The sequence below is a fragment of the Panthera uncia genome, chromosome B4, assembly GCF_023721935.1.
Source record: "Panthera uncia isolate 11264 chromosome B4, Puncia_PCG_1.0, whole genome shotgun sequence".
Classification (NCBI taxonomy): domain Eukaryota; kingdom Metazoa; phylum Chordata; class Mammalia; order Carnivora; family Felidae; genus Panthera; species Panthera uncia.
In genome coordinates this window covers 73,303,171-73,375,259 of record NC_064809.1, presented here as the reverse complement: position 1 = coordinate 73,375,259, position 72,089 = coordinate 73,303,171, and the positions used below count along the sequence as shown (strand labels likewise).

At 39.1% G+C, this 72,089-nt stretch overlaps 2 protein-coding genes and 3 pseudogenes across 2 annotated transcripts; 1 reads left to right on the top strand and 4 right to left on the bottom strand.

Moving 5' to 3' along the window:
- Positions 1-5,076: 5,076 nt before the first annotated feature.
- Positions 5,077-6,203, top strand: LOC125920199 (olfactory receptor 8S1-like; annotated as a pseudogene).
- Positions 6,204-28,847: 22,644 nt separating this feature from the next.
- On the bottom strand, positions 28,848-29,796 carry LOC125920206 (olfactory receptor 8S1-like). Its single transcript, XM_049627258.1, has one exon. The coding sequence runs from the start codon at positions 29,784-29,786 to the stop codon at positions 28,848-28,850; it is 939 nt and encodes a 312-aa protein (XP_049483215.1). The 5' UTR covers positions 29,787-29,796.
- A 3,588-nt stretch (positions 29,797-33,384) lies between these two features.
- LOC125920208 (olfactory receptor 8S1-like) lies at positions 33,385-34,326 on the bottom strand. The gene has a single exon (XM_049627260.1). The coding sequence runs from the start codon at positions 34,318-34,320 to the stop codon at positions 33,385-33,387; it is 936 nt and encodes a 311-aa protein (XP_049483217.1). The 5' UTR covers positions 34,321-34,326.
- Positions 34,327-49,000: 14,674 nt separating this feature from the next.
- LOC125920205 (olfactory receptor 8S1-like) lies at positions 49,001-49,946 on the bottom strand (annotated as a pseudogene).
- An 18,699-nt stretch (positions 49,947-68,645) lies between these two features.
- On the bottom strand, positions 68,646-70,753 carry LOC125919842 (glutamate dehydrogenase 1, mitochondrial-like; annotated as a pseudogene).
- Between the last annotated feature and the right edge of the window lie 1,336 nt (positions 70,754-72,089).

Below are 72,089 nucleotides of genomic sequence, written 5' to 3'. Positions count from 1 at the left end.
AGCTTGAAACCTGACCATCGCTGAACACTCAGACTCTACTCCTCCATAAGCCTTCCTGCTTGGCAGGAAGCCTTCCTACTTGGCAACTGCTTACAGTAATCATGACCTATCCAGCGAACTCTTAATCTACCCCATCTCCCCCAGAGTTTACCTGATGTCATGGTCTGATGACAGTATTGCCAACAGAATTCACCACAACAGATTCTACTCTTGTAGGGCCCATGTATGTCTTGGCTCCTGCTCTTCCAGGGTTTCCCCTCTTTCCCTTTTAAGTATTTAGACAGGTTTCCATACTCCAAGTTCTTCTCAGAACCTAAATTCAAATGATCTCTTAGTTTTGTCTGGTGTAATCCTCAACCTAGGGTGGTGGCTCCAATTAATTCATATTCTGCAGTGATGGATAAGCAGATGAGGTCTTTTTTTTTCTTATATGTAAGTTTGTTTGTAAAGTTTCGTTGAAATAAACAGTTTATTGTGTTCTTCAGTAGCAAAGACTTTTCTCTGCATTTGGAATTTACTGTGTTAAAAATTTTTTTAATTTGAGTATAGTTGATGCACAGTGTTATATTAGTTTCAGGTGTACAACATAATGATTCAACAAGTTTATACATTATGCTATGTTCACCACAAGTATAGCCACCCCTTGTTCTGATACATTTCTATTGCAATATCGTCTACTATATTCCTTATGCTGTGCCTTTTATTCCTGTGACTTGTTTATTTCATGACTTGAATCCTGTATCTCCCTCTCCCCTTCACCAATTTTATCCAACCATCCTCTGGCATAGTTTTAGGAATTTTAATCTCCTTTTTTATCCCTGTTCCTCAACATACATAATCACTTGCACACTTGTGCACAACGCCACCCCCCGGCTACCTACATTGCACATTTCAACTGGTTTCTTGAATCAAATAATTAAATATATCAGGGACATGTGATATGCAGAATAAAATAAATATAGTTTTTTGTTTTTTGTTTCTCATTTAAAATTTAAGTATGTGTTTGTTTGTTTATTTATTTATTTATTCCATTTTATTTTTTAAAATTTACATCCAAATTAGTTAGCATATAGTGCAACAATGATTTCAGGAGTAGATTCCTTAGTGCCCCTTACTCATTTAGCCCATCCCCCCTCCCACAACCCCTCCACTAACCCTCAGGTTGTTCTCCATATTTATGAATCTCTTCTGTTTTGTCCCCTTCCCTGTTTTTTTTTTTTTTTTTAATTTTTTTTTCAACGTTTTTAATTTATTTTTGGGACAGAGAGAGACAGAGCATGAACGGGGGAGGGGCAGAGAGAGAGGGAGACACAGAATCGGAAACAGGCTCCAGGCTCTGAGCCATCAGCCCAGAGCCTGACGCAGGGCTCGAACTCACGGACCGCGAGATCGTGACCTGGCTGAAGTCGGACGCTTAACCGACTGTGCCACCCAGGCGCCCCTCCCCTTCCCTGTTTTTATATTATTTTTGTTTCCCTTCCCTTATGTTCATCTGTTTTGTCTCTTAAAGTCCTCATATGAGTGAAGTCATATGATTTTTATCTTTCTCTGACTGACTAATTTCACTTAGCATAATACCATCCAGTTCCATCCACATAGTTGCAAATGGCAAGATTTCATTCTTTTTGATTGCCAAGTAATATTCCATTGTATATATATACCACATCTTCTTTATCCATTCATCCATTGATGGACATTTGGGCGCTTTCCATACTTTGGCTATCATTGATAGTGCTGCTATAAACATTGGGATGCATGTGCCCCTTCAAAACAACATACCCCTTGGATAAATACCTAGTAGTGCAATTGCTGGGTTGTAGGGTAGTTCTATTTTTAGTTTTTTGAGGAACCTCCATACTGTTTTCCAGAGTGGCTGCACCAGCTTGCATTCCTATCAACAATGCAAAAGAGATCCTCTTTCTCCACATCCTTGCCAACATCTCTTGTTGCCTGAGTTGTTAATATTAGCCATTCTGACAGGTGTCAGGTGGTATTTCATTGTGGTTTTGATTTGTATTTCCCTGATGATGAGTGATGTTGAGCATTTTTTCATGTGTTGGTTGGCCATCTAGATGTCTTCTTTGGAGAAGTGTCTATTCATGTCTTTTGCCCATTTCTTCACTGGATTATTTGTTTTTTGGGTGTTGAGTTTGATAAGTTCTTTATAGATTTTGGATACTAACCCTTTATCTGATATGTCATTTGCAAATATCTTCTCCCATTCTGTCGGTTGCCTTTGAGTTTTGCTGATTGTTTCCTTTGCTGTGCGGAAGCTTTTATTTTGATGAGGTCCCAGTAGTTCATTTTTGCTTTGGTTTCCCTTGCCTCCGGATATGTGTTGAGTAAGAAGTTGCTGAGGCCAAGATCAAAGAGGTTGTTGCCTGCTCTCTCCTCAAGGATTTTGATGGCTTTCTGTCTTACATTTAGGTCTTTCATCCATTTTGAGTTAATTTTTGTGTATGGTGTAAGAAAGTGGTTCAGGTTCATTTTTCTGCATGTCGCTGTCCAGTTTTCCCAGCACCACTTCTGAAGAGACTGTGTTTATTCCATTGGATATTCTTTCTTGCTTTGTCAAAGATTAGTTGGCCATACACTTGTGGGTCCATTTCTGGGTTCTCTATTCTGTTCCATTGATCTGAGCGTCTGTTCTTGTGCCAGTACCATACTGTCTTGATGGTTACAGCTTTGTAGTATAGCTTGAAGTCTGGGATTGTGATGCCTCCTGCTTTGGTCTTCTTTTTGAAGATCGTTTTGGCTATTCGGGGTCTTTTCTGGTTCCGTACAAATTTTAGGATTGTTTGTTCTAGCTCTGTGAAGAATGCTAGTGTTATTTTGATAGGGATTGCATTGAATATGTAGGTTGCTTTGGGTAGAATCGACATTTTAACAATATTTGTTCTTCCTATCCAGGAGCATGGAATCTTTCCCCATTTTTTTGTGTCTTCTTCAATTTCTTTCATAAGCTTTCTATAGTTTTCAGCGTATAGATTTTTCATCAGTTATAACACTTTAAATTTCATTCTATTTTTTACTTCTTTTTATCTCTGCAGAAAGGGATTCTAATCTATTTTCAACTCCAGCTAGTATTCTTATTATCGTGATTCTAAATTCTGGTTCAGATATCTTGCTTGTATCTGTGTTGGTTAAATCCCTGGCTGTCATTTCATTGTGCTCTTTCTGTTGGGGTGAATTCCTTCATTTTGTCATTTTGAAGGGAGAAAAGGAATTAATGAGGTAGAAAAATTAAAATTAAAAAATTAAAATTAAAAAATTAAACACACACACACACACACACACACACACAAATCTAATAAATGATGCTAGATCCTAGGTGTGTTTTGGTCTGGGTGTTGAAAGTGGTCTGACAGATTAGAGGGAAAAAAAGGGCAGGGGAAAAAACGGAAATTGAGAATTTGAAAAAATGAATACATTGAAGTAGACTAAAATGAGACGATGGGAGTAAAATAGAATTTGAAAGAATTTACACAAAAGTAAAGAATATAGTAGAAACAAAGAAAAATATTTTTAATAAAAATTGAAAGTAAAAATGAAGTTTTTCTCTTTCTGCATTAAAGAAAAAGAAAAGAAATGAAAAAGAGAAAAAAGAAAAAAGGAAAGAAAATTGAATGGATGCACCTGCTAACAGATGGAAATAGGACTGAAATTACTTCCTTTTCCCCTAGAAGTCAGACTATGTAGCGCTTTATAGTCCATAAACTAAGTAGGCGGTGAGACTTGTGTTCTTGAAGAGTGAGGTTGGCCCAGTTGGGCAGGGCTCGGTGTAATGGCTCCGTTCTCCACTAGATGGCGCTGCTAGCTTATTGGGGTGGATTGTTGTGGTGCTCGTAGGTGCATGCGCGCATGTGTGGGAGCGGTGAAAATGGTGTCACCCAGCTATCCAGTCTCTAGTATCGGAACTCTGTTCTCCCTATCAGCAATCGTTCACCCGTCCTCTGTCTTCAACTTTCATCCACTCCCCGCTTCTTCACTGTCTGTGAAGCCCCAGGCAGTACCTCTCTCCTGAGTTTTGTCTCAGATGCGGCTATTTTCCCCGGCCCCTTACTTCTGAAGGACTGCAGCTTTGACCTGGTCTGCCCCTCTGTGGGAGGGTCTCACCCAGCAATGGCTGAACAATGGCCAAATGTTGGCTGCACCCAGGAATGCTTGCTGGAACCTGCTGCTGCCGGAGCCCCAAGACTGCAGCCAGGTGCCAGTCTGCCCCAGAAAAAGTTCGCAAGAGAGTGTAGCAGCAGCTTTTCAGGGATTATGGAAAATCACAACACACATCTGGCACCAGACTTTAGCCTTAATGACCTTGTTCCAGCACCAGCAAATGTGGCCATTTTCTGGGATCTGCTGGGACCAGGTGGCTTCAACAGTATCTACCAAATGTCCTTCCAGCAATGGAACCTCTTTTCTCCGTGTGGCCTGAGAACCTCCTGGACCTCACTCTGTTCCTGGGGATTCGCCCTTCCCACCAGAGCACCTCCAGGTATTGAGCTGCAGAGTTGCAGACTTTGTGCTTCCCTTGTTTACAGTCTTAATGAAATTTAAACCCTCTCCTTTCTCCTTTCTCCCTTTTTAGTTTAGTCCCTGTGGCTGTTTCCAATTTTCCACTTTCTCTCCAGCTGCTTTTGGGGAGGGGTGCTTTTCCAGTATCCTCCCCCCTATCCCCCCACCCCCCATCTCCATCCTCTCTCTGCCTGCAAAAGCGGCTCCCTGTCCACCACCGACTTCTCTCACCCCAACTTCACCTCTCCGTGCCACGTACCTGCTGAATTCTGTGGTTCAGGTTGTGAAGATTGTTGTGTTAATCCTCCAGTCAGTTTTCTAGGTGTGTAGGATGGTTTAGTGTTGGTCTGGCTGTATGTCATGGATGCAAGACACACAAAAAACTTCCATGCTGTTCCACCATCTTGGCTCTTTTGAGAAAGAACCAATTTCTCACATGATCCAGGCTTCAAAACAAATGGCAATTAAAGGAGTAAGAAAATTTATATGGGCTAGTAAGAAAAATTATATGAATTTCTCCAGAGCCATTGGGTCAGAAGAGTCACATATGGAAAGAACATAGATGTGCTGATTCAGGGTTCAGAAGTTGTTCATGAGGCACTGGATGATGGAAAGGTTCTAGGGAGGGGAGGGTGAGTAGACAAGAAATCTCTGAAAAAGACAAGCAGGCTGAGGAGAGAGAGAGACATATACAGAGGATGAGATACAAACTCTGAAGAAGAGATGGCACAAAGGGTAGGTGAATATGTCATGCTTCTGTGTTTATTCTGTGGGAGTATCTTCTATCACGGCTGTAGGAAACCACACCCCGCCACTGAGCCCATCCTCTTGGGACTGTCTGCTGAACCCCATATCCAGGTGCTGCTGTTTGTGAATTTCTTGGTGATTTACCTTCTGACTTACATGGGGACCCTGGTGATGCTCCTGGTGATCCTCCCCTCCCTGCCCCCAGGAAAGAAAGTACTTCTTTTTCAGTCACCTCTCTTCCCTAGATCTTTGTATCTCCTTTGTCACCATGCCCAAAATGCTGGAGAATCTCCTGTTTCAGAGGAAACCAATCTCAGTAGAGCTGACTCAGGGTGTGTGTGTGTGTGTGTGTGTGTGTGTGTGTGTGTGTGTTTTGCACTCAGGGATCAAAGCCTTTCTGCTCTTTGTGATGACCTATGACCACTATGCTGCCTGCCATCTGCCACCCACTGTTCTCTGGTCAGCTGATAAGTAAAAATTGTGTGGGGGTCTGGTATGGGTCTTATGGAGACTGAGATTTGGGATGCTCATGTTATGCCTTACTTGAGCTGCGAGCTGCCTTCTTTATTCCCTCTGTCCTGCTCTCATATCTCTGCCAACTTTGCAGTCCTGGTATGTTCTGCCATCATTCATACCCTTTTGACCATCCTCCTGATCCTCTTCTCTTACTCCTGCATTATTGACACCATCCAGAGCATCAGCTCGACCTCAGGCAGAAGCAAGGCCTTCTCCACCTGCTCCTCCCACCTTACCTCAACGATCTTCTCTTATGGTTTAGGTTTTCCTTACTGTCTTGTGCTAACCTCTGGTTGCCCACTGGAGGTGGTTTTCTCTATGCAGTACAGTGTGGTCACTCCCCTAGTGAATTCCTTTCTTTACAGCCTAAAGAACAAGGAAGCAAAAGCAGCTCTGAAAAGAATGTTTCAAAAAGGTTTGTAACAGCTCAGAGAACAGAGAAGAGTCAGAAGATGACTGGGAAATAGGGCAGAATTGCATCTAGATGGCTGGATAACAAGCATTAAGAAAATTTTTCTTTCCTAATGTCAGCCATAACAAAATATCTTGAACAAGCCTCTTTGCTTTAGGAGGCTTAAGAAAAGGCCAAGAGATATTTGCTTACTTTAGCTCATATTTAATTTGTTCATGGACAGCACAATGGATCAGATAATTATTTCAATCAAGAAAATTGGTACATACTTGTTCTTTCTTCATCTGTGGAACATTCTCAGTAGATTTACTACTGATAAAAATGTCTATGACCTGAATTCTTATTTAAATCCACAGTGGTTTGAGATGTAGGGGCAAGCTTTGCTAGAAATAAAAGACCCAGTACTTCTGGTAGTGACATAAAATTGAAACTCAGGAGTTGGGAGTCTGTTTGGGGATGAGCATGGACTGGAGAGGCTCCTAGAATGACTGGGAGAGGGAGCATCCAATTAGGATGAAGTCAGATGCAGACATTTTCCATACTCTGTACATCTCCCAACACCTTTACCTGGTGGCAACGGGGAGAGAATCCACTCTCTCTGGGGTGGCCATCAGCCCTGCTGTGTCACTGGGGCACCATTGTTGGGATGCTGAGGAGGTGCTGAGGCCAGGTGGCAGGTCATCACCAAAATGCTGGGATACTGCCTTGCCTCCCCCAGAATCAGATTAGCTGCTTCTTTTAGTTTACATTTATACTTCCGGTTGGCTGAGCCTAATCAGAAGCCACCAGCCTGGAAATCTGGGAAATGGCTCTGCAAGCATCTAGTCAAAGTAATACAAAACCAAGTACATAGGACAAAAATGGGGTTGAGCGTCATCTGAAAATAAATTGGTGAAATAGATACATTTGTAAACGTGACCCTCTTCAAGCAAGAAACAGAAACTAGTATGGATACAATCAGGAGTGAGAAGAGAGGATGGAAGGGAAAATGGGAATAAGAAGGAGAATTTAAGGAAGGCTTCAATATGGGTCAGAAGAAAGAGGGAAGGGGGAACTACCCTTGGGAAAACAGTAAATAGAAAACTCAGGTCTATAGATGTACTGGCGCCCTCAGGTGGCCTGAGAGATTTACTACACCAGTGAACACAGGAGTTTAAGGGGAGGTAGGATCCTCTTACTCTGTGCTGATACAAGATATGATGTGGGGGCCGTGGCTTCTTCCCCAATATCTGGAATCCTCAGAAATTTCGAAGGAACTTCAAGGAACAGTCTTCATTTGGTGGACTTTTCTTCCCTTTTTATACCCATCCCATCTCATGGTGTCTCTGTTCCCACTTGTGCACTGCCCTCTACAGACCTCTTCCAGAACTAGGATATGCTCCAAATTCATCTAGATTCTTTTTTCTAAAGGAGGTTGACTTAAAATAATTTTATATAATAATCAAGTGAGACATTAATTGAAAATAGACACTCATCTAATTTTAGAATTACATAGAAGACTTGTTTCAGGTCTTTCCACAGTTTGCCTTATTGCTTATCCGTTTTCCTATTTTATCTACTTTGGGAATCTCATGCATTTTTAGCCAATATCCTTTTTCCCTTCAGTGGCGTTATTGTCTTCAAAAGAGCAACAGTTAATTTCTCCAACTGCAAAAATGGAAGCCAAAGGGCGGTGGAACAATATCTTCAATGTGCTCTAAGAAAATGATTATCATCCTAAAATTTTACACTCAATAAAATAGCTGTGCTATGCAAGGCAGATTTAAAGGCATTTCAAACAAAAAATAAGAACATCTGCCACCAGAACTTCATCAAAGGAAATCTTTAAAAGTGTTCTACAGGCAGTAAGGTTAAAATCGAAGATGTAATTTTCCAAATGCAGAAAGGAATGAAGATAAAAGACATCGTACACATGTGGGTAAATCTAAAAGAATATTGACACTAAAACAACAATAATATCTTATAGGGCCTTATATGTTTGTACAGGAATGTAATTAAAATTAGTAGAAAAAATAACATTTACATTGGGAGGTATTGAATTAAAAGTGGTCTAAGATAGTTTAATTGACAAAATGAAAGTAAAATTATCAATTAATATTAGGTTTTGATAATCCAATGAACTGTAATTTCTAGGGTGGCCACCAAAATTAGAGAAAAAGACTGTAAAACTTCTAAACAAATGATTGGAAAAGAATGGAATGATAACAAATCATCCACAGAAAGGAAGAAATAAAATGTTAAATAACTTAATTGACAGAATAGAAAAAAATAGTAATGATATAGAAAATTGAAACATGATTAGCAAATTTGCCTAATGAACATATTACCCTACTGCACTGTGCTACACAGAAGCAAAATACTATGTTTTCTTAAATTTTATTTTAATTTTAGTGTAGTTAATATGCAGTGTTATATTAGGTTCATGTGTACAACATAGTGATTCAACAGTTCCATATATTACTCAGTGGTCAGCATGATAAGTGTACTCTTAACCCCTTTCACCTGTTTCACCCATCCCTCCACCCACCTCCCCTCTGGTACATCTGTTTGTTCTCTATAGTTAGGAGTCTGGTTTTTGGTTTGTCTCTTTTTCCTTTGTTCATTTGTTTTGTTTCTTAAATTCCACATATGAGTGAATTATATGGTATTTGTCTTTCTTTGACTTATTTCACTGAGCATTATATTCTCTAGCTCCACACATGTTGTTGCAAATGGCAAGATTTAATTCTTTTTTATGGCTGAATAATATTCCATTGTATATATATACCACATCTAGGCACTTGGGTTGCTTCCATAATTTGGTCATTGTAAATAATGCTGCAGTAAACATAGGGTACATATATCCTTTTGAATTAGTGTTTTCATATTCTTGGGTAAATACCCAGTAGTGTGATTATTGGAGTTGAATCATTCTTGATATCAGTGTTTCTCAGTGGTCAATCAATTACTTTCTTCAGGATTACCTTAACATGCAGAATATAGGACATATCCTCTATTCAACTGGAACGTTTGCCTTCAGCTTTATTATGCACAAAATCATGACACAAAACACAGAAATACGGTCCTGCACATGGTCCATGGTATTTTCTGTCATTTATGAAGATCCCGGATGAGTTCTGGGACACCCTGTAGTTCAGTATGGGACTGCTTTCCTCTTCTTCCTTTTATTCTGCACATCTCCTAACTCTTGGTGGCTCTGTGCCTACCCAGCACCTTCAAACTACCTTCTGCAAAACTCTCTTGACTTTTCTTCTACAGGATATTTGGCTAAAAGCCATAATTATTATGATTATTTTAAAAATCAACCTTAATCATGGTTGATTATTTTTGCCAGTATCAATTCTTCTTTTAAAATATTTTCTTAAGATGGGGCGCCTGGGTGGCGCAGTCGGTTGAGCGTCCGACTTCAGCTCAGGTCATGATCTCACAGTTTGTGAGTTCGAGCCCCATGTCAGGCTCTGTGCTGACAGCTCGGAGCCTGGAGCCTACTTCGGATTCTGTGTCTCCCTCTCTCTCTACCCCTCCCCTGCTCATACTCTGTCTCTCTCTCTCTGAAAAATGAATAAACTTAAAAAAAAAATTAAAAAAAATAAATAAAATATTTTCTTAAGATCTTTAATTGTAGAGGGGAGGGAAGATGGCAGTGTAGGAGGACTCTGGGCTCACCAGGCGTCCTGCTGATCACTTAGATTCCACCTACACCTGCCTAAAGAACCCAGAAAACCGCCAGAGGGTTAGCAGAACGGAGTCTCCAGAGCCAAGTGCAGACGAGAGGCCCACGGAAGAGGGTAGGAAGGGCGGCGAGGTGGTGCGCGCTCCACGGACTGGCGGGAGGGAGCCGGGGCGGAGGGGCGGCTCGCCGGCCAAGCGAGCCCCCGAGTCTGGCTGGCAAAAGCGGAGGGGCCGGACGGACTGTGTTCCGACAGCAAGCGCGACTTAGCGTCTGGGAGGTCATAAGTTAACAGCTCTGCTCAGAAAGCGGGAAGGCTGGAGGACAAAGGGAGGGAGAGCTGTTGAGCCCCCGGACGACAGAGCTCAGTTTGGTGGGGAACAAAGGCGCCAGCGCCATCTCCCCCGCCCATCCCCCAGCCAAAATCCCAAAGAGAACCAGTTCCTGCCAGGGAACTTGCTCGCTCCGCGCAAACACCCAACTCTGTGCTTCTGCGGAGCCAAACCTCCGGCAGCGGATCTGACTCCCTCCCGCTGCCACAGGGCCCCTCCTGAAGTGGATCACCTAAGGAGAAGCGAGCTAAGCCTTCCCATCCTGCCCCCGTGCACCTTGCCTACCCACCCCGGCTAATATGCCAGATCCCCAGCACCACAAGCCTGGCAGTGTGCAAGTAGCCCAGACGGGCCAGGCCATCCCACAGTGAATCCCGCCCCTAGCAGAGAGGAAGAGAAGGCACACACCAGTCTGATTGTGGCCCCAGCGGTGGGCTGGGGGCAGACATCAGGTCAGACTGCGGCCCCGCCCACCAACTCCAGTTATATACCACAGCACAGGGGAAGTGCCCTGCAGGTCCTCACCACTCCAGGGACTATCCAAAATGACCAAACGGAAGAATTCCCCTCAGAAGACTCTCCAGGAAATAACAACAGCTAATGAACTGATCAAAAAGGATTTAAATAATATAACAGAAAGTGAATTTAGAATAATAGTCATAAAATTAATCGCTGGGCTTGAAAACAGTATAGAGGACAGCAGAGAATCTCTTGCCACAGAGATCAAGGGACTAAGGAACAGTCACGAGGAGCTGAAGAGCGCTTTAAACGAAATGCAAAACAAAATGGAAACGACGACGGCTCGGATTGAAGAGGCAGAGGAGAGAATAGGTGAACTAGAAGATAAAGTTATGGAAAAAGAGGAAGCTGAGAGAAAGAGAGATAAAAAATCCAGGAGTATGAGGGGAAAATTAGAGAACTAAGTGATACACTAAAAAGAAATAATATATGCATAATTGGTATCCCAGAGGAGGAAGAGAGAGGGAAAGGTGCTGAAGGGGTACTTGAAGAAATTATAGCTGAGAACTTCCCTGAACTGGGGAAGGAAAAAGACATTGAAATCCAAGAGGCACAGAGAACTCCCTTCAGACGTAACTTGAATCGATCTTCTGCACGACATATCATAGTGAAACTGGCAAAATACAAGGATAAAGAGAAAATTCTGAAAGCAGCAAGGGATAAACGTGCCCTCACATATAAAGGGAGACCTATAAGACTCGTGACTGATCTCTCCTTTGAAACTTGGCAGGCCAGAAAGGCTTGGCACGATGTCTTCAATGTGCTAAACAGAAAAAATATGCAGCCGAGAATCCTTTATCCAGCAAATCTGTCATTTAGAATAGAAGGAGAAATAAAGGTCTTCCCAAACAAACAAAAACTGAAGGAATTTGTCACCACTAAACCAGCCCTACAAGAGATCCTAAGGGGGATCCTGTGAGACAAAGTACCAGAGACATCACTACAAGCATAAAACATACAGACATCACAATGACTCTAAACCCATATCTTTCTATAATAACACTGAATGCAAATGGATTAAATGCACCAACCAAAAGACATAGGGTATCAGAATGGATAAAAAAACAAGACCCATCTGTTTGCTGTCTACAAGAGACTCATTTTAGATCTGAGGACACCTTTAGATTGAGAGTGAGGGGATGGAGAACTATTTATCATGCTACTGGAAGCCAAAAGAAAGCTGGAGTAGCCATACTTATATCAGACAAACTAGACTTTAAATTAAAGGCTGTAACAAGAGATGAAGAAGGGCATTATATAATAATTACAGGGTCTATCCATCAGGAAGAGCTAACAATTATAAATGTCTATGCGCCGAATACCGGAGCCCCCAGATATATAAAACAATTACTCATAAACATAAGCAACCTTATTGATAAGAATGTGGTCATTGCAGGGGACTTTAACACCCCACTTACAGAAATGGATAGATCATCTAGACACACAGTCAATAAAGAAACAAGGGCCCTGAATGATACATTGGATCAGATGGACTTGACAGATATATTTAGACCTCTGCATCCCAAAGCAACAGAATATACTTTCTTCTCGAGTGCACATGGAACATTCTCCAAGATAGATCACATACTGGGTCACAAAACAGCCCTTCATAAGTATACAAGAATTGAGATCATACCATGCATACTTTCAGACCACAATGCTATGAAGCTTGAAATCAACCACAGGAAAAAGTCTGGAAAACCTCCAAAAGCATGGAGGTTAAAGAACACCCTACTAACGAATGAGTGGGTCAACCAGGCAATTAGAGAAGAAATTAAAAAATATATGGAAACAAACGAAAATGAAAATAAAACAATCCAAACGCTTTGGGACGCAGCGAAGGCAGTCCTGAGAGGAAAATACATTGCAATCCAGGCCTATCTCAAGAAACAAGAAAAATCCCAAATACAAAATCTAACAGCACACCTAAAGGAAATAGAAGCAGAACAGCAAAGGCAGCCTAAACCCAGCAGAAGAAGAGAAATAGTAAAGATAAGAGCAGAAATAAACAATATAGAATCTAAAAAAACTGTAGAGCAGATCAACGAAACCAAGAGTTGGTTTTTGGAAAAAATAAACAAAATTGACAAACCTCTAGCCAGGCTTCTCAAAAAGAAAAGGGAGATGACCCAAATAGATAAAATCATGAATGAAAATGGAATTATTACAAACAATCCCTCAGAGATACAAACAATTATCAGGGAATACTATGAAAAATTATATGCCAACAAATTGGACAACCTGGAAGAAATGGACAAATTCCTAAACACCCACACTCTTCCAAAACTCAATCAGGAGGAAATAGAAAGCTTGAACAGACCCATAACCAGTGAAGAAATGGAATCGGTTATCAAAAATCTCCCAACAAATAAGAGTCCAGGACCAGATGGCTTCCCAGGGGAGTTCTACCAGACGTTTAAAGCAGAGATAATACCTATCCTTCTCAAGCTATTCCAAGAAATAGAAAGGGAAGGAAAACTTCCAGACTCATTCTATGAAGCCAGGATTACTTTGATTCCTAAACCAGACAGAGACCCAGTAAAAAAAAGAGAACTACAGGCCAATATCCCTGATGAATATGGATGCAAAAATTCTCAATAAGATACTAGCAAATCGAATTCAACAGCATATAAAAAGAATTATTCACCATGATCAAGTGGGATTCATTCCTGGGATGCAGGGCTGGTTCAACATTCGCAAATCGATCAACGTGATACATCACATTAACAAAAAAAAAGAGAAGAACCATATGATCCTGTCAATCGATGCAGAAAAGGCCTTTGACAAAATCCAGCACCCTTTCTTAATAAAAACCCTTGAGAAAGTCGGGATAGAAGGAACATACTTAAAGATCATAAAGGCCATTTATGAAAAGCCCACAGCTAACATCATCCTCAACGGGGAAAAACTGAGAGCTTTTTCCCTGAGATCAGGAACACGACAGGGATGCCCACTGTCACCGCTGTTGTTTAACATAGTGCTGGAAGTTCTAGCATCAGCAATCAGACAACAAAAGGAAATCAAAGGCATCCAAATTGGCAAAGATGAAGTCAAGCTTTCGCTTTTTGCAGATGACATGATATTATACATGGAAAATCCGATAGACTCCACCAAAAGTCTGCTAGAACTGATACATGAATTCAGCAAAGTTGCAGGATACAAAATCAATGTACAGAAATCAGTTGCATTCTTATACACTAACAATGAAGCAACAGAAAGACAAATAAAGAAACTGATCCCATTCACAATTGCACCAAGAAGCATAAAATACCCAGGAATAAATCTAACCAAAGATGTAAAAGATCTGTATGCTGAAAACTATAGAAAGCTTATGCAGGTAATTGAAGAAGATATAAAGAAATGGAAAAACATTCCCTGCTCATGGATTGGAAGAATAAATATTGTCAAAATGTCAATACTACCCAAAGCTATCTACACATTCAATGCAATCCCAATCAAAATTGCACCAGCATTCTTCTCGAAACTAGAACAAGCAATCCTAAAATTCATATGGAACCACAAAAGGCCCCGAATAGCCAAAGTAATTTTGAAGAAGACCAAAGCAGGAGGCATCACAATCCCAGACTTTAGCCTCTACTACAAAGCTGTCATCATCAAGACAGCATGGTATTGGCATAAAAACAGACACATAGACCAATGGAATAGAATAGAAACCCCAGAACTAGACCTACAAACGTATGGCCAACTCATCTCTGACAAAACAGGAAAGAACATCCAATGGAAAAAAGACAGTCTCTTTAACAAATGGTGCTGGGAGAACTGGACAGCAACATGCAGAAGGTTGAAACTAGACCACTTTCTCACACCATTCACAAAAATAAACTCAAAATGGATAAAGGACCTGAATGTGAGACAGGAAACCATCAAAACCTTAGAGGAGAAAGCAGGAAAAGACCTCTCTGACCTCAGCCGTAGCAATCTCTTACTCGGCACATCCCCAAAGACAAGGGAATTAAAAGCAAAAGTGAATTACTGGGACCTTATGAAGATAAAAAGCTTCTGCACAGCAAAGGAAACAACCAACAAAACTAAAAGGCAACCAACGGAATGGGAAAAGATATTTGCAAATGACATATCGGACAAAGGGCTAGTATCCAAAATCTATAAAGAGCTCACCAAACTCCACACCCGAAAAACAAATAACCCAGTGAAGAAATGGGCAGAAAACATGAATAGACACTTCTCTAAAGAAGACATCTGGATGGCCAATAGGCACATGAAAAGATGTTCAACGTCGCTCCTTATCAGGGAAATACAAATCAAAACCACACTCAGATATCACCTCACGCCAGTCAGAGTGGCCAAAATGAAGAAATCAGAAGACTATAGATGCTGGAGAGGATGTGGAGAAACGGGAACCCTCTTGCACTGTTGGTGGGAATGCAGACTGGTGCAGCCTCTCTGGAAAGCAGTGTGGAGGTTCCTCAGAAAATTAAAAATAGACCTACCCTATGACCCAGCAATAGCTCTGCTAGGAATTTATCCAAGGGATACAGGAGTACTGATGCATAGGGGCACTTGTACCCTAATGTTTATAGCAGCACTCTCAACAATAGCCAAATTATGGAAAGAGCCTAAATGTCCATCAACTGATGAATGGATAAAGAAATTGTGGTTTATATACACAATGGAATACTACGTGGCAATGAGAAAAAATGAAATATGGCCTTTTGTAGCAGCGTGGATGGAACTGGAGAGTGTGATGCTAAGTGAAGTAAGCCATACAGAGAAAGACAGATACCATATGTTTTTACTCTTATGTGGATCCTGAGAAACGTAACAGAAACCGATGGGGGAGGGGAAGGAAAAAAAAAAAAAGAGGTTAGAGTGGGAGAGAGCCAAAGCATAAGAGACTGTTAAAAACTGAGAACAAACTGAGGGTTGATGGGGGGTGGGAGGGAGGGCAGGGTGAGTGATGGGTATTGAGGAGGGCACCTTTTGGGATGAGCACTGGGTGTTGTATGGAAACCAATTTGACAGTAAATTTCATATATTAAAAAATAAAAAAATAAAAAAAAATAAAAAAAAAATAAAAAAAAATAAAAATGAAAAAAATAAAAATAAAAAAAAAATAGTAACACAAGTATATTATACATAGGTAGTACCAGAGTCTTAAAAAGAAAGCTTGTTTTCCAGGAGTTTGATATTAAAAATCTGTGATGGGCAAGAATCTAAGAACTCCAATAAAATATTTTAAACATAAAAAAAAAAAGATCTTTAATTGTAAAACTCAAGAATTTCATATAAGATAAACATGTTTAGGCCTCTTGCAACATTTTATTTCATTTTCAATCTATTTTCCAGTTATGATTCTTTAGGGGGATTTTGGCCAATTTATCTCTTCCTTTTATTGGCACGTTTTAACAAGTTTTATAAACTATGCAACACTCATTTGTGATTCATTTCCTTTTTGAGGATTCTTGTCTTCCTTTTGCTATTTTCATCCATACTTTATATGGTTTTATGAAACAAAATGGTGCCTACTCAAATCTTGTTTCCATATGTTAGTAACATTTTTCCCATTAATTTAAATTAAGAATAAAAATGTGTGATGGAGATGCCAGAGCATTTAAAATTTTTGTTGCACTTCATTATTATAAATTTTTTTTTATAATCAAAGATTGTTAAATATTATATAAATAACACTAACTTTTAAATTTGTAAAATGTATTTAAATAATACATTATTTAAAAAGAACAACCATTCGGGGCGCCTGGGTGGCTCAGTCGGTTAAGCGTCCGACTTCAGCTCAGGTCACGATCTCACGGTCCGTGAGTTCGAGCCCTGCGTCGGGCTCTGGGCTGATGGCTCAGAGCCTGGAGCCTGCTTCCGATTCTGTGTCTCCCTCTCTCTCTGCCCCTCCCCCGTTCATGCTCTGTCTCTCTCTGTCTCAAAAATAAATAAACGTTAAAAAAAAAAATTAAAAAAAAAAAAAAAAGAACAACCATTGGGGTGCCTTGGTGGCTCAGTTGGTTAAGCATCCAACTTTGGCTCAGGTCGTGATCTCACAGTTGGTGGGTTCGAGTCCCGCGTCGCATCGGGCTCTGTGCTGACAGCTCAGAGCCTGGAGCCTGCTTCAAATTCTGTGTCTTCTACTCTCTGTCCCTCCCATGTTCATGCTCTGTCTCAGTCTGTCTTTCAATAATAAATAAACGTTAAAAATTAAAAAAAAAGACAACCATCTAAATAAAGCTAGCAACACAGAAATAGTTAAAATTATTTCCCTCTAAATTTGTCCACAGAAGATCTTTTTATAATGTATTCTTAGATGCATTTATTAACATACCATAATTATACCTAAAATTATATCATGAACATTTTCTCATGACTTCTTATTTTTATTTTTTTAAAGTTCACTTTTGAGAGAGGGAGGGGGAGAGAGAGAGGGAATCAGTGCCGGCCCAATGGGGTAGAACTAGGAACCATGAGATCAGGACCTGAGCTGAAACCAAGAGTCAGATGCTTATCTGACTGAGCCACCCAGGTACTCCATGACTTCTAATAAAAAAAACTCCATATTTAATTATCATCCAGTTCCATTAAGCACACAATCAAATTTGATATAATAATCCTACTGTCATTAACATGTCTTCAGCCTTTTACTATGATACCAATTTCTTTATTTATGCTAATAATTATTCCAAATTATATCTAGGATAGGTTCATTGAAATGTTCAATACTACATTAAACAATCTTAGCATGAAGTTTTCCCTATTAGTGGTTATTTCAAGAACCTGAGCCCTGCCCAAAGTTTATGAACACCATTAAGATTTTTGATACTATTCAATTTAAATGAGACATATTAAATCACTCCAATAGTAAATCAAATAGATTTGTTGGTTTTTGTTTTTTCCCCTGTTTTATTGAGGTATAAGAAACAAGTAAAATTGGGTATATTTAAAGTATATAATGTGATGATTTGATATATGTATACGTTGTGAAATGACTATCAAAATTAACTTAACATATTCATCACCTCATGCAGTTATCACTTTGTGTGTGTGTGTGTGTGTGTGTGTGTGTGTGTATGTACAGAATGCTTAAGATCAGCTTTAAGTGTTTTCATGCATACAATTCCATATTACTAACTATAGTCACCATGCTGTACATTAGGTCCTCAGAACTTATTTGTCCTACAACTTAAAGTTTTCACACGCTTTGATCTACAACTCCCATTTCCCTTCTGGCAACCAACCACCATTCTAATTCTCCATTTCTATGAAAAAGGTTTTTGCTTTTGTTGATTATAGTCCACAAACAAATGATACCATACCATATTTTTCTTTTCCTCTCTGACATTGTTCATCTTGCACAACGCCCTCCAGCTCCATCCATGTTGTTGCAAATAGAAGGATTTCCTTCTTTCTCATGGTTGAATGATATTCCATTTTTCATATATATCATATCTTCTTTATCCATTAATTGGTAGATGAACACTTAGTTTATTTCCATATCTAGGCCATTGTGAATAATGCTGCAATGAGCATGGAAGTGCAGATTATCTCTTTGATATCCTGAGTTCATTTACTTTGGATACATAACCAGAAGTGGGGTTCCAGCATTGTATGGTAGTCATTTTTTAAAATGTTTATTGTTTATTTTGAGAGAGAATATGTGTGTGCATGTGCGTGAGCAGGGGAGGAGCAGAGAGAGAGAGAGAGAGAGAGAGAGAGAGAGAGAATCCCAAGCAGGCTCTGTGCTGTCAGCACACAGCTGGTCAGGGGGACTTGATCTCATGACTGTGAGATCATGACCTGAGCCAAAATCGAGTCAGATGCTTAACTGACTGAGCTACCCAGGTACCCCATGCTAGTTTTTATATTATCCCTGTTTTTATATTATTTTTGTTTCCCTTCCCTTATGTTCATCTGTTTTGTCTCTTAAAGTCCTCATATGAGTGAAGTCATATGATATTTGTCTTTCTCTGACTAATTTAACTTAGCATAATACCCTCCAGTTCCATCCACGTAGTTGCAAATGGCAAGATTTCATTCTTTTTGATTGCCAAGTAAAACTCCATTGTGTGTGTGTGTGTGTGTGTGTGTGTGTGTGTGTGTATATATATATATACACACCACATTTTCTTTATCATTCATACATCAATGGACATTTGGGCTCTTTCCATAAGAGCCTATAACAAAAGCCATTTGGCTATTGTTGATAGTGCTGCTATAAACATGGGGGTGCATGTGTCCCTTCAAAACAGCACACCTATATCCCGTGTATAAATGCCTAGTAGTGCAATTGCTGGGTCGTAGGGTAGTTCTATTTTTAGTTTTTTGAGGAACCTCTATACTGTTTTTCCAGAGTGGCTGCACCAGCTTGCATTCCCACATGCTAGTTCATTTTTAATATTTTGAAGAACCTGCATATTGTTTTCATAATGGCTAAACCCATTTACATTCTCACTAACAGTGTACAAGCATTCCCTTTTCTCCACATCCTCACCAACACTGGTTATTTTTTGTCTTTTTTTTTTTTTAACGTTTATTTATTTTTGAGAGAGAGAGAGACAGAGCATGAACAGGGGAGGGGCAGAGAGAGAGAGAGACACAGAATCTGAAACAGGCTCCAGGCTCTGAGCTGTCAGCACGGAGCCCAACGCGGGGCTCGAACTCATGGACCATGAGATCATGAGATCATGATCATGAGATCATGACCTGAGCCAAAGTCGGACGCTTAACCGACCAAGCCACCCAGGCACCCTTATTTTTTGTCTTTTTGATAGCCATATTAACAGGCGTGAGGTGATATGTATATGGTGACAGACTTGTGAGTGACATCTTCCAGGGAATCACCAGACAGGTAAAGTGTAATGACTGTTCTCTGGGAATGGGTGTGTGTGTGTGGGTTCTTGAAGGGGCTCCATTCCTGCCCCTCCCCTGCTCCTCTAGTCTGTTGATTTTTACCATGATTGAGGGATGTTGTTTTTCACATTTATTGCAGAGCTGGGGAGGGTGGGATGGGAGTTGGGCAAACAAATCAAAGCACCACACAGGTCTCTGCTGTTACCAAGATTCAGCCACTTTTCTTCATTAAATGTTTCAAGAATTGTTGCAAACCTTTCGTTAATTTCCAGAGTTTAGAAAAAGTTGATTCTGGCCATTTTTGCCTGTCCTCTTTACCTTTAGGGAGGAAAGAATTTTAGGAGGAACTTACTCCACCATTTTTTCAGACTTCCCTCCTCAAATGCATTTTGCATATTACCTTTGAATTCCTGGACCTTGGTAAATTGCTAAGTAGTTCTGTTTGTAGGTTTCTTTGGATTTTCTACATACTCAATAATGTCACTTGCAGGTTAAAAACAAGTGACTTTTTTTTTTCATTTTTATGCTCTTTGATTTTTTTCCTGCCCTATTGAACTAAATATAAATGACAGTGCAATGTTGAATGGAACTAGCAATAGTATAATTCTAGTCTTGTTCTTAGGGGAAAAGATTTCAATGTTTCACAGTAAAGTATTATATTTGTGGTAGGTTTGTTACAAATAATTCTATGGCTTGTTTCCTGAGAGTTTTGTTTTGTTTTCTAAATCAGGAATCAATGTTGAATTTTATCAAGGGGTTTTCAGCATCTATAACATAATTATCTTATTTAGTTTGTTAAGTGGTAAAGTACTGATTCATTTTTCCAACCTTTTTGGGAATAATTTTAAATTAAGAAAAGGTTAAAATGATAGAACAGAGTGTTTTTGTATGCCCTTCTTTCCCAGCTTCTACCCAGCTTTCTCTAATGTTGACATCTTATATAACCATGGTACATTTCTCAAAAAATTAATATGAAAACAATACTGTGACCTAAATTACCAATTTTGTTTCGATTTCACCAGTTTTCTCCACAAATGTTCTTTTACTGTTCCAGAATACAATCCAAGAAACCATGTGCACTTAGCCATCATTTCTTTAGTCTTCCTCAATTATGAGAGTTTCTCAGTCTTTCCTTGTTTACCATGGCTTTGATAATTTTCAAGAGTACTGTTCAAGTATTTTATAGAACGTCCCTCAATTTTTATTTGTCCATAGTTTTCTTGTGATTAGACTGAGGTAATGGCTTTGGGAAGAAACTCACAAAGGTGAAATACCCTTTACATCACATCATATCAGGGAGTGTATGATTTATCACTGATGATGTTATGCTTGTTTACTTGATTAAAATGGTATCTGTGACTCTTGTCCATTGTAAAGTTATTATTTTTCCCTTTCTGTACTTTGTTATTTGGAAGTGAGTCACTAAGTCCAGACCACACTAAAGAGAAGGAGAATTACATCATCACCTCCTGGAAGTAACACGATTTCCATATATTATTTGGAATTCTGTAAATATTTGTCCCTTATCTCTAAGTTATTTATTTACTCAATCATTTATTTACAGAGGAATAGATTCATGGATATGTATTTTATTCTTTGGGGTATAGTCCGAGAGTATTGCTGTTTATTTTTTGCTTAAATAGTTTCACATGTGGGTATTGGGAGTTCTTTCAGATTGGCTCTTGTGTCATTTTGACAGGTTGTGATCATTTAAAAAGATTTTTTTAAATGTTTATTTGTTATTTTTGAGAGACAGAGAGAGACAGAGCACAAGCGGGAGAGGGGCAGAGAGAGAGGGGGACACAGAATCCAAAGCAGTCCATTTTTTTTTTTTAAACATGACTTTACTTCTGGAACTACAAAATGTGCTAGGTTCATCTTGTGTTTTCTTGTCCCAGCTCTAGAATCAAGGAGCCTTGGTTTCTTTTGTTAGAAAATGGTATTTAAACACCAAGATCTGATTCAACACTTACATATAGTACTTGGTGCTCTAAATTCTACATCTGAAACTAATATTACAATGTATGTTAACTGACTGGAATTTAAATAAAAACTAGGAAAGAAAAAAAATCCCACCAAGATCTGTGTGCTGAGTGTTCTCATTGCTATTGAGGGGTCACTGCTTCTAGGCCCTTCCATGGATATAGCTAGGAAATGAATATATGCATTCTAACTCAGGCATGCACATGTATCTATGTATCTTTTCTGGATCCATCTATACATATATTAACATAAATATGATCTCATACTGATGATCTCAGACTCAAATCAGCACCACCCACAGGGTTATGTATACCCTTTTCTCCTTGATTATTTGTACTTTCTCTGATAGTGAGAAAGTTGGGCTTGTGCTATCTACAATTTATTTACTTATTTTTTTCAACTCTATTCCTACGCATTATCTATCTACTTGTCATATTCATTACTGGTCTTCAACTATAATTTATCATTTTAGATCTATCAATTTTTGCCATATGTATAGATTATGGATATATACATATATACATTCTTCTAAAGCTATGTACATATAATTATATATGTTAGATATGTTACATATAACTTTAGAAAAGTGTTTAATAGGGGCATCTGGGTGGCTCAGTCCGTTAAGCGTCCAACTTCGGCTCAGGTCACGATCTCACGGTCCGTGAGTTCGAGCCCCGCGTCGGGCTCTGGGCTGATGGCTCAGAGCCTGGAGGCTGCTTCCGATTCTGTGTCTCCCTCTCTCTCTGCCCCTCCCCTGTTCATGCTCTCTCTCTGTCTCGAAAATAAATAAACGTTAAAAAAAAAATTTAAAAAAAGTGTTTAATAATTTATTGGATTGTATGTAAATTTTAGGTGGTTATTAAAATTATAAGGACTATCATAGTGTGTTTATGTTACATTGAAAAGTGAAAATAATGGAATACAGGATTATGGACACTGTGGGCAAATGGAATTTAAATTGTCAAAAATGAAAACAGTGGTTTAGAATAATGTGTATGAAGACTATTATTACTTAAATTTATTCTGAAATTGCTACATCCTTTCCTAAAAGAAATATTTGAAATAAAGTGCTTGTTCCAAATAAATGTTCTGAATAAGAATTGAGGATTGTTCATTACAATCTTATGTCTCAGGATATCTATAACAGCTGTGAGAATAAAGATACTAATATTTTTATTTGAGATAAAATCCACATACCATAAAATTAACCATTTTAAAGCACACAATTCTGACTAAGTCTCAATAGTTAATTTTTGCTTTTCTTTCCCTTGCTTCAGGAGACATATCTAGTAAGAAGTTGCTATGGTCCATGTCAAAGAGGTTACTGCCTATGTTATCCTTTAGGATTTTAATGGTTTTCTGTCTCATATGTAGGTCTTTAATCCATTTTGAATTTATTTTTGTGTATGGTGTAAGAAAGTGGTCCGGTTTCATTCTTCTGGATGTTGCTGTCCAGTTTTCCCAACATCATTTGTTGAGTAGACTGTCTTTTTCCCAGGGGATATTCTTTCCTTCTTTGTCAAACCTTAAATGACCATATAGCTGTGGGTTCATTTCTGGGTTTTATGTTCTATTCCGTTGATCTCTGTGTCTATTTTTATGCCAGCCCCATACTGTTTTGATCACTACAGCTTTGTAGTATAGCTTGAAGTCCTGAGCTTTGATGCATGTAGCTATGCTTCCCTTTTTCAATGTTACTTTGGCTATTTGGGGTCTTTTGTAGTTCCATACAAATTTTAGGATTCTAACTCTGTGAAAAATGCTGTTGGTATTTTGATAGGGATTGCATTAAATGTGTAGATTGCTTTGGATATTTTAACAATATTTGTTCTTCTGATCCATAAGCATGGAATATCTTTCCATTTCTTTGTGTCATCTTCAATTTCTGTCATCACTGTTTTACAGTTTTCAGAGTATAGGTCTTTCACCACTTTGTTTAGGTTTATTCCTAGGTATCGTATTGTTGTTGGTGCAATTGTAAATGGGATAGATTTCTTAATTTCTCTTTCTGCTGCTTCATTCTTGGTGTATAGAAATGCAACACATTTCTGTACATTGATTTTGTATCTGCGACTTTACTGTATTTGTGTATCAGTTCTAGCATTTTTTTGGTGGAGTCTTTCAGGTTTTCTATATAGAGTATCATGTCATCTGCAAATAGTGAAATTTTCCCTTCTTCTTTGCCAATTTGGATGTATTTATTTCTTTTTGTTGTCTGATTGCTGTGGTTAGGACTTCCAGTGTTATGTTAAGTAACAGTGGTGAGAGTAGACATCCCTATCTTGTTCCTGACTATAGAGGAAAAGCTCTTGGTTTTTCCCTGTTGAGGATGGTATTAGCTGTGAGTTTTTCATATATGGCTTTTATTATGTTGAGGTATGTTCCCTCTAACCCTATTTTGTTGAGGGTTTTTAAAATCATGAATGTATATTGTACTTTGTCAAATGCTTTTTCTGTATCTATTGAAAAAATCATATGGTTCTTTTCTTTTATTAATGTGGTGTATCACTGATTGGTTTGGAGATAAAAAGCTATTGCGCAGTGAAGGAAGCAATCAGTGAAACTAAAAGGCAACCTTTGGAATGGGAGAAGATAATTGCAAACAGCATACCTGATAAAGGATGAGTATCCAAAATCTATAAAGAATTTATCAAACTCAACACCTCAAAAATGAATAATCCAATTAAAAATGGGCAGAATACACAAATAGACATTTTTCAAAGACATATAGATGGCCAACAGGCACATGAAAAGATACGCACCATCACTGATCATCAGGGAAATACGAATCATCAGGGAAATATGAGTCAAAATCACAATATTACCTCATACCTGTCAGAATGGCCAAAATCAGCAACACAAGAAGTATCAGGTGTTAGCGAGGATGTGGAGAAAGGGGGACCCTCCTATGCTGTTGGTTGGAATGCAAACTGGTGTAGCCACTCTGGAAACAGTATGGAGTTTCCTCAAAACTTTAAAAATAGAAATACTCTATGACCCAGCAATTAAACTACTAGGTATTTGCCCAAAGAATATAAAACTACTGAGGTGCCTGAGTGTCTCAGTATGTTGAGTATCCAGCTTGGCTTAGGTCATGATCTCGTGGTTCGTGAGTTTGAGTCCCACATCGGGCTGCTGCTGTCAGTGTGGAGCCCACGTTGGATCCTCTGTCCTTTTCTCTCTCCGCTCCTCTCCTGCTCATGCTCTTTCTCAAAAGTAAATAAATATTTTTATTTTATTCATTAATTTTTTTAATGTTTATTTATTTTTGAAAGAGAGAGAAGAGAGAGAGAGAGAGAGAGAGAGAGAAACAGAGAAACAGAGCATGAGCAGGGGAGGGGCAGAGAGAGAGAGGGAGACACAGAATCTGAAGCAGGCTCCAGGCTCTGAGCTGTCAGCACAGAGCCTGACGTGGGGCTTGAACCCACGAACTATGATATCATGACCTGAGCCGAAGTCGGAAGCTCAACGGACTGAGCCACCTAGGTGCAATAGATATTTTTTTAAAAAGATAATAAAAATACTAATTCAAAGGGGTACATACTCCCCAGATGTTTACAGCAGCATTATCTGCAATAGCCAAATTGTGGAAAGAGCCCAAATGTCCATCACATGATGAATGGATAAAGAAGATGTGATAAACATATACAATGGATATTACCCATAAGAAAGAATGAAATCTTGCCATTTGCAATGATATGGATGGAGCTAGACAGTATAATGTTAAGAGAAATAAGTCAGCCAGAGGAAGACACATACCATATGATTTTACTCATATATGGAATTTAAGAGATAAATGAGCAAAGAGACAAAAAAAAAGAGGCAAACCAAGAAACAGATCTTAACTATAGAGAACAAACTGATGGTTACCAGAAGGGAGGTGGAAGGGGGCACGGGTAGAGGGTGATGTATGGAAGTGTTGAATCACTATTTGTACACCTGAAACTAGTATTACACTATATGTTAACTCCCTGGAACTTAAATAACAACTTAAAAAATACATAAAGTACACAATTCAGTGCCATTTAGTACATTCACAATGCTGTGTACCCACTACCGCTATCTAGAGCCAAAAGACTTTCATCAGCTCAAAAGAAAACCCTGTACACATTAAGAAGTAACTCTCCATTCTTCCCTCCTTTACATTCTCAGGCACCTACCAATCTGCTTTCTGTCTCTAGAGTTGCTGATTCTGCTGCAATATCAGAATAAAATAGGGAGTGAATTTTTCTAGTTTATTGAAATTTATTGCTGAATTACCTATGTCATCATTTCAGTTCTACATTCCAGTGTATGCCTTGTCAGAAGGTGCATTTGGTCTCTAAACCCGTAACCTGAGAAAAGTATTAGTTAGGGACCAAATCTGGAAACTCCCATCTTAGGCCAAAGGGTATAGAATCCCTTACTGAGGTAAGCAGCAGCATATGTTAGCAATTTTAGACACATCACAGTGGAGTCCCCAAACCAGGGCTCTGGTGATAACTTCCTATGGATGAAAAGAAGCAGGTCACAACAATACATGTATCCTAATTCTATTTATATAAAGTTCAGAAACAGGCAAAAGTAAATTATATAAAGAAAACCAAAGGAAATGATTAAAAAATTCAGAGGAGTAGTCAGTTTTGGGGAGTGAAGGAGAGGTAGTAAAATGAATAATTTCTTTAAAAAAATTGTAGTTTTTGAGAGAGAGAGCGCACACACACACACACACACACACACACACAAAGTGCTGGGGAGGGACAGAGGAAGAGAGAGGGAATCTTAAGCAGGCTGCACTTCCAGCATGGAGCCTGATGGGGGCTCCATCTAACAACCATGAGATCTCGACCTAAGCCTAAATCAAGAGTTGGACGCTCAATCGACTGAGCCACCCAGGAGCCCCTAGAATGAGTAATTTCTTAAGCTGAGTAGTGGGTATGTGTGTATTCATTTCATAATCATTCTTTAACTGGTACATATGTTTTATACATTTTTTAGTAAGTGTGATATTTTTTATAAAGTGATAAAAGTAATAGAATAGATTGCAAAGGTGTTAAGTCAAAGCAAAGAACATGATGAAATCAGGGTAAAATTGACAAACTTCTCATGAACTGTCACACTGCAAGGCTCCCTCTCTGGCATATTTGCTGCCTTTTTTGTCACCTGTCTTAGAGGAAGAAACTTCAGGCATGCTTAGGAAATGGTGTTCCTGGGAAATTAATATTGAAAATTTTCCCATAAATTCAACCTTTTAACACTAAGCACTCAGGTGTATAATAGGATCATTACTAGTTATTTATGCCTCTTGGGAAGGCCAAAACGCAGGCAGAATCTCCCGAATTTCTGCAGGCCGGAAATACAAAAACCCTTGAGGGAATGGTAAGAAGAGCTTCTCTGAGGCCTAGAGAGGATCCTGTCACTGATCAGGCAGTATAGTAAGCAATGGTGTAGCACGCTGGGCATCAAAGTTCAAGGTCATTGCCCCTCCAAAGGAGCAACTGCTGAGCCTTTAGATTTGAAGGGATGTCTTCACGCAGTTATGATTTCATGTCTTTTATTTATTCTAAAGGGAATTTGACTGAGTCTCTTGGTAACTTTCTGTGACAATTACTATCATTCTGTGACGTTTGCGCACTGACTATAACCAGCCTTCTTCTCAGGTGCAGTGCCGTAAACTTCTCTTCACCATAGAAAGCTTGACCTTGGAGGGTTCACTGATGCTTCACCTTAGGTCAGAGAATCCAAAGAAGGCCTTGAATATTCTGTTGTTTGTGGAGCGAGATAATGTATTTGGAGTTTTCTGGAGTATCAGATGAGAAGAGGCCCTTACTGTGAGTTATCAATGGCTAGATGAGGATGAAAAGCCTGTATAACTGACAACTGGGACAAAGTGAGTTTATGAAAGTAGCTTGAGAAAAATGTAAGCTAATATTAAGTGAATTCAATAGTTTGTACTTACTTTTCCCCCTTTTTCTCAACTACAATGAATTAGAGAATAGTAAAATATAGATTAAACAAATCAGAAGCAGGGGTGCCGGGGTAGCTCAGTCGGTTCAGAGTCAGACTCTTGACTTTAGCTCAGGTCATGATTTCGCGGTTTGTGAGCTTGAGCCCCGTGTTGGACTCTGTGCTGACAGCTCAGAGCCTGGAGTCTGCTTCAGATTCTGTGTCTCCCTCTCCCTGTGTCTCCTTCCCCCACTCGCACTCTGTCTCTCTCTCTCTCAAAAATAAGTAAACACTAAAAAAATTTTAAACAAATCAGAAGCAATGTGAGAATGGGTTTGTTTATTTATTTAGAGACCGCACACACACGTGTATGTGCAAGTTAGGGAGGGGCAGAGAGAGAGAGCGGGAGAGAGATATTCTTAGGCAGGCTCCACGTCCAACAAGAGAGCCTGACATGGGGCTCAATCTCACAATTGTGACATCATGACCTGAGCTGAAATCAAGAGTTGGACGCTTAACTGACTGAGCCACACAGGCGCCCCTGGGTTTATATTTTATAGATAAAAATGAATTCGTTGGAGGTGATGCAGTACCTTAAATCCGGCAAACCACTGGTCCCTAAACAGTAACCAGTTGTTTCACAGCTGAAAGATGAGAGGCAAGGACAGTTTCAGAATTCACTTGTGATGAGATCAAAACCAGATTATTTGTCTAAAGCTCATAGCCTGTACTCTACAAGGAAAAGAACACAGATAAGGTCAGCTTATTATAGAAAATACAAGTCTGAGTGAAGGCCATGGGAGAAGTGAGGTTCCTAGAGACATAGAGCCTCCTTGCAGCCTCTCTCACTGGAGATCTGGCCATCACTCCACACATACATAAAAGTTCTTGGAAATTTTAAGAGTCTGAGCTCTGCCTCAATATGATTATTGTTTCTCTGCAGAACTTTCAGCTTTTCAAGTGTGTCTCCTGTGGTCACCCAGTTGGAAGTCTTTATCTTTCTCACTGTTTACCCTTATCTATGACTTTTCTCTTTTACAGATCCAGGGCCCTACATTCTTCTCAGATGTGTATGCCCAAAACTCAATAAAAAATAATGACAGATCAATGAAACTCATGACTTTTCCAAATGAAAGCCTAAGGTGAAATGTTTTAGAATGAGAAAAGTGAACCAATATGTTCATCACAAAGCTTTCTTATTATTTAATAATTGGTTTGCCTTGAAAAGGAATTGAACCATCCTTCCTATAATTACTTTGTGTCATTGTCACATGCACTTCTAATTTAGGTTGCGGCATCTGACATTGTAAGTAGTTAGGAGTACAGCTTACTATTGTAAACTCACTTAATATCCTTTTGTATGCAGATATGTTCCAGTTCTCCACCATGCTCTGTTTTCATTTCAGCACCTGATATGTTGCAAATACTTTTCCAAAGTTCTTGCCAGAGCTGCCTTCACCTCCTTGTTCTTCAGGCTATAGATGAGAGGATTCAGCATGGGAGTGACTACAGTATACTGCACAGAAAAGATCAGCTCAAGGGGCGCACCTGAATTCGGCATTAGATGGCGGAGCAAACCTGAGCCATAGTAAAGGGTCACTGCGATGAGGTGGGAGGAGCAGGTGGAAAAGGCCTTACTTCTGCCTAAGGTGGAGCTGATGCTCAGGATGGTGGCGATTATACGGGTGTAGGATAAGAAGACCAAAAGGAAGGTTCCGAGTCCATGTAGAAGAGTGGAGCAGAGCAAGGCAATGAGGTTGCTGGAGATATCGGAACAGGACAGTGAGAGGAGAGAGGGCATTTCACAGCTGTAGTGGGGGATGATTTGGGCCTTGCAGAAGACCATCTTCACAGCTAGGGAGATGTTGATGAGTGCATCCAGAAAGCCCAGTCCCCATGAGCCCCACACAAGCTGCATATACAGCTGTTTACTCATGATCTGTCCATACAGCAGAGGGTGGCAGATGGCAGCATAGCGGTCATAGGCCATTGCAGAAAGCAGACAGGCTTCAGTTCCTGCAGCAACAAACACAAAGAAGACTTGAGCAAGGCAGCCCTCTACTGATATTGTTTTCTTTTGAGACAGAAGGTTCTCCAGCATCTTGGGCACAGTGACCGAAGAGAAGCAGATATCGACAAAAGAGAGGTGACTCAGGAAGAAGTACATGGGTGTGTGCAGGTGAAAATCAATCCTGATCACCAGCAGCAGCATCAGGTTCCCCATGATGGTCAGCAGGTAAATCCCCAGGAAGAGCACAAAGAGTGCAGCCTGGACGTGGGGATTGGCAGAGAGCCCGAGGAGGATAAACTCCGTGATGGTGCTGTAGTTCCCCAAGTCCATTTACAAAGGCCTTTCCCTAGAAATAATACAAAACACCACAGGAGCCAAAAGTCTATTATCCCCCAAGGAATTTTCTAATTGCATTGGTTCTCTTTGTGTATCACTATTGCCCAGTAAACAGTTTTGTTTTCTATTATAACCTGGGTTTTGTGCAGCCACTTAGAACAAAAAGATGATTAAGGTATGGCCCTTGTTCTTAGTATTCTCCATGGAAGAACATGGACATGAAAACAATGAATGCTACAATTAATGAAATGGGAGCTCAAACTGATTTAGTGAGGGTCAATAATGATAGTTCTCTGAGTGAATTTGACAAAACTTTTAAGAAAGTGTATGATTAGTGTGTTTCTCACATATATTTAGTTTGCCTAAAAAATACAGTCAAAGGCTCAAGACTGAAAAATCAGCTGAGTTCGTGGGTAGTTAAAACATGGGTAGTGCTGAAAAGTTGATGCCTAGGGAATAAGTGAGCATCACAGAGCAGTGGCTAAACATGTGGGCTCCTGCATTAAACTAAGATCGAATCCCAGGTCCACCACTAATTAGCTATGATTTTATGTACAAGATACATAACGCTCTTACTTCAATATCCTTGCATATTAAGAGAAGATAATAACAGTACCACAGAGGGTTTTTAGGATATGAAATTATATGAAAATAATAATTTAATTCCATTAAATATGAAATTATATACAAAGCTCTTCAAAAGCATCTATTCTGTGCTGCTGCTGCTGCTGCTGCTGCTGCTGCTTCTCCTCCTCCTCCTCCTCCTTCTTCTTCCCATTATTTGGGATTTTAAGTCTAGGCAAAAGTCACCTATATTCTTACATCAGTAAAGCACTATCAAAGACCAAAGTTGTTGCTGCTGATGCTACAGTCATCGTTACTACTTTACATGCCTTTATCAAGAGAAGTGCAAGACATCACATTGAAACCATTACCAGCAGCTTCCCTCCTCTGCTCATCACCTCCACCGGAAGGCAAGTTAGAAGTTTAGAATTATTTTGGTGTTGAGCCTGTCTCCACTTGGCAATTTCTGCGGTGCCTTCACTCAGAAAGGAGGGCATGTAATTGCCAATAGGCATAGCTGCAGGACTGCAGAGATGATGACAAGGGGGAGATAAAGTGTTTGGGATTCTGTGTAGACCTCAGGGCCCACCTTACGAGCATTACTAGGATGGGTGTGTATCCCAAAACAGGCTGGATCTCGAGAAAATTAAGAGAGGAAAGCTTGAAAGGGTTTCATGTCAGGGAATACTTGAATGGGTATCCTGGCCAGAGAGGCAGCTGGGAGAGAGGACTCTGCCCAGTGCTATGCATTCTGGACCTCTCTCCCAGGAAGTACAGGAAAAAAAATGGGGGATGCGTTCTGTAGGACTAGCTTCTGTTGGAAACACCCACTGTTGCCACTCTCTGCCTGCAGAAGGAAGGCTCCACCCACTAACTTTTCTCGGTTCATACTCAGGGGCCTGTTTAAAACAGGAGTAGAACATCAAATCCTTTATATTCGTCTGTTGTGACTTTCATCCTGAGACATTGTCCTCACTCTTCATACTCCGAATTTCTCCTTCATGGCCAGATGTGCTCATGTCCCTTGCTGTGTTTCTCAAAGGCTTTATGTCTGAATTACAACAATTCTTTATTTGCATAAATATCAGTATTTACCAATGATTTCTGGCTTTGACCTTCTACCCTGAAGTCTGAACTTGGGTTACCCATAGGATTTATTAGGGGGTGGCCCAGCCAGTTCCTTGTCCTGACCATTCCCAATAAGTCCAGAGCTCAACCAAGAGAAAGTTGTGATTCCTTACTTGTTAACTCTTTAGCCAAAAACCCAGCCTCAAAATCCTTCCCATACCCCAAACACACATTACCTGTATATCCTGTTCGATAAGGTAATTTGCTCTCCAACTTGGCTGCAGGACTTTTATTTAGATTCATTTAGTGAGAAGGAAGATGGCCTGGAGAAAGTGGCTTCTGTCTGGTGTCATGATAAAATTTATAAAATCCTATTGATGATGAAATGCTTTACTGAATTCTAACAATAAATTTATATAGCCAAGGAAGTTCCTTCTTTCAAAGAATCTCACATACTCTTAGTTTTTCTTGTTTCTAACATCATGTCTCAGTTACACAAAGCATTGTTTGGGTTTAATAAGTTCACAGAGCAGCCATGTTTAGACAACTGGTTGGTTTTGATTCCTCACCAGGGCAACAGCATTTATAATTCTATGGTCATAACCTGAAGTCACATTTAGTAGTAAAAGGCTTTTGTCAACACTGATTTTATAAGGATGAGTGGGGATCTCTTAGGTGTGGCCTTTGGAACATCTAGGTGATGCAATGACCTTTAATCATTAATTCTAAATTCTTCTGAGTCTAGTGGGAGTCGAAAGTAGAAAGAGTGGCCAGAGGGGTATTTGCCTGACTCCCCAAGCAGGAAAAGACTAGTTTTCAAATGACACTCTCAGGTCTTCTTCTCTTTGGGACTTCTTAGGCAAAATCAAGTCCAGTCAAATTTGGTGTGGTAAAGTGATTTGTTGATCAAAAAGGTAAAAAGACTAAAAAAGTTCACATGCACAGTTGTGTGCCTAAACTCCATCCAAATCCATTTGCTTTAGAATGCATTTAGAATCCTATACAGGGCCCTGCTACAGTTTGAATACTCCCATTTGGGAGTATTTAGGGAAGCATTTGTGTAAAAGTTAATTATAGTCTTTAGTATGAATAGTCTGTTACACAAATCAAAATTTCCATTTATTTATTTACAATAAACTATTAGGTTTTCAGTCAAACTAGACTGTTCTAGCATAATATTCCCCCCTCCCCCCACTGTTACTTATCAAATAAATGAGCAAAGGAAACACAATTCAAGGATATATGGAATAATCAAGAACACCTTTTTTAAAAGAATGTTTCCTTTTTTTGTTAATCTATATTTGTTTTTAAGTATTTTGTTTTCAATTATTATGATCAGAACATTCATTCACACATGTATCTAAGAAATTATACATATAAGAATATGCATATTTAAGGCTTCTATGGAAAGATTATAGCAAGAAACAACAGGGATTTTGAGGGTTTATTTGAGTCTGTCCTCTGTCCCAGTATATGAACTCACTTTCTTCAGCATCTTTAGTTCCTCTCCAAGGGCCACTCAGTTGAACTTCATTATTCTCCTGCCACATAGTTGAAGTTTACTTCTGGTTTTACTCAACCATCCAGAACCTTCACTTAAGAGTAAAGTATGCCTTTCATTGACTTTTCTTAAACCCAATTACTAATTATGATTAAAGACACACATATTTTACTAATAAGAAGATCAAAGTAAATATTTGAGGAGTACTGAGAAGAATGAATCAACACTTTCATGACCTCATTTTCTGAATTGAGATAGTTATTTAATCCATTGTTTCCTTCTATTTAGACTAAAGTTAATACCTTTCTAATATTTTTGTTTTCATTTCTTATGCACTGCTTACTTATCTCATGACGTCTGACATAGTATAGACCTAGAAAGTTTTTATTAAAGTCAACTCACACAATGTATGGCTGGTATATTATTCTGATTTTTTTATTATCTACTAGCTTTTCTTTTTCACCTGGAACATGGCAAATACGTTCCCAGTGTCCTTCTCACAGCTGCCTTCACCTCCTTGTTCTTCAGGCTATAGATGAGAGGATTCAGCATGGGGGTGATCATACCATACTGCACAGAGAAGATCAACTCAAGGGGGGATCCTGAGGTTGGCACGAGATAGCGGAGAAAACCTGATCCATAAAAGAAGATCACTGCTATGAGGTGGGAGGAGCAGGTGGAGAAGGCCTTGCTTCTGCCTGAGGTGGAGCTGATGTGCAGGATGGTGGAGACAATGCAGCCATAGGATGAGATGATTGGGAAGAAGGTCCCAAGTCCATGAAGCAGGGTGGAGCAGAGCAGCACTAGGAGGTTGGTAGAAACATCAGAGCAGGACAGAGGAAAGAGAGAGGGTACCTCACAGCTGTAGTGGTTGATGGTATGGCTCTCACAGAAGTCCAAGTTGGCAGCAAGGAGGATGTTAATAAGTGCATTCAAAAAACTCAAGCCCCATGAGCCCAATACAAGTTGCACACACAGCTGTTTTCTCATCATCTGTCCATAGAGCAGAGGGTGGCAGATGGCAGCATAGCGGTCATAGGCCATCACTGAGAGCAGAAAAGCTTCAGTCCCTGCGGTGATAAACACAAAGAAGCCTTGAGCCAGGCAGCCCCTTACTGAGATAGTTTTTATCTCCGATAGGAGGTCTTTCAACATCCTGGGCACAGTAGCTGAAGATAAACAAAAGTCCAGGAAAGAGAGATGACTGAGGAAAAAGTACATGGGTGTGTGGAGGTGAGAGTCAGCCCTGATCACCAGCAGCAGCAGCAGGTTCCCCATGATGGTCAGAAGGTAAATATTCAGGAACAGCACAAAAAACAGAGCCTGGATGTGGGGGTTGACAGACAGCCCGAGGAGGAAGAATTCAGTGATGGTGCTGCGGTTCCCCAAGGCCATTTACAAAGGCCGTTCCCTAAAAATTATATGAAAAATCATGGCAGTGAAGTTTCTTCTATCCTTCAATCAGATTTTGCATTGCATTGATTCTCTCTTATTATCACTATTAATTGGCAAATAAATGTTCAGCTTCTACACTAGGCCACTAGTTTTATGTCGGTCACTTTCAATGTAATGGGGAGCAAGGCATAGTTTCTCTCATTTTAAAGATCGTGCTTCAGGGAGATACATTTGCAAAGACAGGCAATTAGAAACCATGGTGATGGTGCAATGGCAGCTGTAGAAATGAGTTTTGGAAGATTCAGTAATGAGTTAATATTGAGGTATTTGAGCCAAGATTTTAAGGAAATGTAAGCTTCCTCTAAAGAGACATGTAAATTGAGAGAAAAGTGTGCCCAAAGGCAAAGAATTAGCAAAGTGAATAGTTCTTAAGAGCTGTCCCCTGGAGTGTGAATGAGCAGCATCTTTAGTCACTCACAGGTAAGCATCAGCCTGGGTTCATCCCAGCTCCACCGCTAACTGTGAGGCCTTGTACACGTGACTTCACTGTTCTGTACCTCAGTTTTCTTGTCTGTAAAATGAGGCAATAACAGTTCCAACCTTATAAGGCTTTTGCAATGATAAATGTATATGAAGTATTTAGAAAAACGTCTACACAAAAAGCCCAGGTATTATTCTATCACTATTATTGCCATGGTTTACAACTGTAGGCAGAAGTCAGATAGTAAATCACCTTTAAAGGTGATACTTACCAGGAATTAAGTTTTTGCTGCAACATTCACCGCACTTGTTGTTTCCTAAAGGAGGCATAGAAAATAGTGTAGAGTGTGGAGGTTCCTCAGAAAATTAAAAATAGACCTACCCTATGACCCAGCAATAGCACTGCTAGGAATTTATCCAAGGGATACAGGAGTACTGATGCATAGGGGCACTTGTACCCCAATGTTTATAGCAGCACTCTCAACAATAGCCAAATTATGGAAAGAGCCTAAATGTCCATCAACTGATGAATGGATAAAGAAATTGTGGTTTATATACACAATGGAATACTACGTGGCAATGAGAAAAAATGAAATATGGCCTTTTGTAGCAACGTGGATGGAACTGGAGAGTGTGATGCTAAGTGAAATAAGCCATACAGAGAAAGACAGATACCATATGGTTTCACTCTTATGTGGATCCTGAGAAACGTAACAGAAACCCATGGGGGAGGGGAAGGAAAAGAAAAAAAAAAAAAAAGAGGTTAGAGTGGGAGAGAGCCAATGCATAAGAGACTTAAAAACTGAGAACAAACTGAGGGTTGATGGGGGGTGGGAGGGAGGGCAGGGTGAGTGATGGGTATTGAGGAGGGCACCTTTTGGGATGAGCACTGGGTGTTGTATGGAAACCAATTTGACAGTAAATTTCATATATTAAAAAATAAATAAAATAAATAAATAAAATAAATAAATAAATAAAAAAGAAAATAGTGTAGAGATCACTAAGGTGGCTTAACAATGACATTTTGAAATCACTTTGGAATGATTCCTTTCCAACATTAAACCATTTTACAATCGTGAGGGCAATTTCACTCAGAAAGGGAGGGTATGTGACTGTTTTCAAAAGGAGTAAGTAGCTCAAGAAGAAACAGGCAACACCAGGCCAACCTCTGCTTTAAGAAGCAAGATGCAAAGTTTCAGCAGAACTCAGCACCCTAAGAGGAAGAGAAACTCAGGCCAGAAGAAAGACCACATGTGGTAACACCTGACTGAGAGTCCTTAACAGTTGTTGGTGGAACAATAAAAAACAAACAAACAAAATAATGAAAGACTTCAACCTTAATACTAGACTCCTAATGTAAGCCATTTTGGTTTGTTAAAATTACATTTGCTTTTGTTAAGTAGATACAGAGACTGATGCTGTTAGGTAGGTATATAGAGAGATAGATGCATAGGTAGATAGTAAAGAATTCCATAAGAATTGTAAAGCATATGTATGTTAAGACATTTTCATACAGCTCCAAATTTCTTTAATTTAACTTCTTTAGTCTGAAGTTAGTAAAACTTTCTGACTCTTGTAGTTAGGAGACCTGTGTTTGGAAAAGGTAAATAAAAATGTTTGTGTTCATTAAAAAAAAAAAGGAGTAGCAACCAGCATTCTTCACAGAGCTAGAAAAAACAATTCTAAAATTTTTATGCAACAAGAAAAACCCCAAATAGCTAAAGTGATGCTGAAAAAGAAAATCAAAGCTGGAGGCATCACAATTCTGATCTGCAAGCTGTATTACGAAGCTGTAATCATCAAGACAGTATGGTACTGGCGCAAAAACAGACATATAGATCAATGGAATAGAATGGAGAACCAAGAAATGGGCCCACAAACCTATAGCCATCTAATCTTTGACAAAGCAGGAAAGAATATCTAATGGAATAAACACAGTCTCTTTAACAAGTGGTGCTGGGAGAACTGGACAGCAACATGCAGAAGATTGAAACTAGACCACTTTCTTATACTATACATAAAAATAAACTCAAAATGGATGAAAAACCTAAATGTAAGACAGGGAACCATCAAAATTCTATAGAAGAAAACAGACAACAACCTCTTTGATCTTGGACACAGCAACTTCTTACTTGACATGTCTCCAGAGGCAAGGAAAACAAAAGCAAAAATGAACTATTAGGATCTCATCAAGATAAAAAGCCTCTGCACAGCAAAGGAAACAATCAACAAAACTAAAAGGCAACCGAGGGAATGGGAGAAGATATTTGCAAACGACATATCAGATAAAGGGTTAGCACCCAAAATCTATAACGAATTTAGTCAAACTCAACACCCAGAAAATAAATAATCTGGTGAAGAAATGGGCAGAAGGCATGAATAGAACACTTTTCCAAAGAAGACATCCAGATGGCTAATAGACCACATGAAAAGATGCTCAATATCACTTATCACCAGGGAAATACAAATCAAAACCACAATGAGATACCACCTTACACCTGTCAGAATGGTGAAAATTAACAACTCAGGCAACAACAGATGTTGGTGAGGATGCAGAGAAAGGGAAACCCTTATGCACTGCTGGTGGGAATGCAAACTGGTGCAGCCACTCTGGAAAACACTATGGAGGTTCCTCAAAAAATTAAAAATAGAACTACCCTATGACCCAGAAATTGCACTACTAGGTATTTATCTAAAGGATACAAAAATGCTGATTCCAAGGGGTACATGCACCCCAATGCTTATAGCAGCACTATTGACAATTATTCAAAAATTATGGAAAGAGTCCAATGTCCATCGACTGACTAATGGATAAAGAAGATGTGGTACACACACACACACACACACACGCACACACACACACAAATGGAATATTACTCAGTGATCAAAAAGAATGATATCGTGCCATTTGCAACATGTGGATGGAACTAGTGTGTATTATGCTAACCAAAACAAATTAATCAGAGAAAGACAAATATCATATGATTCACTAATTTGTGGAATTTAAGAAACAAAACAGATGAACATAGGGGAAGGGAAGCAAAAATAAGATAAAAACAGAGAGGGAGACAAACCATAAGAGACTCTTAAATGCAGAGAACAAACTGAGGGTTGCTGTCAGGGTGTTGGGTGGGGGAATGGACTAAATAGGTGGTGGGCATTAAGGAGGGCACTTGTTGGGATGAGCACTGGGTAGTATATGTACGTGATGAATCACTAAATTCTATTCCTGAAATCATTATTACACTATATGTTAACTAACTTGGATTTAAATTAAAATAAAAAAATTTAAGAAAAAGGAAGAGCAGCTATAAATGAGACAGGAAGTATGAAGGACTCTGGGTGCAACTTTGGTACTTGCCCTTACATTATTTTCTGGGATAGATGCAGAGAACTCTGGAAAAAGAAGGAAACAAATTATGTGAATAGAAATCATGTTGGTGCCCAAAGGAACAGCTAGGAAAGAAGACCCTCTCCAGAACAATACACTCTGAACAATTCCCCTAGACAGGGTAAGACAGGAAGAGTGTAAGAGAAGAAGTTTGGGAATGTATCCACTTAGTCCTATGACAGCTTGTGCCAGGCAGAGTCCCTGTGTTCAGATGAAATCATCATAGCTACTGAGCCCTGCCCCAAAGGAGGTAGATCTCACCTTTCTTTGTCCAGTCTGGAAAGGCTGCTTATAAACATTCAGTACTGTATATACTACAGTTGGGTACCTCTCTGGTCTTGATTCTGAAACACTTTTTCAGTGTCTAAGTTTCAACTCCCTTTCTCATGCCCAGGTGATGCTCCTCTCCTTAGATTCCACTTTTTTCTAAGACTCTATATCTAGTTTATAGCATCAGGGAGTGCAGTTAAACAATGTTATGCATAGTTTCCAACTCTGACCTGATAGCCTACAGCCTGTCCTTTAGGTAACTTTCAGGATTCACTGTGGTGTCCCAGCCTGATTCCTGGTTTATGCTAATCCTGAGTTGCTTGATAGCTGATAATGCAAGGTCTAGCTCAGACTTAATTACCCAGCAAGGGTGACTCCCGAGCCCTTACTTATCAATTCCTCATCCCTGATCCCACCTACAAAACCCTTTCCAGAACCCAAATCCTGATTACCTATGAATTCTTCCCAACAAGACAATCTGATGCCCAAGAAGGCTGCAGAAGTGTGATTTAAACACAGCTTCTAAGAAGTTGAATGAACTATATAGCTTTTGCATCCTCAAACATGGTGAAGTTCATAAAATCCTATTGCTAACTAGATTCTGAACTAAAAATATTACTAGATTGTAAACTAAAAATATGAAATAGTCGCAGCACAGTTGCTTCTTTCAATGATCTCAAATGCCTTCATCCAAGCGTCTCTTCATTCGGATTTCCAGATGTTTCTTTATAACATGTCTCAGCCACTCATTGGGTTATCTGGTCTAACTAATCCTCAGAACACCTGTTTAGACAGTTTGAGCATTAACCCTCTGGCTGAGAAGCTCAGGGGAATGGCAACTCTGTTATTCCCACTAGTCACAATTTGAAGTCAATCTTGTAGTCAAGAACCTTAGCAACTGTACTCAAGAATTCATGGAGCTTGCTTAGATGTGGAATTAAGGAACTACTGGTTTGATGTATGTATTATGTATGAACCTTTGTTAATCTAGAGGGAGCTGGTTGGAGACAGATTGGGCCAAGAGTATTTATTTGATTGGTCCCCGTGAAGCAATGGGAACTTACTTGATAGTCGCTGACTCACTAAATTGATTACCAAATAAGTAAAGAAAAAAAAAAATCAGTGAACTCATTTTTGTGAACAATTTGACTCCCGTTGTATGATGCATCTGTGTAGATTCAGCCTACATAATAGCTCTGTTAAGGTTTGAGTGCTCACAGGTTAAGATGTGCAGAACTGTTTGCTTAAGTTATCAGAGTCCTGATATAAAACAAATGTCCATTTGTTTATTAAAATGAGTTTTAAGACCATCAGTAAAATTAGCTCTAGGATAAAAATAATCCTTAACATTTATTATGTTACAGGAGGGTGGGAGAGACACTTGTCTTTGTCTCGTGTGTCAAAAAAAGGAATCTCACCAACATCGGAGAGTGAGCAAAGTGATAGAATTTATTGAGGGGAAGTATAAAGCTCTCAAGAGGGAGAGGGGTCTCACTGGGTAACCACTGAGGATTTTTGTCCCTGACTTTTTATTGGGACCTTATCAGAAAGTGTGAGACTCCACTCATGGCACGTCACCCAGGCAGGTCTGGAATAGGTTTATCCTTTTTTTCCCCTCAAACCTGTCTGCCACTTCAGCTTCCCACCTGAAGCTGGAGCCTGCCTTATCTATCCCTTATCTATCCCTGCCTAATGTTAACCCTTTCCCTACTCAAACAGAAAAGCCAGCAAATAAAGTTCTAAAAAGATCAGAAGACTTGTCTAGATTGGTGTTGTGTGATGAGAAGTTTCTGTGGTGATGGAAATGTTCTATATATGCACTCTCCAAAAAAGTAGTCACTAGGCACGGGTGGTTATTGAGCTCTTGAAACGTGGCCAGTGAGACTGAGGAACTGGAGTTTTAGTTTTATTTAATTTTAATTAACAAAAAATTAAATTTAAATAGTCTTGTGTGATTAGTGGCTATCACATTGGACAGCTCAGGTCTGGACAATTGTTTCTCTCCAGGAAATCAATGCCAAGTAATTTTTATTTATTTCTCTGATTATAAAAGTTATATACATACATGTATAATGTTATTATATATTATATAATGTAAGAATGTTGTATATGACTCATACATGCATGTTTGTATATTTTCACATGTGCATGGTGTCTGTGTGCTTGCATATAAGGAATATATACAAAGTATTAATAGTAGTTATCTCTGGATGGGCAGTATTATACATTATTTATTCTTTTTAGGGGGATTCTCTGTATTTCTATATTAAGTATCTGTTAAAATAAGAAATAGAGTGCCAGAACAAGAGTAACACAAGTTCAAGTAAAAGAAAACCATAATTAAGAAAATATAGGGGCGCCTGGGTGGCGCAGTCGGTTAAGCGTCCGACTTCAGCCAGGTCACGATCTCGCGGTCCGTGAGTTCGAGCCCGCGTCAGGCTCTGGGCTGATGGCTTGGAGCCTGTTTCCGATTCTGTGTTTCCCTCTCTCTCTGCCCCTCCCCCGTTCATGCTCTGTCTCTCTCTGTCCCAAAAATAAATTAAAAACGTTGAGAAAAAAAAAATATATAAAGCCCTTTTTATTTGACACATTTAGAGATGAATACTCTGGTATTAAGTCATTTTTCCTTTAATTCTGTTTGTCTGCTTATCTATCTCTATCTATCATCTATCTATCTATCATCTATCTATCTATCTATCTATCTATCTATCTCTATCATCTATCTATCTATTTACCTATTTATCATGTATCTACTTTCCCTTCAAAATTGATTACACTCTTGCTACTCAACTCAATAATGAGCCAGCTTAGTAGCATCACGTGGGAACTTGTTAGAACTACAGGCTCTTAGAACCTGTGCTTGCCTTATTGAATTAGGATCTACATTCAACCAGATTTCCATGTCTACATAAAAATTTGGTAAATAGTGAATTAAATCCAAGTATAGTTTAGTAACACTTTTATGTAACATTTTAATGTGTAGATTTTCTTTACATTAAATACTTTTCTAAATGTGGTTTTAAAATACGGATTACAGTATTCCATAGCATGGGTTTACTTAACTTTTTTTTTTAACATTTATTTTTGAGAGACAGAGAGAGACAGAATGCAAGCAGGGGAGGTGCAGAGAGAGAGGGAGACACAGAATCGGAAGCAGACTCCAGGCCCTGAGCTGTCAGCATAGAGCCTGATGCAGGGCTTGAACTCATTAATTGCGAAATCACGACCTGAGCTAAAGTCGGAAGTTCAACCAACTGAGCCATATAGGTGCCCCAACATGGGTTTACTTTAATCACATAATGCATTCTCTAATATAACAGTTAAATAATTTATAGTTTTCATAGTTATCATGAAAACTGATAATTCTATGATAAGCAGTCTTGTGGCTAAAATTTGATGCAATAACCGATTAATTATTTGAACCCAGACAAGCTAGGGAAAGGGATATGATCTTTGTGAAAACTCTTGATACATATTACTACATGATATCCAGAGACATTAAACCAGTTTATACTTTGGCTTAAAGCATGTGATTATGCTTCTTTTGTTAGAGTTTCACCAACATTAAACATTGCTAGTATACTTAATTTTAAACATTTATTGGCCCGAAATTATATTTTATTTTATATTCACTAGAGTGAATAAATTTTGAATACTTACTGGATTCTATTTCTCCTATTGTGAGGTGCATATTTTGTATTTTGCAAACATTTGATTGGTATGTCTGTGTTTCTGAATGGTTTTAAAATTTTCTGTGAAGATTTCAATCCAAAGCTAGAAAGGGCAAAACACAAAAAGGAACCTGAGCTGGAGGAGAGTTAAATATCAACTAAGAGTATGACAAAAAAAAAAAATAGAAATAGACATAGAAATAGAAATAGAAATAAAGTTTGAATAAATAAAGTTAAATAAAAAAATTTACTGGAATAGGCCACATTTTAGAAGTTTGAAAAAGTAAACTATCTTTTCTCACATAGTGAAATTGAATTAGAAATCAATATCAGAAGGATAAATAGAAAAGTCCCCAAATACATTTTTGTAAAAGATACTCTATTTTTAAAAATATATTTATTTATTTTGAGAGAGAGAGAGAGACCACAAGATGGGGAGAGGCAGAGGAGAGACACAATCCTAAATAGGCTCCGTGCCATCAGCACAGAGCCTAAGGTGGGACTCAAACCCACAAACTGTGAGATCATGACCTGAGCTGAGTCAGATGTTCAACAGACTGCACGACCCAGGTGCCCCCCACCCCCCATACATTTTTAAATGTACGTAGGTTAAAAGAGACATTGCAAAGGAAATTAGAAAATATTTTGAATTGAAAGAAAATGAAAGTAATATATCAAAATTTGTAAGACACAGCTACAACAGTACTAAGAGAGACAAGAAATCTTTTAATACATCTATTAGAAAAAGAGAGAGAGTGGAATTCAATTTTCTAAGCTTGCACCTCAAGAAGCTTGGAAAAAAACCAGCAAATTATATACAGAGCAAGTGGAAAGAGGAAAATAATCAAGAGCAGTAAACAAAATAGGAAGTAGATGTACAACAAAGAAAACAAGGAAGGCCAAATTTGATTTGTTGAAAAGATCAGTGTAAATGGTAAATTTGCAGTATTGACCCAAAATAAATAAATAATTAAAAAATTAGTGATATCTGAAATGAAAAGGAAGAATTACCACAAATCTTATAAAAAAGTTATTAGAAGGATGTTATGCACAAATATATCAAATACTCGTGAAAATATAAGTATCAAATATTTATATTAATAGCACAATTTCCTTGAGAAACACAACCTAACAATTCTAACACAAGAGAAAATATAAGGTTTGAACACTTCAATATCTGTTAAATAAATTAAACATGAAATTACAATATTTTCCATAAAGAAAACTCCAATCTACATGACTTCACTGGTGAACAAATAGTACCAGTTTTACATACAAATTCATCTATAGAATGGCGATTGTAGGAAGAATTCTCAACTTGTTTTATGAGGTCAATAATAACCCTGATACTAAAATCTGACAAGAACGTGAAAAGAAAATAGTCCAATAATTATCACGAACATAGATGGAAAAATTGCAAGCAAAACATAGCATATAGAGTCAAATAATTTATTAAAAAGATAATATATCATAATGAAGAGGGGTTCATTTTGCGAATGCAAAATTAACAGTCAGAAATCAATCATTGAGAGAGGCAAATCTAAAAAGAGAGAGGGAAACAAACTGTAAGAGACTTTTTTTTTTTTGCTGAGCAACTTTAAAGGTAACTTATTTACATTGTGATGTATCAAATTATATATGAAAATTAGTAATTTTATAACTGTGATAATAGCAGGGTTATCAATTTTTTAAAAAAATTATTCAAAGCTTATTTTTTCCAGCAAAAGTAAAATGATTGTAAATTGAAATTAGTTTCTTAAATTTTTTTTGACTTTTTTTTAATTCTCAAGTTAGTTAACATACGGTGTAGTCTTAGCTTCAGGAGTAGAACGCAGTGATTCATCTCTTACATATGACACCCAGTGCTCATCCTGTCATCCATTTAAACCACTTCCCAACCCCCCCCCACCTCCATTAACCTTCTTATGGTTATGAGACTCTTTTTTTTTTTTTTTATGTTTGTTTATATTTGAGAGAGACAGAGACAATATGCAAGTGGGTTAGGGGCAGAGAGAGAGGGAGACACAGAATCTGAAGCAGGCTCCAGGCTCCGAGCTGTCAGCACAGAGCCCAACACGGGGCTCGAACTCACGAGCTGAGCCAAAGTTGGATGCCCAACCAACTGAGCCACCCAGGTGCCCTGAAGTCAAATTCATTTAAGGATGAGTTTGTAAAAGAGGCTTGAGAAAGGTATAAACTGACATTAAATTCTTCTGGAAATTCTCATTCCCTTAGCACCCTTTTCACATAATGACAGTAAGTCAGATAATTTTAAATATAAATGAAACATGCAAAACCATGTTAAAATGCATTTGTAATTTTTAGAACTATATGAGTTCTTGTAGCAGACTTGAACAATGGCTTTAGAATCATCAAACACAGCAGCCACTAAATATTTACCAGTTGCCTGCTTGACTACAAAGATGGCCTCAGGACCACTAAAGAAAAGAACAAAACCAGATGATTAGTCTTGATTACTGTTTGTAGCCTGTGTTCTACGAAGGAATGCACCCTCATGCCTTTAGAAGAAAGAGTGAGAAAATAGAAAGGAACTGGGGAACTTTTCCTGATCAGTGAAGATTCTATGAGAAATAGAAGTTTCTATATTGTAGAGTTTCTTACAGACTCTCACACTTGAAATTTGGTCACCAGAGCAAATGAAGAGTTTGCTCTAAGTGTGTGTGTGTGTGTGTGTGTGTGTGTAGAGAAAGCTAGAGCAAGTCATTATTTACATTAATAAGTGGGATCAATTCAAATTTATTTCAATTTTTCTGTTACATAATAGTTAAGAACATGGACTCTAGATTCTGAGCTGCCTAGTTTGAATTCCAACTTAAACCTTTAATATGCATCATTGGGTTATTTTTATTAACATCCTTTACTCTAAGTTTTCTTGTTCATATATGTGACTGGCCAAATTTACCTTATGTCAATAATAATGGGATAGTGAATGTAAATTATTTAAGTTCTGAGACAAATTAAGAGTTGCAAACATGTTTGATATTTGCCTCATATTAACAAAAGGATTTTTTAAGCTTTAGGAAAAAAGAATCTTCATATGGAAAGTTGAACGTATTTGATTACATAAAAATTAACATTTCTCTTTCTCTAAAAAGGAAACCCACAAAATTAAAAGACATTTTAAGGAGGTTTACAAGTTGGAATCAACCATGCCAGACGATGTTTAATGTATTTATTGTATTAGTTAAATTGATAAGAACATCACCAACTGCATATATTAGTGGGCAAAATAGATGAATAATTAGACAAGAGAAAAGTAGTAAATAAATATGTAACATTGTTCATGTCAGTAGTATCAAAAGAAATATAGATAGATACAAAAATTTAATTCCTGGCCTATAAGTAAAATATTTTAAAAGCAGTATAAATAATATAGGTTACATTGGAAAGAGAGACATTTGCATACGTTGCTGGCATCACAATAGTGGTAAAATACTTGGCAAAATAATCTGTTGAAACATGTCACAAGGCTTAACAAACATCATACACATTTGATCTAATAATTTCCAAGCATCAAAATAATTATAACAAAAATATATTTATGAGATATTTAATGCATTGCTATTTTTAGAACTGAAATGTCACCTGAACTGTACTGTAAAATATATGAAAGATAAATTATAATAGTGAAATAATAAACTATTTTCCATGATGAGAAAATGCCAAGCACACTTTGGAATATAAACATAATAGATTATTAAAATAATTAAAACTAATATTAGTTATATTAACATAAAAGTCACTTACAATATAATTTAAGTAAAAAGCTGTATATATAGTGATACATGTTGTATGAATTTTATTAGGTATAAAGATGTAAACATAATATAAAACATGTCAGTGGGAATTATCCTCTTGGACTGGAGTTGGTTATAGGGCTCACAGTGAAACAGATGCTAAGTTTCCTCTTTTAAAATGAACTGCCAACAATGACCAAATCCTTTTCTCCTTGGCTTTCTAACAGGTAATAGTGATGAGGGAGCATCGGGTGAGCTGAGAACATAGTACAGGCTAACAGCACCCCCAACCCTACCCCTTATGGAATATGTGTGATATTCCTGGACACTCCTGGCTACCCAAGAACAGAGGAAAGGGGTTTAAGTGCTTGCCATGGTAATGTGGGAAACAAAGGCAAATGAAAAAGTAATTCCCTTGCTGCTTACAGGCCATTGACAAGTCCTTGAAACAGGCAGAGTGACCTTCCTCTAGAAGTTCAGCTGCTTCCATGAGGACACTTTGCTAGGAGCAAAAGGGAATCTGGGCTGACCATTATCCTGACCCCTCAGGATCCTGTAAGTCTACTTTAACATATAAAAACTTCCATTATCTCAACTCTCCCAAGATATATGCTGGCAATCATACTCCAGGTTTATGGCCACCTGATATATATCTGAAGGGTCTCATGATGAAGGTTTTACTAAACGGTAATAAATGGCATTTTCTTAACACAACTAGCTCCTCAAGGTCATGGAAACCTTGCTTCCAAAATTCCTTAGAGACTTACTCTATCCCTAACCCCCTCCCAACCTAAGGGTATATAATGAGTTACCCATCACAACCCCCATGCAGCTCTTTCTGCCCATGGGTCCTGTCCCCATGCTTTAATAAAATCACCTTTTTGCACCAAAGCCATCTTCAAGAATTCTTGCTTGGCCAGCAGCTCCAAACCTCCCACCATCACTGCAAGACTTCACCAATAGAATACATCTGCTGCTACTACTCCAACACACGTTGAACAATACATAAAAGAAATTCTGGTGTTTTAGAGAGGATGAGGGAATCTTGACGTCTTTGTCTCATATTATAATCTATAGGGGATTATAATATGTTTGATGGACAATCATTTCTTCCTCTTCTTGCCGGTGAGAGATGGGTAGACTCCTTTCCTAGAAATCACATAAAGAAAGCACCAAGGAAATTATGTATAAATGTAGGAATTCATGAAAGAAGAGAAGACTGACCTATCATTTCTCTGTATGAAAACTTTTGATAACTTAAGGAATTCAGTTTCTTTCAAATCAGAAAATATTGGTTCACATTAATACAAATTATATGATGTAGTAACAAAACCTTTTGTTTTGAATATAGCAAGAAATTAACTGAAAAGGAAGAGTAAATGCTTTATAGTATCCATTATAGACTGTCACCTTTGCTGTCCATAGAACAATACCTCAGTATCCACAAGTGAATATATTTTTTTAACATTTATTTATTTTTGAGACAGGGAGAGAGAGCATGAACAGGGGAGGGTCAGAGAAAGAGGGAGACATAGAATCTGAAACAGGCTCCAGGCTCTAAGCTGTCAGCACAGAGCCCGATGCAGGGCTTGAACCCACGGACTGTGAGATCATGACCTGAGCCGAAGTCGGCCACTTTACCGACTGAGCCACCCAGGCGCCCCTCCACAAGTGAATATTAAGCAGATGTCAGGACACCTGGGTGGCTCAGTCAGGTGAGTGTCCAACTTCAGCTCAGGTCATGATCTCATGGTTTGTGAGTTCGAGCCTCGCATGGGGCTCTGTGCTCACAGCTTGGAGCCTGGAGCATGCTTTGGATTCTGTTTCCCTCCCTCTCTATGCCTCCCCCTCTCACACACTCTCTCTCTCAAAAATAAAACACTAAAAAAAATTTAAGCAGGTGTTAAATTGATCTACTATTTCTTGTAGCATAATTCATGTGAATATGAATAAAAGTAGCACAAAACAGAGCAACAATTTTTAAAATTATATACGTGATGAATCTTCTGTTAAGAATGGCCTACTGATAAGCATTTACAATTATGATTTAAATATGAAATGCCTTTGAATCAATGGACTAATAATCGCTCAAATTCTCCAAAGCCAAGAGAAAAACATCCCAAAATACTAAAGGGTCTCAAATATTTCTCTCTCACAAGAAATTTGGAAATATTTTGATGATAGAATCTCAATGAATTGTTACTATAGAAATGTATCATTAGGATAAAGGACATTTAGGAAAATTCATCTTCAGTGAATTGTCATTGGTTAGGTGGGCACCTAAGGAAATGCAAGATTCCTGCCGGGAGCAAAAATGTTGCTCTGAGCACTTAGATGTGAGCAGGCATCAAGGAAAGTAAGGATCTGCAAAGGAAAGGTAGAAGCCACCAAATATGTCCAATTTGCAAATCTACTCAGCACTTAACCTCTGTCTGCTTGTTTTGGAAATAGGATTGCATTGCTCTGGTACTTCCGTTTTTCCTGTCACTGTCTCTTTCCCTGAGGCTGTGGGCACTACTTAAACCCAGGAAATGGTTAGCTGGTTTGCAAAGTTACTCTAGGAGGGCAATTTTCCACAGACCTATTCCCACCTTAAGCTTTCTATAAAAACAAATGTTTGGGAAGTCTTCAGCCCCATTATGGTAACTCACTCATTTCTCTTCCTGCAACTTTAACCAGAATTCATTACCCAGTGGCCCTGTGAACTTGTTATGACTGTTCTCATTCAAAGATTCAGGCAATTTTCCATTTAGGAAAACCATGGCTTTCAAACTCCACTGCAAATGATGATAGTTAATTTACATCACTCATCTTAATATATATGAAAATAAATGAGAAATATCGATGAACATGTTATAAGCAAAATTTTATAGTGTTACATGAATATTTAATCAATTATTTTTTTTTTGCTTTCAAGTAGGACTGACCTAAATGATCCACCATATAATAGGTCTTTGTTTTTTTTCTTAATCCTTTCTGATTAATTTTGCCAAACTGGACATCATGAACTGTCAGGAAGTACCCCTTAATGTCAACTCACTCGATGTTTTGCCACATATTTTTATTATAATTACCCATAATCCTCTCTCTTTATTCTGCCACTGGAAACATTATAAATACTTCCCCAGTGTTCTCTGCAGAGCATCCTTCACCTCCTTATTTTTTGGTCTGCAGATGAGAGGATTCAGCATGGGAGTGATCACACCATACTGCAGAGATCAGATCCAGAGTGGGGGGTGGATTCTGAAGTTGGAATGAAATAATGAAGAAGGCCCGAGCCATAGAACAAGATTATTGTGGTAAGGTGGAGGAGCAGGTGGAAAAAGCTTTGCTTCTGCCAGAGGTGGAGGTGATGCTCAGGATGGTGGAGATAATGTGGGCGTAAGAGATGAAGATTGACAGGGAAGTTACAAGGCCATATGGGAGGAAAGAGCAGAATATGACAAAGAGGTTTGTAGAAACATCTGAGTAAGAGAGAAGGAAGAGAGAGGGCAGCTCACAGCTGTAGTGTGGGCTGGTATGGTTATCACAGAAGTCCATTTTCATTGCCAAAGGGACATTAATGAGTGTGTCCAGAATGCCCAGGTTCCATGAACCCTACACTAGCTGCAAATACCACTGTTTACTCATCACCTGGCCATTGAGCAGTGGGTGGTAGATGGCAGCATAGTGGTCATAAGCCATCTCTGAGAGTAGGCAGACTTCAGTCCCTGCCATGATAGATACAAAGAAGACCTGAGCCAGGCAGCCCTCTTCTGAGATGGTTTTCTTCTTAGAAAGGAGATGGTTTTCTTCTTAGAAAGGAGGTTTTCCAACATCTTGGGCACAGTGACAAGGGAAACAGAGGTCTGAGAAAGAGAGGAAACTTAGGAAGAAGTACATGAGGCTGTGGAGGTAAGAATCAGCCTTGGTCACCAGCATCATCGTCAGATTCCCTACTAGGGTCAGGAGATAAATCACCAAGAAAAGCACAAAGAGCAGAGTCTGAATGTGGGGGTCAGCAGATAGTTCAAGCAGGATAAACTCTGTGATGGTGGTGTGGTTCCCCAAGGCCATTTAAAAAGGATGGCCCCTAAATATGATTATGAAAAGCATGGCAATGAAGTTTCTATTTTCCTCCAACCAATTTTCATATTGCTTTGATTCTCTTGTAATATCACAAACATTCAGAAAATATGTCTTAACTTCCATCATGGGCCAAGTTTTGTGTCAGTCACATGGAACATAAAGAATAAGATTTGATGCCTACATTTAAAAATGTCATAGTTGAGGGGCGCCTGGGTGGCTCAGTTGCTTGAGCATCCAACTTCGGCTCAGGTCATGATCTCACAGCTTGTGAGTTCAAGCCCCACGTCAGGCTCTGTGCTGACAGCTTGGAGCCCGGAGCCTGCTTTGGATTCTGTGCCTCCCTCTCTCTCTGCCCTAACCTACTCACATTCTGTCTCTGTCTCTCTCAAAAATAAACAAACATTTAAAAAAATGTCATAGTTTAAAGAAGAATACAAAATAAAGACAAGCAATTAAATCAGAATATGAGTAACTGAAATGGGAACTTTAAGTTTGATCAAGAGAGCAGTCATTAATGTCATCTAATTTAAGGTAAAGGAAGAAAAATTTAAGGATAAGTATGATTTCTCTAGGAAGTCATGGAAAGGAAGGACATTTAACTGGAAGATCAGGATTGAGAAGTAAAAAGGCATATTTAGTAAAACGTGAGCATTTCTTAATAGTTAAGAGTTTAGAATATGGGTAGATAATAATGCAGTGACTAAGGATGTAGGGTCCTGTGTCAGACTAAAATCAAATCCCGGCTCCACATTGTGCATGTTACATAACTGTCCTTGTCTTCTGTTTCCTTGCTGAAAATTAGGATAACAATATACCTCTGTTAGAGTTGTTAGGAGAATTAAATGTGATAACATATGTTAAGTGCATTTTAAAAACCTGTACACTATTTCTTTTTTTTTTTTAATTTTTTTTTAACGTTTATTTATTTTTGAGACAGAGAGAGACAGAGCATGAACGGGGGAGGGGCAGAGAGAGAGGGAGACACAGAATCGGAAGCAGGCTCCAGGCTCTGAGCCATCAGCCCAGAGCCCAACGTGGGGCTCGAACTCACGGACCGTGAGATCGTGACCTGAGCTGAAGTCGGACGCTTAACCGACTGCCTGTACACTATTTCTTAATGTACTGTCATCGTTATTTGAGATTACAATTGTGGCCTAAAACAAATAATATCCTCATGCAGAATTATCCCCTATCAGAGTTAAAGTTATTTTTGCCACTACTGCTCCTGTTCCTTACTGAAAGGAGTATAATAAAGTTATTTTGAAATCACTAAAGATAGATACTCTCCTTTTTCCATCTCCCACCTGAAAGAGTTTGGGATTTGGAATCACATTGAAATGTTAAAGGGTTAAAGACCTTAAAGTTACTGAGGGCAATGTTACTCAGAACAAAAAAGCAGCCAGACTTGAGAGATGCCAAAGGAGAGAGAAGGTGAACTTGTGGCCCCACAAAGAAATCACTTTCTGGGATGGATGTGTGCTCCACGAACAGCCAGACCTCCAGGCAAATAAGGAAGAGGTCATATAAAGGAGTACCTTGCCATTGTCCATGGCATAGATCACTCACTCAGACAAGGCAGAAAAGAGGTAAAGTAGGGACAGAATTTCAGGAGCCCATGATCCTAGAACTCTGAGAGCTTGGCAGGACTTCTAAATTATTCTGGAATTACCACAAGAAGAGATTCTTCCTAAATAACTTTCCTCTGTCCATTTTAAGAAGGCTTCTTAAAGAGGGGAATAGAGCATTCAGTCATGCACATATTTAGATTTATCCTTTGACATTCATCCTGAGACACTTCCCAATACTTTAGTACCAACACCTTTCACTGTACCTTGACTTTGCCCAAACACTCAGGTTTGGTTTACAAAAATACTCTGCCTGTTTGAACATTGGATGTTATCCATCAGTTCTAGCATTGGTCAGATGTGTTAGAATTGGATCTTTGGGTCACTCGTAGGACTTATACAGTGGCTGAGTGTATTTCCTCTTCCTGCCATTCCTTTGTTGCCCTGTTCCCAATAAGTTCAAAACCTGACCAAGGTTAACTTTGAATGCTTACTTTTCAACTGATCAGCCATCAACACATCCCTGTTCCATTTCCAATACCCAAATGCATGTTACCTGTACATCTTCTTCAACAGACGGTCTACTCCCTGATATGGCTATAGGGCTTGTGTTTGATTCAACTTTTAAGAATGAAAAATGATTGGGAGAAGGCACTTTTTTTAATACCTGGTTTTATGACTGAGGTTATAAAATTCTACTGATAATATATTTTTTTCATATTCTTCACTATTAGAGTGAAATAGCTACAGGGAATTTTTTTCTTTCGAATTGTCTGAAACACAATTCACAAAATCACCCTGCCACCTCTTCATTTGTTCCTCTGTTTTCCAAAAACCTTGTCTCAGCCATATATAGAATACTTTGGTCCAAGTAATCCTCAAAGCTGCTTAGTTTAGGTACCTTGAGGGTTGACTACCAGGCAACAGTAGCCCAGAGAATGGTTGATGCAATGCCAATTATTCCCTGTAGTCAGAACTTGAAGGTTTTATAGTAAAGAGTACCAATGGGGTTCCCTTAAGTGTGGCATTTGGAACTTCTAGGTTGAAGCAAAGACCAGAACTGTCAGATGTGAACTCTTGATAGGGAAGTTCACAGGGGACAGAAAAGTCAATGGTTTTTTTTAACTGTCTTCCTTGTAAAAAACAAATATTTTTCACTTGACACTCTAAAGCAATTTCACCCAGGTAATCTGCTGCGTACCTGTGAGTTGAAGATAAAATGAGTAAAAAATTATAATAAAGGAAAGAAATCTCATAACTAGTCATTTGTCCAAACTGCCCAGTCAACTTTTTCTGGTGTGATTAACCCATATATATGAATCCATATACACTTTAGCCACATGATGGCTATATAACAATTTTCATGCTTAGTGATTAAGATTTCATTTAAGCAAGCATTTACTTACTGAATGTATCATGTATTGAGTCAATATATTATGATAAATCATAATGCCCACTTATTTATGATATACTATAATGTTATCATTCAAACTAGAATGCTTAATAGTGATTTTCATCCCCCCTGTCAATTTATTAAATAAACATAAGCAATAGAATTGTAAGGAAGTTAGATTACAAGTCCATTTTAGAAGATTGTCTTCCTGCAGGAAACGTATGTGGATACTAAAATTATTTTATTTACATTAGTTTTTATAAAATTAAAATTAGGTATATGAAATATTTACATATATGAATATATAGTATTTATATCCCAGCCACATTTTCTGGGACCCACTTGAGTTCATCTGCATAGTGATAGATTCCCAGATCAAGTACCTGCATCAATTTACTTCTACAAAAGAGGATAATCTCTAGAATAATAGGATCTTGCTCCAAGGACGCATACTCAACCCAGAAGTTCATGGAGTTAATGGCCATCAGGATCAAACTTAAACAATAGGAAATGGAAATCAGTGGATAAATGCCCCAGGAGGAAAGTTCCTGAGTTATGTATCACACGGTTTTTCTGCGGGTCCCCAGTGAGATTGAGTTCTAGTTTCCCATTATAAAATCATTAACACATCCTTTATTGGTTTTTCTTTCTTGTCTCATGCCTCCCATTTCCTTACTTTGAATCCTCTCTAAAATACTCTACCCGTACCCAAATCCGTGTCTCATTAAATGCTTCTGGGAGAATGCAAAAGAAGATGGTACCAGATGAAGTTCTAGAGAACAGTGGGATTTTGGTAATACATCCCTTGCCAGTTAAGGGGCAGCAGGGACTTTTCCTAGGGGTAAGTACTATGGGGATAACCCCTTTAACATCCAATTACTATGATTCTTTTGATTTGAATGATGTACATATGGAAGTGAACGTATTGGCTGTAGCTGCAGCAATTCAGAAATATGTGGATAATGATAATTATAAAGATTGTGGAGAACCAAGCATTTGTCACTTGAGCTAGAAGGCCTGAAATAGAAAATGATATTTTCAAATCAGTCAGCTATCAACTTAGGGTACACTGCAAATCCAAAAATATTATATGGAAGCATTGAAAAAACCCTTATTTCCCATTGCAGAAGGGGAGACTGTACGAAAACAAAGTTCAAGATTTGATCTTAAGGTAGCTGAGCCATTAAGAAATCTAAATATGCAGCTCTAGAAGGTTTCCTGTGCTAAAGTAAAGGCCTTGATAAGGAAGGGACTAAACCCTGCAGTCAGGAATGTGAATATTTGGGTGGACAGAGAACCCTGAACACATATTGTCTTAAATCTTCAGGCTTTCAGAAGTGATGGTCTCTCCCAGTCCTCTTTATTAAAGTCCATCACTCTCACACTGCTTGGATGAAAAAGCCTTGCCTGAAGTACATGTTTCACAAGATGATGTGTGTCCTCTTCAGGGTCTGCCCTAACTTTCCCTCATTGCTTCTAGACCAATAACATAGGTTAGACCTCAGGACTGTAGGAAAATTTGGCATCTCTGTAGGAAGAAATAGCTTATTCGTTGAAAGGGCAGCAAGATACAGTTAATATATACTAGCAGGAATTTGTGGAACACATATATCCTAAAGGTATTTGTGGGAGAAGGGTGACTTATTTAAATGGTAGCACTATCACATAATTTAAAATTTTAGGTCCCTGAAAGGGTGCAATGGAAGCAACCACACAATAGAGTAAATTAGCTGAAGTTGCCAGAACTGCCTCACACCTACTAAGGAAAGAAAAAAGACTTGTGCATGTTAAGTAGTTTTACTATTTATGGCTGGAGTATCCATCATCTGACTGTGTTCTTCATGAGGCCCTCCCTTTGCTAAAGTTCTAAGGAATTCATTACTGAAAAGAGCAATGGAATCACTCAGAACCTCAGGGGAGTCTGTCCTAGGTAGGCAAGGTTTGGTGGTTGGAGATGCTGCCATGGGATTGGGGTACTTATTGCCAAAGGAAATAAGATTATGGAATAGCAGAGGCCAGATGACTGTCTTTAATAATCAAGTGTAAGGTGAATACAATTACTGTGATGTGCACCAAGGCCATATTGGCAACCAAGGTGTTTTGGCCTGCAAACATCTGTACTGATGCATAACTGATCACAATGTGCGTAGTGGGGAGATAGGCAGCCAATGAGCCATTATTTCTTTACTGATAATGGCCCCCAAACATGATCGGGAATAGTGAGCAGAATGCTGATGTTAGCTGCCACCATGAAAACTCATGGTTCCATGTCAAGTTTCCAGACGTGAACTAGTTTTAAGACCCAGAGTCCATCTCATTAAGGGGAAGCCAAGTGTCCTTGAGGAAAGTCCTACAGTCACATATAGTATTTTCAAAACTGTTACTCAAATTCTTTTTCCAAACTGTTAATTTATCAGACTAACTGTACACTGAGAAAATAAAAATACTTAGATCTTTTGAGGGATATTATGCACAGGGTCTGAGCTAAACCCTGATACCTGGGACATAAAACACCATCAAGTCCTCATGGGCAGGTAGCCTCATGACACCCACCGTTATTGCACCAATGTTTCACCTAAATGTAGTTCACACCTATGGCCTCATAGAAATTTCCCCATGACTAATTGATGGAGAAAGACAAAACCCAGGTTTAGTTTGTGATTGAGTTTGCTAAATTAATTAGTACAAGCTGAAAAAGCCTGATGATATATATATATACCACATTTCTACTCAGGGGTGGCTCCAAGAGGTAATGAGGAGAAAGTCTCCCAATGGACAGAACTTTGGGTGGTGCACTTTAGACATCAACTTTGTATGGAGACAGAATTGATCCAAAATAGGGTTACACATGAACTCTTGGGTAGTGGAAAATAGCTTAGCTGAATGGTCAGTGGCCAAGAAAGAGGAATATTGGAAGGTGGGACAAAGAAGTCTTGGGAGAAGGAAAGTGGATGAATGTATAAGTGTTCATAAAATGTGTGGATCTTGGTTTCTAATAAACCAAGAAGGCCCAGGAAGGACAGGAAGGGTCAACAAGTGGGGGCCTGCCAACTTTTGTCCTTGATCACCTCAGTACTTGTACAATGGGCCAAAGGTATAGTTATAATACAGGAATGGAGTTATGCTTTGGTCCAATGGCATAGACTCCCTCTCACCAAGATTGACATAGCTGTTGTTGCAGCTTAGTGTCCAAGTTGTAAAAAGCAGAGTGCAATACCAAAGCCTTGATGTAGAACCATCCTTCAGAGACTAACCAGCCTCTTGGCAGTAAGTTAATTACATCAGACATTTTTTAGTCTGGAGAAGCCTCTAATTTCTTCCTGCTTGTATTAACACTTATTCTAGATATTAGTTAACCTTCCCTTCCCACAGTGCCTCCTATCTAAGGACTGATAGAATACCTAATTTATAAATTTAGGGATCCTGCATATTGTTACCTTGTATCAAAGGACCCACTTTAGGGCAAAGAGCTGAGACAATGGCCACATGACCATGGGGTCCCTTGTTCCTACACTATACCACTCACATGGAAGCTTCTGGTCTGACAGAATGTAAAAATGGTGCAAATGGGTGATATGCCAGCTTGATTATCACACCCTCAGTGAACATCTTCCATGGAGCAGACTATACAATGAAGCAATGGCCATTATATGATGCTCTGTCCACATTAGCCAGAATACCAGGGCCTTAGTAACCATAGGAACAAAGTTGAATTAGATCTTCTCATCACCATTCCTAGTGACATGTTTGGGAAACTTGTGCTTTCCATATCTGACACTTCAGACTCTGGGGAATTAGAGATTGGAGGACTTTGGGATAAGCTAGGGAGAATGCTCCCATCAGCTAATGGTGTGACATTTCCACCAATTATGAGGGTTCTTTATCATGAGTAACCAGAGATGCTTCTACATAATGGGAGCATGAAGATGAATATCTGGAAGCTAGGTGGGTTCCCTGAGGACCTTTTGCTTCCATGTTTAGTGAGTGTAGTAAATGGGCAATTGCAGCAACCAAATCCTGACAGGAGCTAGGTCACTGGGCCTTAAATTCCTCCTTTCACTGGTCTGGACTGATGAGTTATTTAGGAATGTAAATAACCAATAATTCTTATTTTATAAAAATCAATTTCAAGTATGGAAAGAGATACAGGACATTTTATGAAACAAAATGAGACCGACAGAAATAAAAAAGTAAACTATAATAAAAAAATCATACTTGTGGCCTCCAGCTGGCTTGGCTATTAGGCAGCCAGTAGTGTCCTCCTATGAGAAAAGGAGTGGGGCTGGGGTCAGGGCAGCTCTCATCTACACTCCCCTGTGCACTTGTATACTTGGAGCCCATAGGACAACATGGCAACAAAACAACCTGATATCAGCTAAGAAACAGAAACAAGAGTCAGTGAATCTGAAGAGAAATTGGATGTTCCCATTGGCTCCATAAGCACCTATGGACTATGGCATGAAAAGTAAAATGGGTCAATGATATTGAGAAGTCAGTGCTCATAAAGAACTTTGAAAAGAGTGGATGGGCCCAAGTGACAGAAAATATGGACTGGATTTTTTACTGGGGGAGGTGCAAACAATCTGAAATGTTTTAGGGTCAAAACTGTGTACTGAAAAAAAAGACAATCTCCTCAACAAATGGTATTGGGAAAACTGGACAGCTACATGCAAAAGAATGAAACTGGACCACTTTCTTACACCATACACAAAACCAAATTCATAATGGATTAAAGACCTAAAGATCTAAATGTGAGACCTGAAACCATAAAAATTCTAGAGAACACAGGCAGTAACCTCTTTGACATTGGCCGTAGCAGCTTCTTATTAGATATGTCTTCTGAGTCAGGGAAACAAAAGCAAAAATAAACTATTGGGAGTTCATCAAAATAAAAAGCTTCTGCACAGTGAAGGAAACAATCAACAAAGCTAAAAGGCAGCCTATGGAATGGGAGAAGATATTTGCAAATAACATAAAGGGTTAGTATCCAAAATCTATGAAGAATTTATCAAACTCAAAATCCAAACAAATAATCCAGTTAAAAAATGGGCAGAAGATATGAATAGACATTTTCCAAAGAAGACATCCAGATGGCTAGGAGATACATGAAAAGATGCTCAACATCACTCATTACCAGGGAAATACAAATCAAAACTACAGTGAGATATCACCTCACACCTGTCAGAATGGCTAAAATTAACAGGAAACAACAGGTGTTGGAAAGAATGTGGAGAAAGGGGAATCCTTTTGCACTGTTGATGGGAATGCAAACTGGTGCAGCTACTCTGGAAAACATGGAGTTCATCAAAAAGTTAAAAATAGAACTATGATCCAGCAACTGTGCTACTAGGTATTTACCCAAAAGGATACAAAAATACTGATTCAAACATGCACCCTGATGTTTATAGAAGCATTATCAAAAATAGCCAAATTATGGAAAGATCCCCTTTGTCCATTGTCCTGATGAATGGACAAAGATGTGGTACACACACACACACACACACACACACACAATGGAACATCAGCCACAAAAAAGAATGAAATCTTGCCATTTGCAACTATGTGGATGAAGTTAGAGAGTATTATGCTAAGTGAAATAAGTCAGTCAGAAAAAGACAAATATTATATAATTTCATTCATATGTGAAATTTAAAAAACAAGGCAGACAAACCTAGGGGGAAAAAAGAGAGAGAGGCAAAACAGGAAACAAATCCTTTTTTTAATAAAGTTTATTTATTTTGAGAAAGAGAGAGATGAGGAGGAGGGGCAGAGAAAGTGGTAGAGAAAGAATCCCACCCAGGCCCTGCACTGCCAGTGAGGAGCCTGATGTAGGGCTTAAACTCACGAACCATGAGATAATGACCTGAGTTGAAATCAATAGTTGGACACTTAACTGCCTGAGCTACCCAGGCACCCCAACAGACTTTTTTTAAGAAGAAAAGATTTTTTTAATGTTTATTCATTTTTGAGAGAGAGAGAGAGAGACAGAGTATAAGTGAGGGAAGGGCAGAGAGAGAGGGAGATACAGAATCCGAAGCAGGCTCCAGGCTCCAAGCTGTCAGCACAGAGCTGAACGTGGGGCTCGAACCCACGAACCGTGAGATCATGACTTGAGCTAAAGATCATGACTTGAGCTAAAACTGTATGCTCAACTGACTGAGTCACCCAGGCGCCACCCAATAGACTTTTAACTATAGAGAACAAACTGAGGGTTGCTGGAGGGGAGGTGGGTGGGAGGATGGGCTAAATGGGTGATGGGCATTAAAGAGGGTACTTGTTGTGATGAGCACTGGGTGTTATATGTAAGTGATGAGTCACTAAATTCTATACCTGAAATTAATATTACGCTGTACGTTAACTAACTGGAATTTAAATAAAAACTTGAAAAACACACACAAAAGAAATCCTGCATATTGGTTCTCTGATGATCAAATAGGCAAACCACTTTTCATATTTGCCACATTTTCCAAACCACTATGAACTGACCCAGAAAAATCTGATGAAGGATGTTAAAAGATATAAGACATAAACAAGAATAAAATATTGCCATTGAGACAACATGGATGAAATGAGGGCATTATGCTAAATGAAATAAGTCAAAAATGAAAAGATAAATATTGTAACATCTCACTTATATATGGAATCCAAAAAAGTACACAAAAAGACAAATGAAACAAGAATAACAGCAACAAAATGAACAAAAAAGAGAATAGATTGGTGGTTGCCTGAGGCTAGGGATGGGGGATGGGCAAAATGGGTGAAGGGGGTCAAAAGGTACAATACGTGAACAAATCATAGGGATGTAACATACAGCCTGGTGACTACAGTTAATAATACTGTACTGCATATTTGAAAGTAGCCAGGAGAATGGGTCTTAAAAGTTCTTATCACGAGAAAAAAAATTTTGTGTGGTGACGGATGTTAATCGGACTTACGATAATGATCATTTTGCAGTATATACAAACACTGAATCATTATGTTGTACATCTGAAATTAATATAACGTTATGTGAGTTATCCCTCAATAAAAAAAAAAGAAAATGAAATTGATGACCAAAGGATTCACTGGGAAGAGTGCAGGATAGTGGGGCTAAAGGATGGTAGTAGCAAGGAGGTGTCCTGGGGTGCCTGGGTGGCTTGGTGGAGTGTCGGGCTCTTAGTTTTGGCTCAGGTCACGGTCTTGCAATTTGTGGGTTCTGGCACCATGTCAGGCTCTGTGTTAGCAGCGTGGAGCCTGCTTGCGATTCCCTCTCTCTCCCTCTCTCTCTGCCCCTCCCCTGCTTGCGTGTGCACACAGTCTCTCTCAAAATAAATAAATAAAACTTAGGAAAAAAAGTTAAAATAGAAGGTGTTTTCAGAGAGAAAGGACAGGGCAGGATTATACAGTGTGCCCTTTGGTAGACTTTGTTTAATGAGATGATGAGACTGGGTGATTTGACATTCTAGAAGACATTCACCCATCAGATGTTCACCCACTACGTGCAGGGTATTGGCCTAGCCTGTGCCTTTGGTTCAGTACGCAGTTTGTGCATTGAATAAAGGTTGGGTTGGAGTGGTGGTCTAAAATCTAGGCCAATCCCTACTTGCCAACGGTGAACTTTTGGGAGTGATAACTGCCCACAGGAGCCCCTGTTTAATGTTCACACAAAGATTGTAGCGGTTCTCCTGGAAGCCCAGAGTTTCTTGAGAATGGTCATGTACAGCTCTTACTCTCAGGGCACTTTTAGGGTAAATCCACACATTTCCCTTGAGTGGGGACAGAATGTGTGACTTCTGGAATATGGTGAAGGTAAGGGATGTCACTTCCTTGATTAGGTAATGTTAAAAGCAAAGTGAAGGGATTTTGCAGAGGTAATTAAGATCCTAAGTCACTTGATTTTGAATTGGTCAAAAGGAGGGTTATACTGGGAGGGCCTGACTTAATCAGCCATTAAAAAAGGGACTTGACCCTTTTGTGCAGAGAGATGCTCTCCTGCTGGCATTCAGGAAGTAAAGTGTCATGTTGTGACTGCCTATAGAGGGCCATGTGGCAGGGACATACAGGTGGCCTCCGAGAGCTGAGGGCAGCTACCAGCGAGTAAGAAGCTGAGGCCCTCAGTTGTGAAGTTGCAAGGAAATGAGTTCTCCCCCAAAATTTGACTGAGTTTGGAAGAGGACTTTCATCCAGTAGAATCTCCAGGTGAGAAGGCAGCCTGGCCAACATTACAAGTGCAGTGGAGGACTAGCTCAGTTGCAACTCTTGACCCACAGAAACTGCCATAGCGTAATTATGATACAATAAATGTATTGTGTTAAGCAGCTGAGTTTGTGGTAATATGTTTTTTAAAAAGTTTATGTATTTATTTTGAGAGAGAGAGATAGAGAGTAGGGGAGGGGCAGAGAGAGAGGGAGAGAGAAAGAATCCCAAGCACACTCCGCACTGTCAGCATAGAGCCTGACATGGGGCTCGAACCCATGAACTGTGAGATCATGACCTGAGCCAAAACCGAGTTCGACATTCAACCGACTGAGCCACACAGGTGTCCCTGAGGTAATATTTTTTTACAGCAAGAGAAAACTAAACAGGTCGTGGCAGGAGAGGCAAAATTCTGGGGATGGCAGTGCTGATGACTGCTTTCTGGTGAGGATAGAATTGCTGATTAGTCCTGGAAATTGTTTTGGAAGCTTAATCACCTTAACCTGATTTTTGCAGTTAAGTACCAGCTACTGAATGCTAATAGATTTCATTTCTGCTTCAACTAACCAGAGAGGATTCTGTAATTTCACTAAAACCATTAACTGCTACAGCTTGCAAGAAGGTATCAATTCTCCTTGTGACTCAATTTCAAAACCCCTTATTGCTTCTAAATGTATTAATGCACTCAAATCCCAGAATGGTCTCAGTTTGGGGAGTGGGAAAATTACAAAGTGCAAAATGAAAGAAGAGGGCTTATAGTCGAAGTAAGATTTTGCTAATTTATATTGGGGAAAACTGGGGAATATACGTGGAAGTAGACTCTGATGGTTGGACCAGGGAGGGAGTAAGATAAGTTAAATCAGGCTGTGATAATTGATATGGTGCCTTCACCCAGGATTCTTTACTAAGCAAAAGTATATATATTTTTTAAATTGTATGGTTGTTGAAGAAAACTGTTCCTGGCAGGTCTGGATATAGGCATGGAGAACTTCATTTCTAACCTTTGGATCTTATCTTTTAGATTTGTCCATGATCACCCCCATTGTAGGACCATCATAACCTCTAAGCTTTTAAATACTGAAAACATATAATTTTCCCTAGTGATTCTGGTACATGATGTCTATTATACTTTTAGGGAAATCAGAAAGCAACATTAAGGGGATAAAAGTAAACCTTGGGGTAGTATGCTGATTCTGTGGCAGAAGGTGCCAAGATTGAGTAAAAGTGTAGATAATCGAGAAAGTGAGAGATTCTCAGTGATGGTATCACATTGTCACAAATGTATATACAGAAGACAGTTAATGCATGAATAGAGGGCATTGCCATTACCAGCTTGTAGCCAAATGCTGGGCAAATTCACCCTTTGCCTGGTTTTAATTACATGCTAAATGGGACATAAGCATTGCCTGTACTCTCTTCTATAGTAATTATTAAGCAGTACTTGAGTACTAGAGGATAGTGAACCTCAGCCCTTACTAAGAAAACTGTAGAAGGGTGTCTCTTCTAATTCTTTCTATAGTATTCCTATATGGCTTATAAAAAACACTTCACAGCTGACTGCTGACTACCACATTTTAAAAGCACTTCCATCGATAGCCTTTGCTATGCCAGACATGAGGACAACATTTCAAGCATTCAGCAGGTTAAAGGTGACTGGTTAGCTAAAGGTGACTAGGCTTTTGTATCTCATTTTGGAAAGCCAGTCAAGTATACAGTTTATCTTCATGTGAAATGGACTCCATTATGCAATTACTGTCCTCCTGTAAGGGTAACTGAATGCTGCAGCATACTATCACAACCTGATAGGATGAGATTTAAATACGATCAGTTTCAAAATAAGTTGATTCATTACATTGATAATATGATGATTTCCTCTTTGGAAGAGGAAGCCAAGGGCATTTGTAAATTATAATGTGCAGAAGTAGTCAAGGATGGCTGATTTAGGGTCAAGGCCAATCAGGCAAATATCCAGGAATATCCCAGGTTGAGGCCTTTAGGGACATTTCACAAATAGTAAAGAACAAATTACTGTCCCTTCTGGGTCCCACTAATGAGAAAAAGATACGAAGTCTTGTGGAGCTATATATATTCTGGTGGACACGTATACTGAATTTGAGTATCCTGTCCTCTGTAATATAGAGTGACTAGGGGAAAAAAAAAGACTAAATTCAAACGAGCTGGAACAAAGGAAGTCTTTGAGGATATGTAAAGGGCACCTCTGGGACTATCTAATCCTAACAGACCAAGGGTTTTATATGTGTATACCAGTAAAACTCAGAGACTGCAGTTATTAGAAGTCTAATTCTGACGCTAAATGGCAGGTACTGGTATTTTGAATTAGAAGATTATGCTGTAACTTAGTATAAACCATTTGAAATATAAGTACTAGTGTGCTCTTAAGCTCTGGTGGCAACAGGTCATATGGCTGAAGGACAAACTTACCAAGATATATATTTTGATGTGAGTGATGTGAGAAAGACATTCAAATAAAGAAAGGGATGTACAACACAGTTCCTTGGAAAATGTAAACGTTATACTTACAAATATGTTGAAATGGAGTAAGTGCATCATATTCACGAGCAGGTAGCCTTTCTCTACCTCTAGGATCAATGATAGAACATCGTCTCCTGTTTGTGAGTGGTCTGAATTGTATGACTCTTGCCACTGACATGTAATAGGCTGCTTGCTCCACCAGTGGGAGCTCCTATACTGAAAAAGACTTCTTATGGGAGTCTGCTGCTCTTTGCCCAGCTGCTAAATTGCTATTAGCCCAGCTATTTCCCTAGTTGAAAAAGGCAAAGGTACGTTTTAACAATATTTGTTCGCTCAGTACATGAGCATAGAATGTCTTTCCATTTCTTTGTGTTGTCTTCACTTTCTTTCATCAGTGTTTTACAGTTTTCAGAATACAGGTCAAAGGACCTCTTTGGTTAATTCTATTCCTAGGTATTTTGTTATTTTTGGTGCACTTGTAAATGAGGTTGTTTTAATTTCTCTTTCTGCTGCTTCATTATTATTGTATAGAAATGCAACAGATTTCTGTACATTGATTTTGTATCCTGCGACTTTACTGAATTCATTTACCAGTTCTAGTAGTTTTTTTTGGTGGAGTCTTTGGGGTTTTCTGCATATAGTATCATATCATCTGCAAATAGTGAAAGTTTTACTTCTTCTTTACCAATTTGGATGCCTTTTATTTCTTTTTGTTGTCTCATTTCTGTGGCTAGGACTTCCCATGCTATGTTGAATATAAATGGTGAAAGTAGGCATTCCCTATGATCCAGTAATCACACTACTGGGTATTTACCCCCAAAATACAAAAACACTAATTCAAAGGGATACATGAACCCCTATGTTTACTGCAACATTATTTACCATAACCAAACCATGAAGCAGCCCAAGTATCCATCGATAGATGAATGGATAAAGAAGATGTGGTTACACACACACACACACACACACACACACACACACACATATATATAATGGAATATTATTCAGCCATTAAAAAGAATGGAATCTTTCCATTTGCAGCAACATGGATATGAGCTAGAGAGTATAATGCTAAGTGAAATAAGTCAGGGAAACAAATACCATATGATTTCACTCATATGTGGAATTTAAGAAACAAAACAAATGAGCAAAGGAAAAAAAAGAGAGACAAAGCTAGAAACAGGCTTTTAACTATAGAGAACAAACAGGTGGTTACCAAAAGGAAGGTTCGTGGGAGGTGGGTGAAATAGATGATGGAAATTAAAGAGTACACTTATCATGATGAGCACTGAATAGTGTATAGAATTGTTGAATCACTGTATTGCACTCCTGAAACTAATGTAACAGTGTATATTAACTATTCTAGAATTAAAATAAATTTAAAAAAGAAAGAAAAAGGTAAAGGTAATTCTGTACAATGGGATAAACTGAAAGCAGTGCATAGAGCAATATAAAAAGAACTGAATATTGCTCTAGATCACAGTCCTGACATAAAATGCTATATAAAAATTGTGGGTATCACAAGCTCTTCGTCCATAGCCAATGGTCCAAGGGTATAGCTAATAAATGTTTAATGGATGAACAATAAAGAGTACCATCTGTAAAGAACACAACTGTGGAAGGCCTGTGGAATTTCAGAAAGAAAATTAAAGTAGATCATATTGATGCTCACCAAAAGAACCCAATTTTTCTTTCAGAGGAGAATTGGAATGCCAAGATGAAGCCTTTGTCCGCTGCCTGCAGGTAGTCACTTGGATACATGAAATGAGGCATGGTCATGTCCAAGTCATACAACAATGAGTTTACAAGAACATATTCCACTGTCATCCAGCAGAGTCACTAATGTGGAAGTTACAAATATAATTTACTAAATGTTAACAACAGATAAACTATCTGAAATTGGCCTTGGGAAAATCCCCAATAACAAGACTGACTCAAAGCTGACAGGTGAATGACACAAGGTCACTGCTAATATTTCTGAAGAATTCAAAAGGATTTTTAACAAAAATAACTATTTCTTACTCTTTAACAGAAATAGCAGCTAAAACACCATTAAGGTCATGGAAATAGGCATTTTAGGTCAATTTGGAGCCATAACCTACACCTCATTGGATCAAGGAACACATTTGAATATGACTCTTATACAAAAATGGGTCAAAAGAACACTTAACACCTATGGAGTAGTGACTTAATTGAACAACTAGAATGGGAAATTTAAATATTTTTGTTAAAGACATGGTAAGATCATAAAGAGATTCCTAGCTCAATTGGGTGAATGTATGCCTCACAAGAAAATGAAGAGTGGTAAATGTAGAACCCTTTTAAAGAGATTTCTGCACATTGGAAAGTTTTTTGTTGTTGTTGTTGTTGTTGTTATCAGCTCCAACGTCCCAGGCCCTGGACTACATTTGCATGTTTGAGGTAAAGGGGACGTAGCTTCTCAAAATAATCTATTCTTTTGAATTAGACTGTATTTATTCCTAAGGCATGTCTTGGTTGAATATTGATCTTGCCTCACGCATCCAAAGTAGAATCAATTATAAGTGCCACCCTATAATAATCTTATGATGATTTACCTCCCCAACTCTCACATCTCTCTCTGGGAATGGATAAAGGAGAGGTTTTGACGAGGTTCCTATTGCCGCCTTATAAGCTTTTTTTTTTTTTTTAATCATTTATAAGATGCAGCATCTTCCACCCTTTTATTCTCAACTTTCTGTACCTGATATTTAATGTGCAACTCTTTTAGATAGCATTTAGTTGCTACCTCTCTTTTAGTCAGAGAATTTAGTCCATTTACATTTATCATAATTACTCATGTAATTGAATTTAACTTCCTACCTCACCACTGTCACACCTACTCTATATTCCTTTTTCTCTCCTTTCTTGCCTTCTTTTGGATTACCCACCCCCCCCTTTTATTTTATCACTCCATTATTTCCTTTCTATTAGGAGGCAATCTTCTGGTCTTGTTTTAGTTGTTACCCTGGATGTTACCAAATGTATCCTATAAATTAGTACTTTTACCACTTCCTGGACAATATAAGGATCATTGCACAGTTTTAACATGTTTTACCCCTCTCCGACTTTTTGTGCTGTTATTGAAATGTATTTTGATTATATGTGTGTGTGTACATGTACATATATGTATGTATGTGTATAATCCTCAAGACATTGTTGCTATACAGTTCAATAGTCATGCAAACTTACTCACATGTTCAAACTTTCAGTAGGTCTTAATCCACTCCTCTATTTCAATGTTTCCATTTAGGAACAGATTGCCTCTATAAAAGGAAATCCGTTCAGTATTTCTGTTGTAAATGTATACTGGTGCTGTCTTTAGCTGTCATTTGTCTGAAAATATTTCCCTTTCAATTATTTTTAAAAGGCAGACTTTTAATAACTGTTTTTATTACCAGGTTAAGTGATGAAGTTACAAAATAATTAGAAATTTCTGAGAGTTTTATTGTTTTAAAAAAAGGCCTCATTCATTACATACATAATGTCTAGTATTTCATTGGTATACCACTGTTCAAAAGGTCCTGGCCAAAAAAGTCCCAAACAAAACACTCAATCCAATGTTTTAAGTCCTACTTTGTTAATTAAGCTTGTGTGCATATGAAGCCCCCTAAAAGAAAAGAGAACAAAATCAAGTAATGCTTAAATTGTTAGCCAGATTCTAGACAGGGAGACCGAGTAGATTTTTTCTGGGTTACTCCACTTGAATTATTGTTCAATTACTCAGCGATGGATCCCTAAAGAAATGAAAAATTAACATGGTAAGCAGGTCACTGCATTATTTGGACTATATGTCATAATTATATTTAGCAAATTCAGATAGCCACAATAAAAATAGCCTCCATCATCTGTAGTTTTGAAGATAATAATTCTCCATCTGGCTTTTTATTTTTGCTGGACAATACACAACTGATGAGCTATAAGTAATGCTGTTTTATATCATAAAATACTAGATTTTTTAATTTATGTTTGTAAGCACTTACTGTTTGAGTCAAAGTTAGGCTTGTTAAATGATTAAAGGCAATTTTATTACAGCAGCATGTACTTATGTCTTCCTAAGAGAATAAAATGCATAGAAGAAACAGCTTTTATTTTTGTTTGTAACCTATAAAATCGAGCTATTTTGCTGATGTGAAATAATAATAACTAATTTTAGGACAATACTACCTTCTGAAAATGCCACACGCCCACTTTTTAAATGCATCAAAATTATAGCATGTTCCATCTCAGACTTGGCCAGAGTAAAATTAGGCAAACAACTGATTGCTCAGCTGAAACAAAAGGTAATTAACATGTTGGGAACAAACTGTGAGCTGGGAGCATATAGCTAGATGAAAAGGCTTTTGATTTAAAGGCAAATTATCCCAAGTGGCCCTCTGGCACAGGCAATTTCTACTTTCACACTCATCAATGTGTCTGTGATCTCTCACCCTTAATTTCTTCCTTTTTAAAGGGCTGATTTGGACTGACTTATCTTTTTTTCCTACTTATAATATGTAATGCATTAACTTAATTACACATCTCTGTTTAAAATTACATTTTTTTAACATTTATTTTATTTTTGAGACAGAGAGAGACAGAGCATGAACGGGGGAGGGGCAGAGAGAGAGAGGGAGACACAGAATCCGAAGCAGGCTCCAGGGTCTGAGCTGTCAGTACAGAGCCCGACGTGGGGCTCAAACTCACAGACCGCGAGATCATGACCTGAGCCGAAGCTGGATGCTCAACCGACTGAGCCACCCAGGTGCCCCTAAAATAACATTTTTAAAAGAATAGATTTATTTTAGAATATTGCTCTTTTCCATTCTTCCATCTCATGAAGCAATTTGCTCACTTCTCCGTATTTCCCTTCCACACAATTTACATGTATCTTCTATCATCACTTAGCTTCTTGTGATTTGGACTGACTTATTAAGAATGATGTCCTTAAGAGAAAAATCTTTTTGTGGTTATATGTAAACATGTGATAGGTTTGCAGAAGTTACAGTTAAAGAGGGTAGTGAAGTAGTCAGCTATGTTCCATTTATTTGAAGGTCAAACCAGTTACACCCTCAGGACTTTCTCAATGGTGCTGAGATAGGCAGCTGTTTCCAGGTTCAATCCCAGGTTATACTTTGCAGCTGCGTACATGATTTGCCTGGCAGAAAACTCCCCAGTGTAAGGTAAACCAGAATGTACAATGTCTTTTCTCAGATACTCTGTTTTGGAACCCTGCTGTGGATATAATAGGAAAAGTTTGATGGTGCTTTCTACATTTTCTTTCTAAACTATCTTGAATAGACATGAGAAAGCAGTAGCTAGAATCTCTTTCATATTTAAGGTCAAAGAGCCATAGCTGACTACACACACACACACACACAAGCTTACTCCGTATTCAGCATGGAGCCTGGTGAGGGACTCGGTTTCACAAGCCTGGGATCACGACCTGAGCTGAAATCAAGAGTCAGATGGGTGAACGAACTGAGCCATCCAGGTGCCCCCTGATTTACATTCTTTAGTCACTCAAAGTAAGATACTGTCACTCCTTCAACATTCAAGTATAAATCAGGAATGACCGTAATGTTCCTCTTCAGAAAAATCTTATAAGCTTCTGGAGTTGTTGGTTCATTGGAAGCATCAGCAATGATCTTGGCTTTCATTCTGGGTGCACTGGACTTGGTTACCTGCTTTTCATTGGCAGTAGGAATAAGTATGCCAGTTTGCTGGCAAGATACTTCCTTCCTAGGGCTTTGCCTTGGAGAAACCCAGAATTGATTCACATTGCAACTTTATTTTTTTTTTTAAAATTAAGTTTATTTATTTATTTTGAGAGAGAGGGAGAGAGAATCCCAAGCAGGCTCCACACTGCCAGCACTGCCAGCACAGAGCCTGATGTGAGGCTTGAACTCACAAACCGTGAGATCATGTCCTGAGCAGAAACCAAGAGTCCTACGCTTAACTGACTGAGCCACCCAGGTGCTCCGATTCATGTTGCAATTTCAAAGTCTTCTAGTTCCTTTTGGTCAATGCCATCTGAATTCCATATTCTCCCATTAGATTCACCAACACCGACACATTTAGCAAAATAATGTAACTATAGAGTGCAAAATTGCCAAAGCCCTAAATAAGAAATGTTTTCTTTCCAAACCCTGGTGTCATTCCAAAAATGCTCATGAAAGAAGCTTCACTGAGGAAGTTTTCAATCCCATGTAAAACACTGGCCAGTAGCGGAGATGTCGGCGGATGAGACCCCAACTGATGGATTTACCAGGATAGCAGGCATGTGCGTTAATTTGCATGCGCTATGCAAGCCCTGTGATGCTGGCATAGGTGTCATCAATCTAGGACATCTCTCACTCACATTGCCTATTTCTGAAGAAAGCACATCAATTCCAGGACGAATAAAGCCCTGTTTTGTTAGTTCCACGGTGAACCCCCTTGTGATCTTTCCCCACTTCCTTACTGGTGTAGTTTTGGGGATTAATCTTAACACCAGCGTTAGCATCTCCAAATGGCACATCAACCACAGCACATTTAGACGTCATAAGGGAAGCCAAAACTTATCTTCCCTAGATCCACATCTTGGTTGTAACGGGAGCGTGCAGTGCCGGCTGTGCTGGCCCCATAGCCCCAGATGACCTCTGGGGAGCCGTTGTCTTTCGGGATGGGGACCAGCAGGCTGAGCACATGGTTGCAGGGCTTCATGATTCGCAGGATGCCACGCACCCGGGGTGCAGCTTCTTCTCCTCACTCCTCTGGTTCTGGATGTGTGCCGCCAGCCCGTCCTCCGGGATGCCGGCCTCACGGTCGGTCGTAGAGGCTTTTCACCACCTTGAAGAGGTAGAAGCTGTCCTCACAGCCCGCTGCCTCCATGCTGTCACGTGGCCGGGTGGCTGTGCAGGCCCGCGCAGCTGCCGCGTTTCTTGGTAGGGCGACACGAGCTCTTGGAGGCCGGGGGGCGGGGTTGGGGGGGAGTGGCCTTTTAAACTTCCCGCCTTCCCAGCAGTCTCCTTCCCTCGCACCGCCCACCGCCTGAGTGGGAGGAGTCGGCTGCACCTGATGGTCCTTTGAGAGGCAGGCCCGCCCTGACCAAAAAATGGAGGCCGTTAACCCAGGTGCCTTTCTTTCCCCACCCTTGGGTCGTCCCTGAATGGAGGTGGGGGGGTCTGCATGCTTAAGGAATTCAGCCCGCACCGTAGAGTTCTGGGCGCTCAGGCCTGGGCGCGCCCTGGGGCTGCGAGCGCTGGAGGTGGACCTGAGGCTGTGCGGGCAGGGGATTCTGAGGGCCCAGAGTTCTGTTTGGAGCCTGAGTTCCACAGTGTGCTGGCTGCGGGACTCTGCAGGACCCTCACCCTGTGGAGGGTGACGGGTGGGAAGGAAGCCAAACAGGAACCCCTAAGTCCAGGCCCCGGGCCACAGTTGCCTGGGTCTAAAGGTGGTGCTGTTTAAAGGTATTTGTCCTTGGTCTCCGTCTGTTTTGAGAATTTTCTTTGTCTTGGGTTTTCAGTAGTTTATTATGCAGTGCTGAGGTGTGGTTTCTTTTGCGTTTATCCTGCTGGAGGTTCATAGTAGTTATTAAGCAACTCTCATCTTCAGACCCACCATTGTGTGCAGTGTGGGTTCTGGAAAGCTTATTTGACAACAAGACTTCTCTTAAATTCCGGCACTAACGGGAGACTGCTGTTTCTGTTAGCAGCCCAGCAATAGCTGGGCTTCCACTTTCCAGCTTTTTCTTGGCACTCCCAGAACTGGTCTCCTTATGGCCTCTCAGCAAGAAAGTTCCCCTTCTCAGCTCCACAGGCTCCCTCCTCTGAACTCCTGAGACAGCAGCACGGACAGGCAGCACGCCTCTTCAGGGAAGTGAGTCCCAGCTCACAGAGAATCTCTTGCAGGCTTGTAGTGGCTGGCAATCCAACTTCATCTTTTCCCCTAGCCCTAAGGAGGGTAGCTACTTCCTGTAATTAACACCTCTGTATCACCATAATGTGCCCGTTTTGCTGTTTATTTATTTATTTTTTTAATTCAGGTTAGTTAACGTACTGTGTAGTCTTGGGTTTAGGAGCAGAACTCAGTGATTTATCTCTTCTATATGACACCCAAGTTCGCATCTCAACAAGTGCCTGCCTTAATGCCCATCACCCATTTAACCCATCCCCCTACCCACCTCCCCTCCAACAACCCTCAATTTGTTCTCTGTATTTAAGAGTCTCTTATGGTTTGCTTCCTCTTTCTATCTTATTTTTCCTTCTCTTCCCCTGTGTTCGTCTGTTGTGTTTCTCAAATTCCACATAGGAGTGAAATCATATGTGTCTTTCTCTGACTTTGCTTGGCATAATATACTCTGGTTCTATCCACGTTGTTGCAAATGGCAAGATTTCATTATTTTTCATCACCAAGTAGTATTCCATTGTATGTATATGTGTGTGTGTGTGTGTGTGTGTGTGTGTATGTATGTATGTATATATACATACATACACCACATCTTTATCCATTCATCAGTCGATGGAC

What these genes read in the sequence shown, in the direction of transcription:
- LOC125920206 (XM_049627258.1), bottom strand. Translation starts at nt 29,786, where the DNA reads ATGGACTTGGGGAACTACAGCACCATCACGGAGTTTATCCTCCTCGGG.
- LOC125920208 (XM_049627260.1), bottom strand. Translation starts at nt 34,320, where the DNA reads ATGGCCTTGGGGAACCGCAGCACCATCACTGAATTCTTCCTCCTCGGG.